The sequence below is a fragment of the Manihot esculenta genome, chromosome 15 (genome assembly GCF_001659605.2).
Source record: "Manihot esculenta cultivar AM560-2 chromosome 15, M.esculenta_v8, whole genome shotgun sequence".
In the NCBI taxonomy this organism is placed as follows: domain Eukaryota; kingdom Viridiplantae; phylum Streptophyta; class Magnoliopsida; order Malpighiales; family Euphorbiaceae; genus Manihot; species Manihot esculenta.
Genome location: NC_035175.2, coordinates 14,126,127 through 14,196,655, shown reverse-complemented (window position 1 = coordinate 14,196,655; position 70,529 = coordinate 14,126,127). Strand labels below are relative to the sequence as shown.

Below are 70,529 nucleotides of genomic sequence, written 5' to 3'. Positions count from 1 at the left end.
CATTTTCCTCTCAGATGAAATTGACATGTTTCGCTGAATATGTAATGTAATTATTATTACATTTCAAATTTGATTATTTTGTTTGGTAACACAAAAAACAAATTATGTGATGAATGGCAATTACATAATATGGTGAACTAAATCAAAGATGTAATCATTATTACATGGATTACTTTGTTTGGTAATACAAAAAAAAATTATGCAATGAATGAATGAATGATAATACAATATAATAAATTACATTTTAAGTTATGTAATAATCATCACATGCAAAATGAATGTAGTCATAACTGCTTATTTATATTTCATTTATTGTCAATTACCACCATCCCCACCACCACCATCACCACCACCACCACCATCCCTTCCTCACCTCACCTCACCTTGCCACCACCCACCGCCCACTGCCGTGACAACCATTCAGGGACTGGCGCCATCACTACCACCAACACTGATGCAGAACTCAGCCACCATCATTGTTCCCACTACCAATATTACCAAACAACCAATACAATCGCTAGACTGCCACCACTGTTACAACTTGGCCACCACCTTGCTGCCACCTCCACCACCACCACTACTGGACACTGCTGCTACCACTAACAATTGTCGAGATAATGATTACTATAAATAAACTAAATATTAAAATAAAACTATCATACATTACATTACAATAGGTCATTCATTTTGTTGCTCGTTTAATTATATTCTATGGCATTACATCATATCAAATATAACTTTAGTGTATGTAAAAGATTAAAAATTTAAACCTTGTATTAGATCTAATGCCTACTGGAATAACTGCTTGCTAATAGGGAGCCAGGCAATTGTATATGAGCCATTTACGGCCATTCCTATTGAGGCACCAAGCTAGACTTGATCAAATTGTGGAGTATCTGCATCGTGAAATGGTAAGAGCTTGAATGCATTTTATGATTTGGGGAAATGGATTATTAAAATTGATATTCCTCGGTTGGAGTGCTAAATTGTGGTATTCAGGGTGATGGGGTAACATTATAACAGACATGCTGAACACTTTATTGTCAAGACAAGGATACTTTAAGAGCACTTTAAGTCCTCAAATGTTTGAAAATATTCTGCACGATAGAAAGTTCTGTTAGCAAGATGCATGGGTTTGCTCATCATTGATGATACTCATGCTGCTTACTATGCTACATAAGATTTTGAATGTAAATTGAACTATGAATTGCAAATTCAACGGGTGTTATGGTTTGATGGTTTGCAGTACAAATTTGTCAGTACACATCAAGCAGAATTCAAATTTGCTAAGGCACTTTTTCTGAAAGTTATGGCATCAGGTATGTATTTGGACTAATAAAGGTCACCCTGTAGATTGTATTGCCTTCCATTATTACAGTAAATGAAATTTCAGATCCATGCTATGTGCAAAGTGATTTTCAAACGCCATGTCAATTGAATGACTTGCTGTAAAAATCCATACATGGAGAGAAAAACATTATATCTTAGTTCGTCTAAACTTACAATATTTTTAATTTCTCTTCTGGTCAGTGCACCATATGGTTCAGGATCTTGTTCACCCAGGACAAAGAGAAGCAAGTGGTGCCTTCAGAGGCCCAGCGAGGCGTATCCAGGATTCACAATCTGATGATGAAGGTCAAGGCATTCTTCCTAACTAGTTTGATTTGTTGATATTTTCCTTTTTAGAAATTCTTGGAAACTTGTGGTTTATAGGCGCTCTTGACCTTTGTTTTTCCTCCCTTTAGGCCTAAAGTGATAATGTAAGTAGAGTTATGGATCATTGTCGATGGACATGTAAATGGAAAGCCGGACTTGGAAAACTTTTAGCCGATTTACTTGTATATAGAAAGTGATCCTTGAATTGCCAACTGTTTTGAAACTTAAGCCAAACATGTGCATTCTAGAGAAAAATTGTTTAGTTTAAGTTTTGTGTTTATGAATGAATGTACTAGGTAAACTGAAATGAAGTTGCAGTCGGTGCAGTGGTGTTCATTCTATATAAATTTCAATATAGATATGTGATTTAACAGTTGTAAAACTTGATTTTATATGAGCCTGAGTTTATGTAGTTGCTTCCTTAAATTTATCTCAATACACTTAATGTCCTATGGTTATATATGCCTGTGTATGCTTTATCTTTCAGACATCAACAAAAAGCAATAAAAGAAAAATGAGTTTGTTGAGAGTGTAAGATTAAAGAAAATGTGTTTTGGGTAGAGGTTTGGGTCGGAGATTTAATCACATTATAATATTGTTATGCTGAAAAATTTGTTAATTTTTACATTACTTTTTCTCTCCGTTAATAAAATAGTTTTTTTTTATTAAAAATAGATAAAAAATAAAAAAAAAAATTTAAAATTCAATTCTGCACTCAAATAAACTTTTTAGTTTCTCAATATTACTATTGTTAAGAAGTTGATCTTTACATGTTTAGAAATTTATTAAAATATATTTTTTTTAAATCTATTAAAATATTTTTATTTTTTCTCAGAAACGAAATAATAATCCTTTTCCTCCTTTTTCTAAAATAAAAATTTTCTTTAAAAAGAAAAGGAAAAATAAAAGGATGAATGAAAGAATTAAACAAAAAGAAGCTAAAAAGAATGGGGGATTTGATTTTTTGTTATATTTTTAACAATAAAAATAGATAAAATTATTATTTTATTAATGAAAAAAATAATAATGATATTTTAAAAAATCTATTTAAATTGAGAGACTAATTTATTAATAATAGTAATATTTAGAAATTAAATAATAATTTTTTTAATAATAATAAAAAATAAAAAAATAAAAATATTTACATTTTTCAAATCTGAAGTACTAATTTATTAGGCTCTATTGTTTTAAAAAAAATAAAAATATTTTCATATTTTCTAATATTTAAAGTATTTAAAAATATGTCAGAAAAATTAAGTGATTTTAAATAAAATAATTTTTTTAAAAAAAATAATGTTATTTTTAATATTTTATAAAATTTTTAAAGATATTTATATATAAATTTATTATATATTTTATTTTTTAAATTAAAAGTAAACAATAAAAAATAAATTTTCTATCATTAAGAGAGTTGGATAGTTTATTTTAAATCAGGTTTTCTTTAAAATTGTTCAATTATATTTGAAATTGTAATTTTTTAATATGCTTTAAATCAACTTTTTCTTCAAAACATTATGTTTGTTTCTATTTACGAAAGCATTACATTTCGGAAAGTTGAGAATATTTTCGTTATTTATTATTTAATCAAAATTGTTTTAATTAGTAAATTTTTTTATATCATTTATTATAAAATATTTTTTTATTTATAGGAAAAAAGATTATTTTTTTATTAGATGAGTTGATAATTTATCGTAAATAATCAACTTTTGCACAATATTTTATATTTTTCTATACAATGTTTCAATTTTAGTTAAAATTATATATTTTTTTATATGCCACGTTACGTAGCTATATCCTACTCGTTAATTTTATTTAATTAACTTTTTTTTATCATTTATTAAAAACATTTACGTATGTTTTTATTTTAAAAAAATTATTTCTTTGTAAAATTAGTAGTATTTTTTAATTTATTGTTTCCCAATATTTTTTGTTATTTATTATTGGGTAAACTGTAATTTAGTCCCTCTGGTTTAGTGAAATGTAACCTTTCGTCCCTCTGTTTTAAAAAACCTCTAATTTGGTCACTGTGATTTTTAAAAACTATGCCATCAGTCCCTCCGTTAGATTTTCAGTTAAATCACCCGTTAATTTTAACTAAAAAGACTAAAATACCCATTCTCTCTCCTTCCTCTTCCTCTTCTTCTTCTTCTCCTTCCCGATCTCCTTCTTCTTCTTCTTCTTCTTCTTCTTCTTCTCTTTTCCGATCTCCTTCTTCTTCTTCCTCTTCTTCTTCTTCTTTTTCTTTCTCCTTCCCGATCTCCTTCTTCTGCTTCTTAAAATTTTCTCTGAGTGCACTAGTTCCCTTTTATTTTACTGTTCTTTTTCTTTGTGCTTTATTGTGAAAAAAATTTTCTTAAAATTTTCTCTGAGTGCACCAGTTCCCTTCACTAGTTCCCGATCTCCTTTTTCTTTGTTTTCAATACCGTGAAGAGAACAAGAAAAATTCCTAGTATCTGAAGATACAATTTATGATGGTCATTGCCATGTTATAACATAAATGACATACTGTGCAATTGTAAGGCTCTGCAATACACCACTTTGACTTGATATGTGGCTGAAGCAGAATGACTGATATGTAAATATATTGTTGACATGAGGAATAAATCAGATCCTGGTTAGTTCCAACAATGGGCCCCAATGCCACCTCAAGATTGCAGCAAGGACAAAGCCACAATGATCATTGATCTAGAATGACCAAATTCAGAAGCATACATTGGGGCTTGGGACAACTTTTAGAGATAAAAGCTTTCTACAATCTTTTTCAAGTCATTGGTTCCTCATTTTGTGGGGGGGCTTGAACTTGTGGAATTTCATTGTTGGAGGCGGCAACCATAGTAGCAGCCGTCTGAGCCGTATTGGATGGCGGTGGAATAACATGTTCGGAAACACCATTGCTATGAGATCCCTGTTGATTTTCCAATTCAACCCAAGCATTCAGAGTACCATTGCTTAATTGATCTTTTTGATTCCCCAATTCAGTCTTTGCTAATGATGAACATTTGGTTTCTGTTAGAACAGAAAATGACATTACCTCCTGATTCTTTAAGCAAAAGAAAGATGTTGCAACAAGAACATAGTATATCATAAATAAAAATTTGTTATTAACAATAAATTTTAAGAATTTTTTTTTCACAATGAAGCACAAAGAAAAAGAACAGTAAAATAAAAGGAACTAGTGCACTCAGAGAAAATTTTAAGAAGCAGAAGAAGGAGATCGGGAAGGAGAAAGAAGAAGAAGAAGAAGAAGAGGAAGAAGAAGAAGAAGGAGATCGGAAAAGAGAAGAAGAAGAAGAAGAAGAAGAAGAAGAAGAAGAAGAAGAAGAAGAAGAAGAAGGAGATCGGGAAGGAGAAGAAGAAGAAGAGGAAGAGGAAGGAGAGAGAATGGGTATTTTAGTCTTTTTAGTTAAAATTAACGGGTGATTTAACTGAAAATCTAACAGAGGGACTGATGGCATAGTTTTTAAAAATCACAGTGACCAAATTAAAGGTTTTTTAAAACAGAGGGACGAAATGTTGCATTTCACTAAATCAGAGGGACTAAATTATAGTTTACCCTTTATTATTTTGTGAAAAATTTATCATTTTACAAAATTCTTATTTGAAAAGTTGATGATTTCTATTAAATCATTCAGTTTTTCGCAGTATTATAGATTTTGCTATAAAATTGTTTAAAATTTTTAAAAATATTTTTTTAACAAAATTCTTCACATTTTTATTTAGAATTGTATTTTCTAATTTGGAATGTTATTTTTTAATTGATATTTTTTATTATTTGTACTAAAATATTATATATAGTTTTATTTATACAAAAAGAATTTTTTTATGTTAAATTTTTATTTTTTCAAAGTTTACTATTTTAAGGGAAATAATACTATTTTATAAAATATTAATTTATTATATTTTCTGCAACATTTTAATTCTTTATTTTTTAATTCAAATTAAAATTACTTTTCAATGGCTACTATATCTTTTGCGAAATTTAATTTTATATAATAACTATTGAAAACTAAAGTTTTATGAATAAATTCAATAGCCAGCAGAAGCAATAGAAAATTTTTTAAATTTTATTATTTATTTATTTATTGTGATTAATCTTAACTAAATTTATATGTATAAGATTTGCAACTAACACAACATTAAAGTATGATCATGGCTAGTTCTATCGTAGCAGGAGTCTCTAGTTCTGTTCCTTTTGTTTTGTTGTCATCTGTTATAGATCGTGAGAATTAAGAAAATTTTTTATGCTCTCTTGATGATGAGGAGAATGATGGTATTATTTTTAATATCGTTTCAGCATTACTGGAGCAAGGAAATGAGTTCTGTTTATTGGGGATATTTCTCACTTATAGCCCTATTAATTTTGTATCTATGAAATCGTTTTAGCATATTTATGGCACTCCTTGGTGTTATTACAATTACAGATATCGGTACAAAGCGTTTTTTGTTCCGATTCTATAACCAGGTGGATGTTGATTAGCCTTTGGATGGTGCTCCATGGCTTTTTAACAAGCATCTATTGGTGTGGAGTAAGATTGGACCTAGCGAAGATCCTTTGGGAATTCCTTTAATTAATGTTAATGTCTGAGTCATTGTGAAATACCTGAAATCTAGGTTTATGAGGGAAGAGGTTGCTAAGTCATTGGAAAATTTTATGGGTAAGTTCATCAGTCACGATACTAAATATATGATCGAATCTGCTGAATTGGAGAACTATTCCATGCGTATAAGGGTGACTCTGGATGTTAAATAACCACTGCGAAGGAAGAAGAAATTGATTGATGGCAAAGGGGATGCATTCTATGCGTTATTCTCTTATGAATGTATTTTTGTTTTCTGCTACCTATGTGAATTATTAGCTCATACAAATTCTTATTGCAAAGTGCGGCTGAGAAAGAAACCAGAAGAGTTGACGTTTGGTTGGGATGAATGACTCCGGGCTCTTCCTCACAGAAATCAGAGAGCTCCCAGTTAGTGGTTGTGTGATTATGGAAGCTCTCAATTTAGGGCAAAATTCACGGCGGGATTGAAGGACAGTGTTAATTCGAATGGACATTCTGCGCGTATTTTATCACAAGTCTTCCACAATTTCTTATCTGGTTATAGTTCAAAATCTATTATGGAGGGAGATGAGATGGGCTTAATGAAACATAATCTATGGGTAGAATGAGCATTGGTGGGTTTGAGGATGAAACTGGGCCTATAATTCCTATGGACCCTAAAAAAGCCTAGAAATGAAAAAATAAAAATATCACATTCTATTTCTAATACTAAGGATTTAGGTGGTGGTTCACAAAATGGAGTTAATTCTTCAAGTTCGAAGATATCGACTAATCCCGTGCCTCAAGATAGCCGGAAGCCATGGTTACTTATTATTATTATTTGTTTGCATGTTACATAATAATGATTATCATCCCTGGTTACTTATTATTATGTTGATAATAATAAAATATAACTAGTATGATTATTGATTGATAATCATGAGATGATTATGTATATGTTGATATAATTCAATAATCATAGATACTTGTTAGAGAACAAAGTATTGGATGGACCCGCATTGAGATCACTACATAGGTTATTGTCATAAGTGAATCTCAAAGTAGTTATGTCTTAATCATTTGACTTGAGATTGTCATAGTTTCCAACATAAGGACTATTATGTTTTGACATAACCAAACATTGTCTTTAATCGGATAATCATAAAGGTTATGGTTGAGCAAAATAGAAATTATGTAGAGGATATTGAACAATCAAGATATGATTTGTCCCTCTCTCTGAGAGAGATATCTTCTGGGCCCCTCGATAAGTGAGACTGAGAAATGCATGGCCGTGCTCAAATGAATTGATAGTGTGATCAATATCATTTGAATTTATCAGTCTACTTAGAGATCGAGAAATCATAAGTTTGAACATTATAAATTTGACATTGACCATGACTTATGTTCAAACTAGATATCGTGTGACAAAGGGATTAATACATGTTCTATTTATTAGGTTTTATCGGACTATTGATTCTCATATTAGTTGGGTAGTCATAATGTCTTGTTAGAGGCCACTTATGACTTATGGGTCTTGTACGACTGAGCCTATTGCCAATTAATGTGAGCCTATTGGGTCACACACAAAAAAACGTTATTGATGTACTATGATATATTAATAGGCTAAAAGCCCAAAGCCCATTAATATAATTAATAATAATAAAGTGTTATTATTATTAATTATTTATTATTATGAGATAATAATATTTAAAAGATTTGCAGTCTATCTATAACTGTTACAGATAAAGGACTCTATCACATAAGATATTTGAGTATCTGTGAGATTGTGATAGTGGGTTATGAACACAACTCTTTTTAAGAGTTGTGGGAAAAACAAAAGACTGAAACATATAAATACTCCTTCTATGAATTGTGGAAGAATGATGTTAATTTTTTGAGAAAAATTCAGTCCAACTATTGCAGATTGTGGAGCACATAATCTATCCATCTTTGAGAGAGCTAGCACTCTAGAAGGATAGAAGACGTTCGTGTGGATACCATAGAGAGTGTTCGTTTGAAAAAGCAGCACCATCAGTTCGGCATTGTATCTTCTTGACGAGATTAACAGGTTAGTCTCATATCCTTCTTATGAAATAAACGAAGCACTCGGATTCTGGGAAAAGGAAATCAGAGAAATTTTATTTTTTCGCTGCGCCTTTGGGTTGTAATAATCTCTAGATTTCCCAACATTCTTAATTGGAACTATCGAGGTATTGGCAACCCTAGGGCAGTAAGAGCGTTGAATAATTTGATGACGAATTGTAAGCCAAATGTTATTTTTCTAATGGAGACTCGTATGCATGCTAGTAGATTGGAAGAAGTTAAAGTTATTATATCTTTTGATAATTGTTTTTGTGTTGATAGGGTGGGTCTAAGAGGGGTCTCTGCTTGTATTGGAAATCCTGTGTGGACTTGTCCATTTTGTCTTATACTAATAATTTTATTGACTTTAAAATTAATAAAGATGTTACTTTTTATAGGTATACATGTTTTTATGGTTCTTCGAAATCTAATAGAAGAAGGGCCTCTTGGGATTTATTATGCACTTTATCTTCACGATCTTCTCTCCCTTGGCTTTGCTCGATATCGTGAGGAATGATGAAAAGTTTGGTGGGCCTCTAAAACCAAACTTTTTATTGAATGGGTTTAAAGAAGCTTTGCTGGATTCTAGTTTACTTGGCTTGGATTCTTCTAAGCCTTTCTTTACTTGGGAAGGGACTAATCCAAGTGCAGAAAGAGTCCAAGAAAGACTCGATAGGGCTGTTACAAATTTAGATTGGGCAGGCCTTTTTCCTAATGCTAATGCTTCCGTTCTTGTTACACCAGTATCGGACCATTATTCTGTTTTGACTGATCTTACCCCTTCGAATTGTGGTGAGTCTAGAAGCAAATTCTTTTGTATTGATAATTCTTGGTTACTTGAAGATGGTTTAGAAGCGGTTGTTAAAGATAGTTGGGTTGGGTTAGGAGTCGTTGATTTTATGGAGAAGCGGGACAGGTTGATTTCGAAAGTAAAACGATGGGGAAGAAATCATAATAAGCAATTCTGGGCTCGAAGGAAAATTACTGTTTGCCAGCTTGAAATCGATAGGATGGTTGCTGATGGTTCTGAAATTACGAGGTTGAAGGAGGAGTGGAATCAGATTTTTTTGACTGAAGAAATAAGAAGGAAACAGTAGGCCAAGCTGTTTTGGTATACCCATGGGGACAAAAATTCAAAATTCTTTCACAGAAGCATTAGAAGATGTAGAGCTGTTAATCGAATAAAGTCTCTAAAGTAGGAAGAGGGGCATGTTTTTACTGATTTGGAGGGTATGGTTTCTTTGGTTCAAGATTACTTTGGGAAATTGTTTGAAGGAAGTTCGAATGCTGATTTTAGCTGGCATTATTCGAAAGGTGGTTTCAGATGAAGATTTTGTGAGCTTGACTGGACCATTCCAGAAAGAGGAGTTTCATGAAGCCTTATTTAGTATGCATCTGGACAAAACTCCTGGATCAGATGGATTGAATTCAGCTTTCCTGCAAAAGTATTGGCATATTCTTAGTGATGAGATTTTTAAGGCTAGTACTACATGGCTTCAGAGAGGTAACTTTCCACCTTCACTTACATTGACCAATATTGTTCTTATTCCTAAGATAACATCTCTTGATCAAAAATTTTAGACCGATTGCCCTCTGCAATGTCATTTACAAAATTGTGTCTAAATTCTAAGCTAATAGACTTAAAAGAGTCTTGCCGCATTTGATTGCCATGAATCAATATGTTTTTGTGCCTAATCGGCTTATTAATAATAATGTTTGTGTGGCATTTAAGACTATAGATAATTTGAAGAATAGAAAATCGGGTGATTTGGCTTACTGTGCATTAAAAATCGATATCAACAAGGCATATGATAGGGTGAATTGGAATTATTTAAATATTATATTGCTTGCATTAGTTTCCCTAAGTTCAGTGGATGTCTATATACTATTCGAATGTTAGTTATATAATAAATTTGAATGGTTCTTTAGTGGGATCTGTGATTCCTAGTAGGGGTTTGAGATAAGGAGACCCTATATTGCCCTATCTGTTTTTTAATATGCTCAGAAGGGCTTTCTACTCTTTTCAAGAGAGGCTAAGGATAGAAGATTGATTCATGGCTATAGTGTGGGATGGGGTTGTCAGCAAGTGTCTCATTTTTTATTTGCGGATGATTTTCTTTTCTTTTTTTGAAGCTAATGGTTGAAGCTACTGTGGTGAAGAATATTTTGCAAGAATATGAAGATGCTTCAGGCCAATCGGTGAATTTTCAAAAATTTAAAATTATGTTCAGTCCTTGTGTGCAGATGAAGACTAAGGCAGCTATCTCGAATGTTTTACAGGTTTCTAGTCCTCTTAATAGTGGTGCGTATTTGGGTCTTCCCTCGCTTATTGGACGCAATAAGAAACAAGTTTTCAGCACTATTAAAGATAAGCTTTGAAAGAAAATCAATAATTAGAATAATCGATTTCTTTCAAGAGCTGGTCAAGAGGTCTTGATTAAATTTGTTGCCTAAGCTATTCTATCATATTGTATGTCTGTTTTTCTCTTGTCTAAATAACTTTATGAGGAATTGCAAATTATTATGAATAGATACTAGTGGAATGGCAAGAAAGAAGTCGATAAAGGCATTAACTGGTTTTTTAGGGAATGTATGACTAGTTCGAAGAGGGAAGGTGGAATGGAGTTTCAAGATCTATACCATTTTAACATTGCTATGTTGGCCAAGCAAGGGTGACGTTTATTGACACAGAAAGATACTTTGTTTTATCGTATTTTTAAAACTAAATACTTTCTGTTGGGAAATTTTTTGAAAACTTCTAGGGGTACTAACCCAAGCTTTGTTTGGATAAGTATCTTTATTACCATCGATTTATTAAAGAAGGGGGTTTGGTGGAGAGTGGGTGACAGAAGAAGCATTTTGCCGGTAGTGATCCTTGGATTATGAAGCAGGATTCCTTTGTTGCTGAAGATGGGAGTATTTTTGTGAATGCAACTCTGCGTGTTTCGGATTTAATTATTGATGGGACTAGGAGGTGGAATATAGACAAGCTGGAAAATTTCTCTGTTTGAGATGTAGGAGCAATTCTTTTTATACCTCTTATTTTGTTTAATGTTCATGATTTATTGATGTGGCATTATGAAAAAAGTGGTAATTATTCAGTTAAATCTGGATATCATCTTAATTGACAAATTGGGCATTCTAATGCAACTGTGGTGAATAGAGAATTATGGAAGCATATTTGGAACTTAAAAATTCCACCTAAAATTTGTGATTTTATGTAGCGAGTGATGAGGAATGTATTGCCCGCTAAATAGAATTTGCAAAGAAGAGGGGTTAGTGTGAATGCTAGTTGTTCTTGGTGTTTTATGGTTGAGACGGTGGATCACATTCTTTTATATTGTCCAAAAGCTCTAAGCTGCTGGCAGATAATCAATATGTTTAATTTGGACACAAGTGATACATTCTTTAACAAATTTGTATAGGTCTGGAATTCCATAGGAAGTGAAGAGACTGAGTTATATGCTTTTATTGACTTTCAGAAATGAATTTGTTTGGTCGACTAAAGTTTCTAATCCTAATCAAACTGTGTACAATACTGTCTCCCATCTTACGAAATGGAGATTGTCGAATAGACGCGTACTAGATAGACCCAGCCTACTCGGTCTTCTGCGGGTATAGTATTGGTGATTTCTACTTTGAGTTCAAACATTGATAATCCAGGTTAGAACTTATTCGTGGATGCAACGACCTTTCAACATGAAGGTGCATGTGGCTTTGGGTTTGTAGCTGAAAATGCACAAGGTGGTTATATGGCTTCAGTTTCAGACTATCAAGAGAGTATTTATGAACCCGCTATTGGAAAGGTTGTGCCCTGTAGAATAGCCATTTTATTTATGATTTAAAAGTTTGAAAATGGTGGCTATATCTACTCGAATAGTCAACTGATAGCTAATGTTTTGCAGTCTTCTATTTCAGATAATTCTATTTTTGGCTTAATTATCTATGATTATAAGATTTTACTTTAATTTTATCCTAATATTAAAGGTGCAATGGATTAGAAGACAAGTGAATAGAGCAGCTCATTCTATTGCTAGTCTCTATTCATTTCTCCCGTTATGTTGTTTGGGAGGTGATTCCGAATGTACTCATCCACGGTATCTATAAAATTGGTCTTTTAGCTTAAAAAAAAAATTGCAACCTGCTTTATATGGACTGTTAATAAAAAAGCTTATATAATTTGAATGGTTCAGATTATATTAATAGAAAATCCGACAAAGTAAATTTGAAAATAAGTCTAGTCAAATTTTTATATTTTTTTAAAAATTAAAAATTTTAATTAAACTTTTTTATTAATTAAATTCATATATTTTATTAAGGATGGAATAAGTCTTATACTCATTATTTTAGTCCATTCTTTTTATTATATTCCTCGACAGATCAATTTTTAAATAAATACAGTAGTTAAGTTTTATTTTAAAAATTAATTACGTCCGATTGAATGTTTTGATCTTTCTCTTCTACTGTATTGTTGTTAAAAAAAAAATCTTACTTAATATATATTATTTTTTAATGATATAATTTTTTTTAAATTTAAAATATATTCTATTTAATACAAAATTAAAAAATACATACAAATGGTAAATAATTTTTAAAATTATAAAAATAAAAATTTTATTATATTTTATTTATTAAAAATATTATTTTATTATTTAAAAAATAATATTTTATTATTATAACAAAATATATGGGTTTAATTAATAAAATTATAATAATTTAGGGACTTATTTCCAAAATTTACATTTTATGAACCCTACCGAGTATAGAAGCACCAGAAAAATAACATAAAATACTAAATTAAAGAGAGATTTTTTTTTTTTTTCCTTTTGGACAAAATAATTTTATTTTTTTAAGCAAATAATTGAAAAAACACGGTTTGTCCTACTGTGTTCTGCACTTTATTATACTTGACGATTTGTATTGATAGACTTTGACTGATTAATATTCGAGAAATTTATTATTTAATTCTATCATGTAGAAATTTATTAATTTATTTTTTTAAATTAAAATATCTTTAAAATCTAAAATTTTATTGATTAATTTTATTATTAATTTTAATTATTAAATGTTTAATGAATTAAAAAATATTATTTAATTTTTTATATTTTAGATTTTTATATAAGATTAATGGTTAAAATTAATGTAGTAATAATAGATTTTCAAAATTTATTGGATATTTAAATATATTTTTAAAATTAAATATTTAATTAATAAATTTTAAAAATTCATGTGACCTTTTGAATTCATGTGACCTTTTGAATAAGAGAAATCTCAAAAGAACAAAAGCGGCTCCAACAAATACAGGCGAAGGATGCGCCACAAACCTCAACCGTCATCAGCCTGTGAAAACTTATTCCACTAAAGAAAACCTTGTTCATCGATAATCACTGCTTCGGTTTCCCTTCTTACTTTTCTTCTATCCTTCTCCTTTCTCTCTTCTCTTTCTCTCTCTTTCTTTACAAACTCGAAGCAATTTGGAGTAGCAGCTTAAATTAAACTCTTTTTTCGATTAGTGAAAAAAAAAAATTGCATTATTATACTTTGAATTACTCCGTTTAAAATAAAAAATTTATAAAATTTTAATATAATTAATCTATTTTCTATTATTTCTTATATACGATGAAAATAATTTTATTTAAGATAAATTAAAATTTACAAAAATTAATTTAAAAAATTATTTTAATGAAACATTTTTAAATTAAATATTAGTATACAACTATAAAATAGACACAGATTGAATATCTGAATAAATTTAGGTGTGAAATTCTACTATTCAGTACTCAATTTTCATTTAAAAAATATATATATATATATAAAACCGTATCGGCCAGGTAATTGAGGACCAGATGCTTGATAATTTAATTAATTAAACTATAATATTTTATTTTTTATATATAGTATTTTCAACCACCCCATCTTCACTGCCGATGGCTCGGTGATGCCAGCTACGCTGCTCAGAACAAGGGAATCCTCTCTCTCTCTCTCCCCGCCACCGCCACCACCACCATCCAGACTGACTTCAGAGTCAACCAAATGTGTGCCAGAAACCCTTAAGACTTAGCAAACACAATAATAGAGACGCATGAATTAGTTTCTGTGCATTTGAAGAAGGAAGAGAAAGATGATTGGGCGCAGAGATGGTCCTTTGATGCGAAGCGGCACCACCGCGCAGTCACTACGCAAATCGAGAATTGCTATCGCTATTGCCATTGGGATTTTCCTTGGATGCGTCTTTGCCTTCTTTTTCCCTCGTGGATTTTTCATTTTCAATCCCCATTTTCACTCTCGCCAACTCTCCAATTCCATTGCTCAGGTTCTTAATCCTCGTTTTTACTCTTGTTTAGGGTGTGATTTAAATGATTCTCAGCTTTGTTTTTCTGAATGATTTGTTCGTTTATTATGGGATCCAAGATTTAAAGATTGAACCTAGAACCCAAATTCCATGGATGATTGTGTTGTGGTGATTTTCTAGTCCCGGCGTTGATTTTTAGATATCAACTCGAAATCGGAAGAATAAATTATTATTATTATATTACTATTACAAGTAATGTCTTTCTTGATCTGTGGAGATTCTTTCATAATGTTACTAATTTTGTAGTCAATTCTATGCATTTAGCTACTCTAGTTTTGTTCAGATGACCTGGGGATAGTTTGTTAGTCCCAAATGATAATTTTCGTGGTTGTTTGTCATTAGGTGGAATCAACGTCATGTGAATCGTCTGACAGGCTGAACATGTTGAAAGCAGAATTTGCGGCAGCTTCAGAGAAAAATACCGAGTTGAAGACACAGGTTAAGGAGCTGACTGAGAAGCTTAAATGGGCTGAACAGGGGAAAGATCACGCGCAGAAGCAAGTTGCTGTATTGGGTGAACAGCATAAAGCTGGTCCCTTTGGCACCGTCAAGAGTTTAAGAACAAATCCAACAGTCATCCCAGATGAATCTGTGAATCCAAGATTAGCAAAGGTACTAGAGAAAGTTGCTGTTCAAAGAGAAGTTATAGTTGCTTTAGCAAATTCCAATGTCAAGGGAATGTTGGAGGTTTGGTTTAATAGTATCAAGAAAGTAGGTATACCCAATTACTTGGTTGTTGCTTTGGATGATGAGATTGTTAATTTTTGTGAATCAAATGATGTTCCTGTGTATAAGAGAGATCCTGATGAAGGGATTGATTCAATAGGAAAGACTGGAGGTAACCATGCTGTTTCAGGGTTGAAATTTCATATCTTGAGAGAGTTCTTGCTGCTGGGATATGGTGTTCTTCTCTCAGATGTTGATATCGTGTATTTGCAAAATCCTTTTCACTTCCTTTATCGGGATTCAGATGTGGAGTCCATGACTGATGGCCATAACAATATAACAGCTTATGGTTATGATGATGTCTTTGATGATCCTGCTATGGGTTGGGCTCGGTATGCTCATACAATGAGGATATGGGTTTACAATTCTGGCTTTTTCTACCTTAGACCTACAATTCCTTCAATCGAGCTGTTGGACCGTGTAGCGAATCGGCTTTCTCATGAGAAGGCCTGGGACCAGGCAGTTTTCAATGAGGAACTCTTTTTCCCTTCACATTCTGGGTACAATGGACTTCATGCTTCCAGGAGAACTATGGATTTCTATCTCTTCATGAACAGCAAAGTCCTTTTCAAGACTGTGAGGAAAAATGCTAACTTGAGCAAGCTCAAGCCTGTGATTGTTCACGTAAATTACCATCCTGATAAGCTTCCGCGAATGAAAGCGGTAGTGGAATTCTATGTTAATGGCAAGCGAGATGCATTGAAACCATTCCCTGATGGATCAGACTGGTGAATTCAATTTTTTTCTTATTTGATGGTAGCCTTCTCATTTTCCTGCTTAATCTTCAAATGCGTTGTAGACTTGTAATGAATGATCCAGACATATGGCAAGGCCAAAATCATTTGACACATTCCTAGACAAATCTGTGTCCTTGTTTATCAGACCTCTATCAAATGCTCACCTTAAAATTTTGCTCTCATGAAGATAGATTAATGTAACTATATGTCTGTGTTCGTCATTGTTTTATAAGTCATTTGCAACTCATTGTTCTTTAACTTCGATCAGTCATTTACAGTTGCGCTTTATTGTAACCTCTTGATCTACCACGCCTAAGGATTCTTTTTTTCTTTTTCTTTTCTTTTTTTCAATGTTGTTTGAGGCATGAAAGGACCTCTTTGCAATAGCATTTAATATGTAATGCAGCTGAACACGAAATGAAAATTTGGTCGATGATATTAAGTTGGGAAAAATTATTCTATCCAACCATTGTAGGTAGATTTCACCATAATCAATGGGTATAATATATTTTTTGTTGAAACGAATGGAAGAGACTGTTGATGTTATTTATTGTTTTTTAGACACATCACTGGAGTAATTCTTTGGACTATTCAACTCCACAACTTCAAATATCTGTTGAATATTTTAGTTTATGGCAGGGAATGCCACTAGATTGCAAGCTGACACCTCCATTTACAAGAGATCACCAAAACTCAATTCTAAGAAAACAGGCATGTCCCTTCTTGAAGCTACCTTCTGACATTGGCATTCTTAGGTCACTTCCCCTGTGAAATTGGGGATAGCAGAGTGTTGGACTTCAGGACTTGCTTAATCAAGAATAAAGGGGGAAAAATTTTCCCAATCTGCTGAAAGTACTATCTCTCATCTTATGAATATTCTGTATACTTGGCATAATTGCATCAGGATTCAGGAGACAGGAGGGGGAGCTCCTCACCTGCCTCGGATATCAGTGAAAGTGAGTTTCTATCTTCAAAATACAAGGAGATGAATCTACTGTTAAATGGTCAGGGGATGAGTTTTGTGATAGTTCAATGCTGTCACTCTCCTGACTCTTCTGAATTATTCTTCTTCTTCCTCAATTCTACCCTGGATTTGGGACTTGACCGAAGCCGATTATCATAACTTTGCCAGGCAAGAGGGAAAAAAAAAAAAAAAGAAGAGAAAATTCTCATATCTGCTGCATCAACCCGTAAAAACTTGTCGTATGCAACAGCTCAACAAGGAAAGAAACCAAGGGCAGGAAAAGACTGAACAGTAACTAACTAGTTACAAATTGGGCGAAGTAAAAGTAAAAGTATGCACAGCGGTAAGTTACAGACGCTGTTAGGAATGTCAACCTGAATATTATATGACGAGTTAATACTTTAACATGAATTAAATTATAAATATTAAAATAAAAATAGAAAAATTTTATAATATTTTTATATTTTTTTAATTAATAATTATATTTAAAAATTGTAGCATAAAATTATAATGTACTATTTTAATATAAATTAAAATATAACTCTTAAAGTAAAAATTAAAAAAAAACTACAAAATTCTTTTTAATATTTTCTCCGAAAAATTGTTATCCATTAATGAAAAAAAGTAATATTTAAAAGAAGAGGTTTTCAAGAAGAACTATGTTGAGATGGAGAAAACTTCAAGATCTTTTCGTACCCAGATTGTTATGCTTATAAGCTGCTCAGTGATCATGCAAAGAAGCCTTCTGGGAGGTATGCTACTGAAAGTTACTTCTTCGAGAATATCCTAGAGGATCGGTTCTTCACAACAGATCCCAATAAAGCTCATCTCTTTTCCATTCCCATTTCTTGTCACAAATTGAGGAGCCAGGTAACCTGTTTGATGAAATTACTTCTCTATATTTCTTCTGTTACTCGTTTGGAACAAAAGATGTGATTTGGGAGGAGCAAATGCAACTTCACTACCAAAACTTGTATATGCAGATGATTTCCATGAAAAATGTCTCTGATCCTCTTGGAATTTTATTCAGGGAATACCCTATTCGTATGTCCCTCACAGTCGATGGTTTTGTCCATAGCTTGATTTGCAAGTACATTTAGTGGAACAGAACTTTAGGTGCTGATCACTTTGTTGTGATTTGCCATGACATTGGCTTGGTTGTTACTGCACAAGCTCTAAAAAACGTAATTCGAATTGTCGGTTCACCAACCTATGCTTGTGAATATGTTCCACACAAGGATGTTTCCCCTCCACTGATATTGATGCCAATGGCTTACGAGAAACATTGAGACCATGTACAGGACAGGTAATTCCCTGTCATGTATACTCTGCATTTCTATAGCTGCCATTGCAATTCATAAAAATTGTTCATTTACCGTAAAGAACTTGTTGTGTAAATACCATACTGCTTTCATTTTGTGAACAGAGACATTTACTGAAACCAGCAAAAGACTTCCCAATTTGTTAGATCGCCATTCTACTCTTGATTTGAGTTTTGCTGCATACTAACTCTACTCTTTGTTACCTTAGTTATGAGTTTAGCTTGTCATGTCATTTTTGAGTTTGCTTTCTCTTCCAGCTTGACATACAATGAGATATCCTTATTCCTTAACAGATGATTAATTTCGTTTCTTTTCTCTTTCTTGATAGCATAAGAGTGATGGCTAGAATTCTTTTGTCCATGGTTACATGAAATTCATGTTGCAAACCATTTACTGAACCTTGTTTATGAACTTTCCATTTCTTCTTATTCATTATTCCTGCAAATCAGGTCCAGAAGCACTTCCAATGGAATACATCTGCACTTAGACTTGACGCATTTCATATGATAATGTATGAACTGTGGCTGCGTCGCCATGTTATCATATACTGAGTTATCAACTTCTTTACATTTCAACTTCAACATCCCTCCAACGATACAAGACACTGAAGGTAACATCTGATTTCCTTGACTCATTTTGGCCTTCCATTCTTTAAATTTGTACATGATTGCCCTGAGCTTAAGAAATATGCTGCATTAGCATTCATAGACTGTAAAGTGATATAGAATTAGTAGTTACCAGGAGAAGTTCTGTAGCTAACTTTCATCAAAGGTGGAGGCCACTCCTGCAATGAGAGACGTTGATTTTGCACCATGGTCTATTTTTGAAAACCCACTAACCATCAATCTCATGTTCAAATACATGGAATGCTTGTCTAGAGCTCCACAACTTGCTTAGCACTGCTTTGATGGTATTTGCAGTAAAAGATTTCATGGAAGATGATTTGCTGCTAGGATTCTATAATTTTGACCAAGTATTAAGAGTTAGAACTTTTATGTCCAATAAGTCTTAATAATAAGGAATTTAGGGAATTTAACATTTAAAGAATTTAGGGATTACAAGATCAGAGAAATAGAAATTAAGATTTAAAAATTTAAAATTTTATAGATTTATTTTTGGAAAGGGGAATAAAGGATTTTTGTTTTTACCTTTTCATGTGAAACCTACTTAATAAGGAGGAAAAAAAAAACTATTTTAGTCATATCAGTTTTCCGTAACAAATTAATACTTATATTTAAATTAGTTAATAGCTTTAATTTTAGAAATATTTATAATAATTTATCTAAAATATTTTTTAAATATTTATATTTAAAAAAATAAAAATTAATGTTATTTAAAGTGATAAATAATTTTTAAAAAAATTCTTTTAGAAAGCTGTATGAAATGGATTAGTATTATTTTTAAGAGAAAATTAGGGAAAGTTTAAGATCATGTAATGATAAGCTAAATAATTTTTAGATTAAATTTTATATTTAAATTTATGTATTTATTGTATATAATTTAATTAGTTTTATACGCATTTCAAAATATTTAACTCTAATTTTTGGGTTTCGATTTAAATTAAAAATTTATATTTAAAAAAATTGATATTATAGAATTTAAACCGTATCAAATTCAATTTATTTAACTTTAATTTTTTATCAAGAATATTTAACTATTTGATTTTAATTTTTTATCAAGAATTGTATCAAAATTAAATGAAATCGAAATCTATCGAATGGAAATCATATCCAAAAATTAATTTTATATATGTACTTTTAAAATAATTTTAGTGATATTATAGTTTTATTATATAATTTTAATAATATATTTTGTATTTTAATATAATTTTATAATTTATATTATTAAAATTATAAGATTAATTTTAATTTTAATTTTATAAATTATTAAATAATATATAATAAAAAATTATAAATAAGTAAATATATAAATAAAATAGTTATTCGATAGTTATTTCAAACTTAATAAAAATTTAATTTTTTTTGTGTATATATATATTTTCTTTAAGTATTTTTATATTTAATATTATCTAATTATTTTTATAAATTAAATTATTTATTTAATTTAAATATGACTCTCTCTTAATTATATTAAAAATATTATAAAATAATTATATAATCTAATTAGTTATTTAAATTTTCTAATAATATAATTTAAATAATTTAATTAGTTAATCATAATTTATTCTATTTAAATAGGTTGTATATAAATATACTTTTTTGTTATGTCAACAATAAATACATCAATTACTTTATAATTTTTAATTATATTATATGAGTGATATATTAATAATATAATATATTTTTATATATTAATTATATATGTACTTTTCAATGAAAATATATAATTAATAATTATATATAAAATAATATAATATTTATATAGAATATATATTAATATTGATATTATTATTGTTTAAAAATTAGTATTATTATTTTGATATTTGTTATTTATTATTTTAAAATAAATATAAGAATATTACAATCTTATTTTTAAAAATTAAAATTTAATTAAAATTAAAAAGAACCAAAATAAGAACTCAAATCATATTAAAATTGTTTAGATCCATATCAAAATAGTATAAAATTTAATTTTAATTCTATTTTTTAATAAAATTATATCAAAATTGAAATCAAACAACATATTAAAAACTACTTACTATCAAAATGGGAGTATTAAAAAATATAAATTTATATCTACATTATATTTCAGAGATAAAAATATTTTAATTTTTTAAGAAAAATGTACTATTTAGTTTCTGAATATTGTTATTATTAACAAGTCAATATTTACATTTTAAAAATTTATTAAAACATTTTTATTTTTTATTTCTGTCACTGAAATAGTATTTCTGTCATCTTTTTTATTAAAAATAGATAAAAAAAATGGAAGAAAAAACTTTTAAAATTTAATTTTGACTTTAAATAAAACATTTATTTAATTTTTAGATATTGTTATTATTAATAAGTCGATTCCTATATTTTTAAAAATATATTAAAAGTTTTTATTTTTTATATCTATTAAAACGTCTTTATTATTTTTTTATCAATAAAATAATTATTCATTTGTTTATAACGAATAATTTATTAATAATAATAATATTTAAGAATTAAATTATAAATAAACCTTTATTTAATTTGAATTCCGTTAAACTATTATTAAAATAAGATCTGTATCATTCAAGCGCCTATCAAATTTAACATTTGAACAAATAAAAATCACAAAAATATTCTTCCGTTCAAAATAACGATGGATAAACTTGATAAAAATGTAGATTTATTTTATTTTACAAAAAATTTATGGACAGAAAAATCAGTGGAGATGGAAGAAGAGAGCAATAATTGGCAAGAATATTAATAGGATTGGTTTTGTGATTCTCAGAAGTCAGCATTCATCGCTTGTCATTTTCTCTCAATCCAAACATGTGTCCCATGTGGCAATTTCATTAGTCCAAATCTTCTCTTCTTCAATTCCATCAACAAATATTCTTGCTCATAATTTTTTGTTTTAATGTGAATGAATCCCTTCACATCTTATCCACGCATATCCATGAAATTTTTGTGATAGATTTTGTTTTCCCATTTTGGATTTATTAGTTCTTGATCCCACTTTCATCGTCGGATTCTGGATTCTGTGTGGAAATTCTCTTTTTTTGATCCAGAAGCTTGAGTATTTGACCTTCCCCACCAAAGGGGAGCTTTGCCAAAGCTTGCCCTGTTTTTATTTTCTTGTTTTCAGATGGCTCCTGCCTTTGTTTCCTTGAAATCATTGCGTTTGTAGCCTGAATAATTTGCTTCCACTTCTTCACTAAACAAGCATTCTTTTTCATCGTTTCCTCTGTAAGTACCCATTTTCTCATTCATCTTTGGCCCTAATCCATTGGGTTAATTGGGTTGAATCTTTTGTTCCAAATTACCCAATTTGTTTTTGATTCTTCTATCTGGAATTTGGGTCTTTTTTTCTCTAATTATTTAGCATTTTTTTCCAAAATAAGAATCTATATTGTATCGTTGATTAGGAATCAAGAAAACGCTAGAGGTAACATTGTCATTTCTTTGTCAGGATGCAGCAGCTACTTGTTACTCCTGATTCTACCCCCTTGAGTTACTGGTTAAGCTGGAGAGTATTGCTATGTGCAATCTGTGTATTCACCCCTATGGTTGTAGCTGTATTTATTACATGGAAACATGAAGGTTTTGATCATTTGAGATCTTGCGGAGGGAAAACTCAGCAAAAGATTAACCATTCATTGTTTGAAGATAGAGCTTGGAGACCATGTCTTAAACAAATCCATCCCATTTGGTTGTTGGCTTATCGAGTTATCGCTTTCTCTGTGCTTTTGGCATCGCTTATTGCTAAAGTTTCTGAGAATGGATTCGTCATGTTTTACTACTATACTCAGTAAGCCATCTCTCACTGCTATTTAATAGAATATGATGTGAAATTTCCATGACCCGTTTCATTTGAACCTTTAAATCCAACTGTATTCACGCTATCTAAGGCAGGAATTGAAAATTTTTTTTCTTCATAATGTGTAGAAGTGGGCATCTATTTCTATATCAATTATGAAATAGCTTTGAGCTTTTTTTTTTTAAAAAAAAAAAAATTATTGGCAGTAGTTGTTTCTTGCTATTTCAAGTAATTTGAATGTCATGTTATTGAACTGAAGTCTGCAATCCATCAATCCAGAGTTTTCCTCCTGGTGAAATGTGATGACATAGGTGGGACGTGGCTTCTGTGACTTCATTGAATACTTGATGACATTAACTGAACTTCTTTATCCAGAACCATTATCCCCAAATTAAGGCATATATGCTAATGCCATTTAAATTGTAGATTGCCCCTCTGATTTTGAAATGTTTTTCTTAAATTCCAACTCAGCTTATGTGATGATTTTTGGGTGCTGAACAGGTGGACTTTTACTTCTGTTACCATTTATTTTGGGGTATGTGCTTTCTTTCTCTGCGTCCCTTATGCTGAACAACCTCAAATTTTGATTGAATATGTGATCTATATACATAGCTATTGTTGCTGTTATAATCATGAATACTATCTGCTTCCACACATTTTTTTGCATTTATTGGAAGTATATTTCTGGAATAATTGTGCTTTTGTGTCATTTTTAATTACCATGTTCTTTATATTTTCAACATGCTTTGCAGTTTGGGGTACTGCTCTCCATCTGTGGGTGTTTCCAATATCATAAAATGGGCACCGCTGCATCTAATATCCATCACATTACGGATGATGCTGAACAAGGGTACCACGTGCCTCTAATATGCGAGGAAAGATTAAATGTACATAATGCAAGAAAAATCTCAAATACCGAAGAGGAAATTTACACTTTTCAAATAGCAACTGTGTGGAGTTATCTCTTCCAAGTTCTGTACCAGGTAGATTATTTTCCAAGCTGACGTAGCTTCACTTGTATATAGGCACTTGTTTCCTTATCTCACAATTTTTCTCTATTTATTCTGTCATAAGCAGATGAATGCTGGAGCAGTGATGCTCACTGACTTTGTTTATTGGGCCATTATTTTTCCATTTCTTACCATCAAAGATTACACTATGAATTTTGTAAGTAACACATTCTTAATCAACCTTGTTTTACGTCTGCTTTAATGATTGCTGCCTCCAGATCTATCTGCAAGCACACTTGATACATCGACATCTAACTGTGTGCCCTTCTTGCTTCATTACTTCATCAGTCACCGAAACAGTTATTGTTTCATGTTGCATATGTTTAGGATTCTTCTATCTGACATTCATGTAGATATAATTCCCAGCATCCATTTTGCCCAAGCCAATCAGTTATCACCTATGGCATGGCTTTGGAAGGCAGCATTGTGCTTAGGTAGAAAATGATATGCACTTGAGTAATTTGATACATGTCTTACTCCGTGTCCTGGGTTCTTGAGCACTTGGGAGTTGAGATCTTAAATATCTGATTTCCAATAAGAGAAAAACTATAGCTGTGACATTGTGTACTAATCTTTTGGTTTTTCATGTTCTTATTGCTTAGGAGTGATATCAGTATTCGGTGCTTGATTAAGTGTTGGTATTTTAATGTCTCATGAACAAGAATAACAGAAACACGTCATGACACATTTAAATTGTTTTTTGTTTCTATCATTCTTAACCTCCAAACTAAATATTATTGCTAAAATTATCCATACTTAGTTTGTTCATGTTACATATGCAGAATATGTAAAGCTTTTATCTTCATTTGACCATGTCTCACCTTGGGAGCAATCTAGATGGCTTGACTATATTGCACGTGTCTTATATATTATCTTTTGGGGTTCAAAGGTTCAGCAAGTTAGACATAGTGGCAATAATGTGTAATAGATTCCTTGTAGTGTTGCTTCAATTTTTTCTCATCTTTGTTATCCATGTTTATTATTTTTGCTTTCCTTCACAACTTTTGTTCTCAACATTTTGTTGTCTACTGCATCTGAATGTCATGTTTTCAATCATTTCAGTTGACAGTTAATATGCATACAATCAATGCTATCTTACTCCTTGGTGACACGGCTTTGAATTGTCTGGTAAATTAATCTCTCTCTCTCTCTGTTTTCCTTGTGTTATGTCTAATTATTCTTGAATTGACTTGCTACTTTTCAGCCATTTCCTTGGTTCCGGTTTTCTTACTTCATTCTATGGACGGGTGCTTTTGTCATTTTCCAGTGGATTATCCATGCTTGTATATCAATTTGGTAAGTTTTCATTTCCATTTTCTCTTTCCTCATCTTCATTTTTGTTTGTCTCACTAATAGCATTCTTGCTACTTCAGGTGGCCATATCCATTCCTTGACTTGTCATCACCATATGCTCCATTATGGTTTGTATCTCAAACATCTCATTACTCTAATTTATGCTTTTCAAAACTTCTGGTTGAATTTGTATTAACAATATTTCTAGTGGGTAGTAATCTATTAGAATACTGGATTTTTTGTTGGAAAATAAGACCAATTATTCCCATTTCATCCTGTTTATATTGCTTTGATGCTCGTATACAGTTATACCGAGTCAAGGCTGTTCGAACTTTTACAGTTTTTAGCAAATTGTATATAATTATCTTGGTATTAGCTTCAAAATCTTATTTTCCCTTTTTTCTTTTTTGGTTATGCCTCTAAGTGTAGGCTTTATATCATATATTCATATTCTGATGACTTGCTTTGATACGAACTTGCAGGTACTTGCTAGTAGGATTGCTGCATTTACCATGCTATAGTTTCTTTGTGCTAATTACCAAAATGAAACACAATCTGTTATCAAAATGGTTTCCTCAATCTTATGAATGTCTATGATGATGAATATAAAACATTTGAATGCTGCTTCACTGCATATGAGGCTCCATTAATACATCCTCAAGTTAACCCAGTTGTATGATATAGCAGATGGTAGTCCTGTGATACTCAATAGTTCTGTTTTGCTTCAATGGAATCAAGACTGAATCCATACAGGATGTTTACATGATGTTCTACACTCGAGCAGCATTTTACTTCATTCTCTTCATTCTCTGTAGGATTAGAACTCCCTAGTAGATGTCAGATTCAGGGCTCTTAGTTCTTTCCATTGGGCCATGGATTGTATTTGCCCAGTTCTAACATTGTCTCTTTGATCCATGATCATGAGTTAACTGAGATTGTGTACTTTTTTTACCTTAAAGAGGAGGCTGGGATGTAAAACTGAGGTTGGAATAATGCTGTAGTTGCAAATGAATAATAATCCATTTCTTGCTCGATTGCATTTTCAAACATCTTATGTAAAGCATTAAAGAAAGAAATGTAAAAGAAAAACAAATAATAGCTGGACTTGTCAACTTTCTATACTATTACTCCCTTTTACTTCTTGTTAATATTACAGATTAAGTAAATTTTGACTTGCATGATTATCTGAGTATATTTAACTTCAACACTGCCAAATCCAAAGCGATGCTTCCTTTTCCTATTGATGGTTCATGCACATTCTGGGCTAACCAACCATTAAAAACTGCTGAAATATTGAAAATCACACTGCACGCCATCCAAAAACATTCAACTATGTATTCATTATAATCTAAGTGTTCATTTACCAACATAAACCAAACACAATAACAGTGGTTATTTATTACTACTTCTTGATCAGTTGATCAACTAGAAGGTTACTCCTTTTTAAGCAGAAGCCTTGGCCACAGCTCCGGCTTCAGTGAGCAGAGGAATTAGCTTCCCTTCCTTATGGATGCCTGTTGTTGCTGTAAAGGACAGAAACATAAACCCATTAATAAGCAAACAATAAATAACAGGGTAATCTGACAAAGATGATATTTTGAGACAACAGAGCAAATTAAAGCCATACTGTCACAGCCACCAATGTGCTTGCCACCGATGAAAACATTAGGCACAGTTTTTTGCCCAGTCCACTCTCCTAGTGCTGCTTGTATCTCACTTCCATCATCTTCACAACATGAAAAATCAAAAAATATGTAATTGATGGGTTAAATTCAATTCCTTATAATGCTGAACCAATAAAAAAAATGGCACTCCCTTTCTCACACAATTCTTTGATATGATATTTAATGGGTAAATACAGAAAGGAGAATTAAAAACCCAGTCTAGTTTGCTTTTTCATATATTACTGGTGCAATCAATTGCTCCATCACTGATTCTGCTTTTTGTTTTCCTTAATTAACTGTCCGCAAAAACACAAAACTTCACTTATTCTGAAAAATCGTTGAATTCACAAGGAAACGGCAGATATAATGGCTGCAAAATTGGTAAAAATCGACACTATGAAGCGGAATTCAGCCATAGAATCCCATTACAAATCAATCACATACAACATAGACTAGCCTGACCCAGAAATTCTCACAAAGCATACAAAAACATAACTGAAAATTTGTATTCAATTCCAATTCAGTAACATTACCAAACAAGTAGACAAAGCATAAAAGTTATTATCTTTTCTCATGAACCAAACAGATACAAGACAAGAACACAGCAAAATTATAGAAATTACTCTCAGTATCCAGCTCCACGGTCTTATATTTTGCTCCCACTTCATCAAAAAGCTTCTTCACGGTCGTGCAAAAGGGGCAGTACGTCTTGCTGAAAAAAACCCAAAAAAGCCATTTCCAGTAAAAAGAAGACAATTAGAAACAACAAATTCGAGAACAATAAACGCAAAAACGGATAAAGAACAACCTGAAAACGACAACAGAGTTGGAAGAAACGAGATCCTGGGCCTTGGTCATCGCCATATCTGCCTCTCTTATCTCTTTCACTGTGCTCTCGATGATCTTAAGCTTTTTCCTGGTCGCTCATGCCACAGATCTTCGTGGGCCTATATATACACGCAAGAGGAGGATGAGGAGGAGAAAATATCATAGTGTAGCTGCTTTAAAATTCCACAATGAGACGAAAAATGGAGAAATAATCTGGACCGCTCGTTTAGATTTCAAGTTTGTATGTAGACTACAAAGTTGTTTGTATTCATCCAATTTTGTGGGCCATAATGAGATGCTAAACCCAAATTTTCAGTCAACAGATTGATTGATAACGTCAATTTACTTGTGAAAATTTATTAAATTTATTTTTTTTTAAAAAAAAAAAAGAGGAAAAATATATAATTTATATATGGTTCAAATTTTAAATAGTTTATTTTATAAAATTTAATAATTAATAGTTACTTATACGTTTATAAAAATTAAGTGTTAAAATTAGTAACGAAAATAATATAATGTGAACTGATTTTTCGAGTAAAAATTAAAAATTAAATTATATATTCAACTCTAATGAGAGTTTAGAAACAAGAGATGCAGCTAATAATTTGCTATATATATTTTATTTTCCACAGGAGGAGAGGATAAAGGAATAGATAAGGATTGGGGTATGGGCTTATAGCTTTTTGGGATGGTAGAAGGCAACTTGGTATTGTCTATTTCTGACCAAAGCAAATGGGTATTGCATTCTTAAATGGAATTCTCAATCCAATATTCATTCTCAGATCAATAATTTTATAAAAATTTAATTTAATTTCTTTTTCACTAACTCTCTTTACTTGGGATGATTTTTTTTTAATTTAAAATTTTTTATTTAAAATTTTTTATTTAAAAAAAATAAAAATTATACAATTTTATAAAAATTTATTTAAATTATTATTTTATGAGAAATAAAGTATTTTAAATGCAGTATTAAAAGAATAATGCAATTGAAGTCTTCCCTTATAGTTTTTTTTTTCTTTTAGGTAAAAGTTGGAGCATATATTACTCCAAATAGTCCAAAATACAAATAGGTGATGATCTAGCCATTCCACCGAATATATCAGGGTATGAGAAGTTCGAGCTAATTTATGAGCTGCCTTATAATAAACAAACACAATCAACACATCATTCATCTCGTTTAAAAAAAACTTACAATCAGAGATAATTGAATCAAATAAAAAATAATCCGAATAATTGGGATCAGTAATAGGCTGAACACACGGTTGAACATCTAACTCCACAATTATCCCATAACACTCTTTTTGTTTAATGCAACTAAGAGTTTCGCGAATTGCTAACGCTTCAGCAACCTTGACACTAATATTATCAATAACTGATACCTGCTTTGCATAAATAAATGACCCAGCACTATTTCTACAAACCAACCTCAACCCAATATTTGTAGAATTAAACTTTGTTGCATCCACATTAAACTTGAACATCCCTATAAGTGGTTTCATCCAAATAGTTGACCGCTATTGTGTTGGTTGGAATGAAGAGCTAGCCTTTTCCTGGAATCATTCATTAAGAGATCGACGAGCAAAGGCGACTGTCTATATAGGTGTTCTCCAACGATTATATCATACCAATTGATTGTGTTGGTTCCAGATAGCCCACAACATCATGACAATAAGGCCTGCAATATCTTCAGACATAAAATTGATTAAATTAGCTAACCAAAGCTTAAGGGACTGCACATTAGGATAAAACCAAACAATCTCCATCAAGTTCCAACAAGCACGAGCAAATGGGCAATTAACAAATACATGCATTAGAGAATCATTACTGTTGTGACAAAAAACACAACTATTAATAAGAGGAACACGTCATTGTTGGATATGATTCATGCAAGGGATAGCCTCATTGTAAGCTCTCCAAACAAAATGAGTTACCTTCACTAGAATCTTCTCCATAACTTTTTCCAAAACATAGGTTGGTGTTGTTGTTGCTATCCTAGCATAGATGGAAATTGCTACAAATCTGCATCCTCTTGAGATAAAACATGATAAGCACTCTTGATAGTGAATTTGCCTTTGCCATCCCAACTCCATATCCAACTATCCCAATGAACTCCATAACTCAAAGGAATGGATAATACTGCAACAGCCTCTGCTTCCGTAAATAGAGAACACACTAATCCAAAATCCCAATAGTGACATCCAATTAAATCTGTCACTCGAGAGACTTGCATGGGTAATACTGTATCAGACCTTATGCGAAAATTAGACAAGTCAGGAATCTAAGGATCAGTCAAAATGGAGACTGTAGTGCCACTACCTACCCATTTAATTGCCCCTGCAAGAATTAAATCTCTACATTCTCATAAGCTTCTCCAAGTGTAGCTCAAATTATTTCCTAACCAAGCATCAAGAAATGAACAAGAGGGGAAATACTTAGCCTTTAAGATTTGAGCAACCAAACTATTAGGAGAAGTAAATATGTTCCAGGCGTGCCTTCCAAGCATTGCCAAGTTGAATTCAGGTAACTTTTTGAAATCGAGACCCCTAAAAACTTTTAGTCAACTGCTGCCAACTCATCCAATGGATACTATTAGCATGATCAATGCCTTTTGCCCACAAAAAATGATTCATAATCTGTTGCAATTCTAAACAAAGAGTTTTTTGAAGCAAAAAAAGGTTCATCACATAGTTAGGCAAGGTTTGCAAGTCCATCTTCAACATAATCTCATTTCCAGCTTTAGATAAGCAACGCCGCTTCCAAGAGTTCAACTTCTTCCATATTCTATCTTTGATGAATTAGAAAACCTGTTTTTTGTTCAAACCAATTCGAGTAGGCCGACCCAAATAATGTTCCAAGTCAGGTTGCTCACCAACAAATAAAGTATCACATACTATATATCTGGCTTCATCACTAGTATTTCAGAAAAAGCACACTGAAGATTTAGCAAAGTTAATCTCCTGTCTTGAAGCATAAGCATAGGCTGAAATGATATCTTTAACCATCATTGCCTCTCCTCAATTAGCCTTGAACAATAGGAGGCTGTCATCTACAAAAAACAAGTGGGAGATACAAAGAGCATGCAGAACAATTGGACAGCCATGTGTTATAGGTTATAGAAAGTAAATATGTTAATACAGCAAGTAAATATTGATAAATGAGTCAGTTGCTTAATTTGAGGGATTGTATAATTATAGACTTGATTTTTCTTTCTGTTTAGATATCGTCTTATATATAAATAGGTTGTAATCTCTATCGTGAAATACAACAACAAATATTTTATTTCTACATGGTATTAGAGCTTCACCAATAGAAATTTAAAGTTTTTTTTTGGAGATTTAGGGCTCTATTCATTTGGGTTATCCATAAAGGTAACATTTAGAGACTTAGGGCTCTGTTCATTTAAGTTACCCATAAAGAGTAACTTTTGGAGACTTAGGGCTCTATTTATTTGAGTTACCCATAAAAGGGTAACATTTGGAGACTTAGGGCTCTGTTCATTTGGATTACTCATAAAGGGTAACATTTGGAGACTTAGGAGTCTGTTCATTTGGATTACTCATAAAGGGTAACATTTGGAGACTTAGGAGTCTGTTCATTTGGATTACCAATAAAAGTAACATTTGGAGACTTAGGACTATGTTCATTTAGGTTACCCATAAAGGGTAACATTTAGAGACTCATGACTCTGTTCATTTGGATTACCCATAAAGGGTAACATTTGGAGACTTAGGGCTCTGTTCATCGGTTACTGTTCACGGGTACTGTTCTTCTGATCCTTTGTTTATTTTGATTGTTTTGGGTTGGTTGTCTTTATGACTAAAGTTAAAACCAATGTGATTCTTATGATGACTAAAATCACGGACCACAAATTAAATAGATCTAATTTTTTGGATTGGAGTATGACTATCCGTATTTATTTACGAAGTATTGAAATGGATGATCATCTTACCAAGAATCCTTCTACTAATGAAACTCGTAGAGATCGAATGAAGGATGATGCTCATTTGTTTCTGCAGATTCGAAATTTTATTTATAGTGAGGTGATTAGTCTTATTAATCATTCTGAATTTGTTAAAGAATTAATGGAATATTTTTAGTATTTATGATGTGTGTAAGGCGTTTACCAAGCTGAGAAAATGTGGTCTCCCGTTCTTGTGCTTAACCTGAATGTCAAGTCATGGCAAAAACTATTTGTGAAATTTTGTGGGTACGTCAACTATTGGAAAAAGCTGAGTTCACAAATTCGGTGTCTGGTGTCTGCTAAGTTGTATGGGAAGAGTTGATTATATATGTAACAAGTTGGGCATGATTAATATTTATGCTCCAACTTGAGGGGGAGTGTTATAGGTTATAGAAAGTAAATATGTTAATATAGGAAATAATATTGATAGATGAGTCAGTTGTTTAATTTCAGGGATTGTATAATTATAGACTTGATTTTCCTTCTTGTTTAGATATCGTCTCATATATAAATAGGTTGTAATCTCTATCTTGAAATACAACAACAAATATTTTATTTCTACACCATGTAACAATGTCACATCCACCCTATTTAAAATCAGACGCGAAAGGCTTTCGACACACAAAATGAAAATAAATGGGGAAATAGGATCGCCTTGGCGCAATCCTCTAGATGGAATAATTGGCCCTAAATAATTACCATCAAACAAAATCGAGTACTAAATAGTAGCAATACAACTCATAACTAGATTAATCCATCGAGAATAAAACCCAAATTTCAAAAGAACCTCCGAGATATACCTCCATTCCAAGCGGTCATACGCTTTACTTATGTCCATTTTAAGGACAGCATAAGCATCAGCTTCTCTAGGATGATTAAAAAAATAGTGCATTAATTCATAGACAATAATAGAATTGTCATGAATACTACTCCCAAGAATAAAAACATTCTGAAAAGGAGACACAATTACAGACAAAATCTTATGCAAGCGGTTAGAAATCATCTTACTCATGATATTTTTAATACGTTATTTAAAATTTTTATGATAATTAATATAATAATTAAATCATTTAAATTATAATAAAATACTCATTTATTTAACTAAATTAATTTTTTTTCTTAGACAAAGAAAAGGAAAGTATAAAATAGATTATAGAAAAATTTATTAACAATACTATAGATAAAATCAAATTGAAGAAAAATAAGAAAAAAATTCAAAATTTTATTAATTTATGGACATTATGTATCCTTTGTATATAAAATTAAGATGTATAAATTTTATTAATAATATGCATAATGCTATATTTTCCTGCTGATTTCTTATAACAGCTAAATAAGAAAATTATAGTTTTTCTTCTTAAAATTTATCAGCCGCTTCTAGCAATAAGGCTGCGGTTGATTATATAATTTATCCATATTTATATTCGCCACTATATTTTTTTTATTGAGAATTAAATAAGTTAATTTTAACTTTTTTTAAATAAATAAACTCACAACTTTATATTAATAACCAATTAATTTTTAGTATATTAATATATTTTTTAAATAAAATATAATTTTTATAATTTTCAATATTATTTTTAATTAAAATAATATTAAAAATGATAATAATAAAAAAATAATTCAAGCTAAAAAATATCATTTTTAATATTATTTTAATAAAAAGTATTTTAAAATTATAAAAATTACTTCATTATTAAAAAATTAATATTTAAATTTACATTGTCGCAAGAAAAATTTTTTTCTATTACATCAACAAAAGATAATCACTTTCAATAAAAGAAAATTATAAAAAAATATTATGTGATTTTAATTTTTTGATTTAAAATTTATTATCAACAAAAGATAATCACTTTTCATAAAAAAAATTATAAAAAATATTATGTGATTTTAATTTAAAATTTATTGTTTAATTTATATTAAAATAATATATGCAGTATTATATTTTTAATGAATAATAATAATTATACGATAAGAAATATTAATATAATAAATAAATATAATTATTAATTAAAAAATAAAAATTACCTATAATTTCACTATTTTTATTTTATAATTTATAATTTAATTTATATTAAAATAATATATTATAATATAATTTTAATATTAAATTTATAATAAAATTTAAAAATTATTATGATTTATTAATAATATGACAGCTTAGAAAGTGAAATGAAACCAGTTGGTTCTATTTTGTACTTGAAAAAAAAAAACACTCTGGCAGCCTAAAATCCGCCCCCTCGACCCTGCCACCTTCGACAAAAGAAAAAGGAGACCCTGGCCCCTTAAACCCTAAACCTCTCCACTCTCTTCTCTTCTCTACTACTGTTTCTTCTCTAGCGTGGTCAATGTCCTCGTTAGCAAGCAGAGCCAATCCTCTCCTCAGTTCTCTTCCTCATTTCCTCACATGGCGCGCGCTCGGCTTCCGTACCATCTGCAGTGGCCGCCTCGGCTTCGCATCCTCCGACCCGGACCCACCAGTAGCTGGAACCAAAGTCCTCGAGACTTTCAAAGAAGAGTTCGAGATAGGATCACGCCTTATTACACTTGAAACTGGAAAAATCGCTCGATTTGCTAACGGCTCTGTCGTTTTAGGCATGGAAGAAACTAAAGTTCTATCCACAGTCACTTCTGCTAAAGGCGACTCTGTTCGAGACTTTTTACCTCTCACTGTATGCTCAATTTTCAACTTTTTTTTCTTTGTAAATTTTCTTTGCAACAATTCCTCATCAATTTTCACACTTCCAAATCAACAGAATCTCAATAAATGTAATATCATCTAGGATCATGTAATGGAATACTGTATAGTTCTGGAGAAAGTGTGGCTAGTTTATGTCTTTGATAGTTTTTTCTCCCCAAAGATTAAATTATTTAATAGTACGATGATGTAGGTGTGATGTATATTAACTGTTTGCTTGGTCTGAATTTAGTCTAGTTTCCGTTTCATAAGTTTTATTTTATTTTTTATCACAGTGAATATTTTTGTGTTTGATTTTAATTATGCTCTGTGGGTTGTATGAATACGTGTATTTAGAACTTTTTTTATGTTGAGTAGTCTGTTAGATGGATATTTTTCTTTTAATAAGGCGTTTCTATGGCATTGGGATGCTAGCGTATTATTTAGATGGCACTTACGAAAGTATTCTTTTTTGGTATGTTATTCCTAACATCAAAGTAAAATTAGGTCCATTTTCTACGAGTCAATGTGGAGGGGTAAGAGCGAGGAGGTGGTTTTACTGTGATAACACTGAACATGGATGGGTTGGAAAATGAATTCCATTTTCAAGAATGAAGTCCATTTTCTAGTTCATTCATGTCCAAAAGTATATGGATATACTGTCTTCAAACTTATCTCCTGCTTGATGATGCGGGTAGAATAATTTCCTCAGAGGATGATTCTTAGTTATCTTGGGTGTTTTTGTACCGAAAACAAGTGGATCTTCAATCTTGACAATTTTTTGCTTCTGAAAAGGTTGATTACCAAGAGAAACAATTTGCCCAAGGTGTAATTCCTAATACATTCATGCGAAGGGAAGGTGCTCCAAAAGAACGTGAGCTTTTATGTGGTCGTATCATTGACCGACCTATTCGACCACTCTTCCCAGCTGGATTTTACCATGAAGTGCAGGTATAATATTACCATCTGCAAGTTTTTGTTTTATATTTTTGCATCAGTTCTCCTTGGTTCCCTTCTTGCACACGAAATCTCTTAACAGATATTATTAATTCTTAGGTAATGGCAAGTGTTCTTTGTTCAGAAGGGAAACAAGATCCAGATGTAATGGCAGCTAATGCAACGTCTGCTGCTCTTATGTTGTCAGATATTCCCTGGGGTGGACCCATTGGAGTGGTACGCATGGGAAGGATTTGTGGACAGTTTATTGTTAATCCCACCATGGATGAGGTAATTTTAATGAATTGCTTGCTAATGTTTTACCAACTATGATAGTATGATGACTAAACTTTAGTCCCAAATTAGATGGGGTCTGCTATATGGCTCTATGAATTGCTTTCTTATGTTTGATTCAGAAAAAATTAAAAAAAAAAATTCTTGTCAATATCTAGGTTGTTTGCCTTTATGCCACAAAATCTGTTTTTAGTGTACATGACTTGTGCCGTTTTTTTCATCTTGTTATTTGCTATCTTTATGCCCTTGATTGTTTGTCTTGATGCCATTACTTGTTATTTTTAGTATGCATGAATTACTTGGTCTGTTAACAGAGCAAAATGGCAAAAAAAATGATTCATATTGAGTCTCAGTGTAGTCATAGATATTTAGAGCATAGTTGCCAAATTGAGAATAAAATTCCTCATTTTATGAGTTGAGAATGGAGGAAGTGGTTGCATATCATTAGATTCTCAAAGTCAATTAAAACTACATATATCCATGTCACAGTACACACAAATGTGACATGTTTTGACCAATATGGGGTTTCATATTGGCAACTTGAAATTCAATTGCTTTGTGAAGCAATAGATGTTCATCTGAGTCCCATCTTGATCTATTTTTCTAACATATAAACATGGATATTAAGGGTGCAAGGTGCATTAAGGGCAAAGTCCTGGGGCCTAGGAATAACGCATAGAAGCGCATGTGACTGAGGTGACATGAAAACCAAAAGAATTAAAATCAAATAATTATCATGGATATAGTCAGTGTTGTTAAAGGCGAGGCAAGGCGCGGCGCCTTTTAAGACCACTCGCCTTGCCTCGCAAGGCGCCAGGCGCCAGGTCGGCAAGCCGTTGTCTGGCGCCGAATCCTTTTTTTTTTTTTTTAATTTTAAAGGGTTAAAACCCTTAAATCGCGACCTTCTGCTGCCTTCTTCAACAGTAGCCAGCTGACACACAACCTCCAAACAGCAACCATCGTCCGACACTAGTGACCAGTACACAGGTATGTGTCTCTCCTCTCTTTCTTCTTCTTCCTTCTCCTTCTTCTTCTTCTCCAATTTCTTCATCTCCTCTCCTCTTTCTTCTTCTCCTGATCTCCTTCTTCTGCCACTTCAAGATTTCCTTTGCTCCGCTTCTCAGTCCCATATCGCAATCATAGGCTCCAGAATTGTAGAATTCATTCATGCTTCAACATTGCAGAAATTAATTATAATGGGTGTTGTTGATTTATGATTTGTTATTCATTTATTGGTGAGAATTTTTTTTATTTATTAAGAACACTGAACGAGTCATGGGTGTTATTGATTTTAAATTGTTGTTTATTCATAATTTATTTTGGTGGTGTGAGTGTAACTGTCACAGTGATATTAGTCTAATAATATGCCTTATGGCATTGCCTCATTAGTTATTTAATTTGATTAGATGATAAAACTATAATTGGTTTTGTTACTTTGTTGATTTTATTTTGTTTAGTTAGATTAAATGCGTGATAAGGAAATCAGTACAAGTGGTTCTACTGTAAGGATATGAATATTGAGTTTTGAGTAATAGACTAGGCTAGTAGTTATATTCAATAGTCTTATTTTATATCTTATTAATAATTCTTTATTATATATTTGTTATATATATTATTCTAAATATGAATGTTAATCTGTGTACATTATATTTATATGCATATATGTAAAATATGTAAAAAATTTAGCTTCTATCGCCTTTTTCAAAAAGGCGTCGCTCGCCTTTCGCCAAAGGCGTCGCTCGCCTTTCGCCAAAGGCGTCGCTCGCCTTTCGCCAAAGGCGTCGCTCGCCTTTCGCCAAAGGCGTCGCTCGCCTTTCGCCAAAGGCGTCGCTCGCCTTTCGCCAAAGGCGTCGCTCGCCTTTCGCCAAAGGCGTCGCTCGCCTTTCGCCAAAGGCGTCGCTCGCCTTTCGCCAAAGGCGTCGCTCGCCTTTCGCCAAAGGCGTCGCTCGCCTTTCGCCAAAGGCGTCGCTCGCCTTTCGCCAAAGGCGTCGCTCGCCTTTCGCCAAAGGCGTCGCTCTCCTTTCGCCAAAGGCGTCGCTCGCCTTTCGCCAAAGGCGTCGCTCGCCTTTCGCCAAAGGCGTCGCTCGCCTTTCGCCAAAGGCGTCGCTCGCCTTTCGCCAAAGGCGTCGCTCGCCTTTCGCCAAAGGCGTCGCTCGCCTTTCGCCAAAGGCGTCGCTCGCCTTTCGCCAAAGGCGTCGCTCGCCTTTCGCCAAAGGCGTCGCTCGCCTTTCGCCAAAGGCGTCGCTCGCCTTTCGCCTAAGGCGATAGGAGATCTTGTCGCCTTAGTGTCGCCTCTTGTCTTGATAACACTGGATATAGTTATATTTAATCAAACTTATGAAAAGTTTCAACATATGAAGCATTAATAATCACACAAAATAGATTACATGAATAAGACTTCACCATTAATATCATTTTGTTTTTCTCCTGAAGCAAACTCTTTTAGAACTTGTTAAAAATAGAATAAAACGAAGGCTTTTACAAAGACTGGGATTGCATCAGTTCTTGTGGAATTATTACTTGGATGGCTTAGTTCTCCTGGGTTAGTTTTAGCTGGCATTGCTCTAAAAGCTGTTGTTGTCAATGTAAGTTCTGAACTAAAAAGGAAGGGCTTCTAAATTAACTAATAGATATTGTAGAAATTTTTTCTTTAAGATGTTAAACCAAATTAAAAAAAGAAAAAAACCCATCGCACACGCTGCAACAAGATGATATGAAGTATCAGTAATTCAATTAGAAATTAAGAACTGATTCCAAATTGGAAAAAATGCAGGAATCCTTCATTTGGGTCATCTCAGCAACTTCTAAATTAACTAATAGGTAGCACAGCCCTTTATTTTTTTTGGCTTGGATGTTAAAATAAATTAAAAAGAATCAGGTTGCAGCAACAATATGCTAAGCATCAATCATTCAATTTTTAAATTAAAAATAATTTCAAATTTGAAGGAAAAAGGCAGCAACTCTCTAATCTGAGTAATCTCAGCAATTTCTAAATTAACTAATAGTTAGTATAGCTTCCCCACCCCCCACATGTTAAAACAAATTAAAAAGAAAAATTAGCTAGCAGGTAATAGCAACCCAAGCTGGCAGTGGGGAGAGTGAATTTTTTTTTTCACTGAGAAAAACCAAAGTGGATAGAAGGTTACTTTTGCTGAAAATGCTTAGTATTCTCTTGGCTGCTGCCCTGCCACAGTGTTGTTGAATTCTTTAGCATTTTGGAATTTGTTTTATAAGGTCCACTGTATCTTTTATAACATCCTAGAATTCTTAATGTTTATTTTGCTTTTTTAATTACATTTGAGTTTGAAATCTTGCACAAAATCGTCTTAACCAATTCAGAATTACTCCAAAGTAGTTAAATCCTTCAAAAGTTTCATTAATACATAATAAACTTAGTGACCATGTGTATTCTTTCATTAGTCTGATTGGTACATATTGTGTTTAATGCAGCTCAACTTGAGCGATCTGAATTTGGTATATGCCTGTACAAAGGACAAAACATTAATGATAGATGTGCAAGCCAGGGAGATAACAGAGAAAGATCTGGAAGCAGGATTAAGACTGGCACATCCAGAGGTAAGTGAATAGTTTTGCAGTTATGCTTTTGTTTCTGTTAGTAGAGAGGTACTAACATGCTTGGCTCTGATCTTTCAGGCTGTTAAGTTTCTTGAACCTCAAATCAGACTTGCTGCAAGAGCTGGTAAGAATAAGAAGGATTATAAACTGTCTATGGTCTCTGAGAAAACATTAGAAAAAGTTAGAAACTTGGCAGAAACACAAATTGAAGCTGTTTTTACCGATTCCTCATATGGCAAGGTGCACACTAACTTCTTTGTGCAACAAACATCTTTTCGAGAGATTATTTTTCTGAATCCTTGGTGCTTTGCATCTGCATGCTTGCTCAGCGTGTAAGGAAATACCATGGCAAATTTGATTATGTTTGTCTTTGTTCATCTAGTTTGAACGTGGAGAGGCTTTAGATAACATTACACAAGATGTAAGAAGAAAACTTGAAGAAGAATGTGATGAAGAAAGCTTAAATGTCCTTCCAAAGGTGATAGACACAGTGAGGAAACAGGTGAGCCATCTTCTAAACAAACAGATATCCAGTATGTTCATGCTTTATTTCCCAGAATATCATTAAAGAGAGCGATCCATATTCCTCTCATTTATTTTTGAGTGGATTGAAGAATGAACTGTTACCAAGGTGTGCATTTTTTAAAAATTTTTGTTGTTTTATTTTGGAAATCAACTAGGTTGGAATTGAGGCTTAGGTTTACTTGGATTGTTAAAATTTGAAAATTATAGAGCTTGCATATCTTATTGTCTTTTACTTGTGAGACCATTTGATCTGCTTTTTGGCACCTGAATAAGCTGCTTTCGAACAAATGCTCTATGGAAGTTTTTTTGTCAGTTAGGGCTTGTGAACTCTCCCTTTCTCTCTCTCTCTCTCTCTCTCTCTCCCCCCCCCCCCCCCAAAAAAAAAAAAAAAAAAACCTCCTTAAAAAAAGAGTTTAACTCTAGTGTTTATGCTTATTTAAGTTCTCACGAATTTGCAATTTTCTTTAATCTTACAAAAATACCAGGTTGTTCGCAGGAGGATTATTTCAGAAGGATTTAGAGTTGATGGGAGACATCTTGATGAAGTCAGGCCTTTGCATTGTGAGGCCGGTAATTTACCTATATTGCATGGATCATCACTTTTTTCTCGTGGAGATACTCAGGTTAGTGTGCATTTTTCTTTCAATGATGTTTACTGACTTCTAATGCATAAATGTTAATGTTGGGATTTAATTCAATTTCAACATTAAATTTGACATTTAGTTATTATTTTTTATTATTCTAGAATTTTAATTATTTAAATAAGTTATAGAGTTTGTTAGTATATTTTGTTGAGATTTTTTAGGTTTTAAATCTTAGAGTAAAGCCTATTTAAAGGCATTTGAATTTTACTTTTTAAGTTTTCAATTCCTACTACTTCTAATCTTATTTTCTTTCCTAATGTCATGGATCAAATTCTCAATATGCTGTCAGAGTTTTAATGATCTTATGGGGCTAGTCCTCCAAAGATGAACAATGAGAAGTGCATCAATAAGAAAAGTTATTTAGAGAGAAGAGCTCCAACAAAAAAAAAATCAACAACGATGAAAGCTTAGTGTGGTGATGTGGAGAGAAGTGCTCTATGCGAAGTTGGTGAGAAGTGCACTAAAATTGTCCGTTAGAGAGTAGTCCGTTGGAGAGAAGTGCTCATTGAAGAGAAGTACTCCAACACATTTGAATCAAGAGAGAATGTTGGGATTTAATTCAAAATGTCAACATTAGATTTGACATTTATTATTCTAGAATTTTAATTATTCAAATAAGTTATAGGGTTTATTAGGATATTTTGTTGAGATTTTTTAGGTTTGAAATCTTGGAGTAAAGCCTATTTAAAGGCATCTGAATTTTATTTTTTAAGTATTTAGTTCTCTACTACTTCTAATCTTATTTCCTTTCCTAATATCTTGAATCAAATTTCCAACGGTTAAAAACAGGTAGAAATATACTTGCTGAATCAGTCTGTATATGAACAAGTTTAATATGAATTATTAACAATATATACAGGTTCTCTGTACCGTGACACTTGGAGCACCTGGAGATGCTCAACGCTTGGAATCCTTGGTTGGACCACCAACAAAGCGCTTCATGCTGCACTATAGTTTTCCACCATTTTCAATTAATGAAGTTGGCAAACGAGTTGGTTTGAACAGGCGTGAAGTCGGGCATGGTAAAAGTTAATGTGCAATTCTATAGTGTGATGTTGTATCAGGAAAATATTGAATTAGATTCTCATTTTATAGTCGTCTTCTTTTCGAGTTTAATAATGTTGTATTAAGCTTCTGATTTGTTAGTTTGTAATCAATTGAAGCTTAGTCTGCACATGTTATTATTCTGAACTGTAGTGTTGATAATATTTGGTAGGACTTCCATTGTATGATGTTTTATTATCTTTCTTCTGTATATTCATTAGTAAATCATATACTATGCGGGAATTTAGAAATACTAGTTTCAAGAGAGCAATGTGCATATTAGTTGTACCTTAATCTAGCTGTTAACTTTTCTTCTTGGCATAGGATTTGGTGCTCAGGTAACTTGTGTATGCACTGATTAAAGTGCTAGACTTCTTAGAATATTCCGAGGCAATAAATGATATCTGGTGTCTTCACTGTTACCAGGAACCCTTGCGGAGAAGGCTCTGCTTGCTGTTTTGCCTCCTGAAGATGATTTTCCATATACTGTTCGTGTCAATTCTGAAGTCATGGCATCTGATGGTTCAACATCAATGGCAACTGTTTGTGGAGGTATCCTTTTCAACCTAGTCCGGCTATTAATGGTCACAGTCATTTACCTGTCCTACACTTCCAATCTGCATAAAAAAGTGGAATTTATTTGGTCTTTGTTGTAAAAGATTTTGATTTTAGTGCTGAATTACTTGATTACTGTGTTTCATGTAATTATAAGTCTATGCAGGACAATTCCATTTAGCCTTCTGTTAATTATAGAATAACTAGCGTTAACATAGAATGCCTATTTTTTTCAAAATAGGTAGTATTGCTTTGATGGATGCTGGCATTCCATTACAAGAACATGTAGCTGGTGTTTCTGTGGGTCTTGTTAGCGAAGTTGATCCATCAACTGGTGCAATCAAGGACTACCGAATAGTGACTGATATTTTGGTAAGATGCCCTACTTCACTTGAGCTATTGCTAACATGGTAGCTTAATGCTTTTCTTTATATTCTGCTTTTTCCCTAATAGAAATACTAAGGTCTTTGAAAGTGCTTCAACATGAATTTCAAATTGATGACATATTTTCAGATTTGAGAGCTTTTCAATTGTTCTGCAAATGATTTTATGTAAAGTGCTTCAACATGAGTTTTGAAATTCACTTTCAGGTTGGGATTTGGAAAACCCTCTCAAGTTTTCTAAGTTTCTTTTGATAGATTGCTGGATGTTTGATTTCTTCAGGGCCTTGAAGATCATTTGGGGGACATGGATTTCAAAATAGCTGGAACACGTAATGGAATTACTGCGATTCAGTTAGATATAAAACCTGCTGGAATTCCTTTAGATATCATTTGTGAGAGTTTAGAGCATGCACGTAAAGGCCGCCTTCAAATCCTTGATCACATGGAACAAGAGATCAGTGCACCACGTACTGAAGATGACAGGAACCGTCCTCGAATAGGTTGAATATTCTGTGTCTGCTTCATTTGTTCCGTGTCTAATCACTTAACGTTATTGTGCTTTGTTCTGGCTATATTCCTTCTGTGATTTAACACAGAATTATTTATTCATGATGCAGCTACAATGAAGTTCAGCAATGATGTTCTTCGTCAGCTAATTGGTCCTCTTGGTGCTGTTAAGAGAAAAGTTGAAGAGGAAACAGGTCTGAGTCATCATTCACATACATTATGTTGCGTTTTTCCCAAATTATTGCAGTTTCTCTTGCACTAAATTGTAATGTCTATTTCCCATTCAACTAACTATGGATTTGGTTGTTTATTATTATTTTGTGATTTCAAGTTGTTCCATTTCTTTCAATGCGGCAACAGTATTATCATCATCATCATCATCATCATCATTGTTATTAATTTTCAAAAAACCAGTACAGTTCTTAAATGCTGCAGAGCCATCTGTTTGTAGTTAAATTCATGCCCTAATAATTGATTTGCTTTCCAGATGAAATGGCATAGATTTTCTTTTTTAATTATGATTTTTAGTGTATTTGTGATTTTAAGAGAATGAGCGAGAGAGAGAGAGAGAGAAGAACTAGAGGAGGGGGAGAAATTATTTGTTCATATTATTTTGGTCATTTTACATTCTACTAATGGTAATTTCTAATTAATGAGGATGGGGTGGGGGGGTGTTGAGATGGTTTGGTCATGTCCAACATAGAGAATTGAATTCTATAACCACAGTACATGTGTTTGATAAGCTAGAGGTGGAAGGAGTGAGAAGGGGGAGGGGAACCCTAAAATGACATGCAGGGAGGTAGTATGGAAAGATCTACAAATTCTGAGTGTTGATGGAAATGCATCAAATATAGCTGAATAGTACAGAAGAATCCATATAGCTGACTACAACTAGGTTTGGGATTAAGACTTGGTTGTTATTGTTGTTGTAATAACTTACATTAATTTGGAGAGAAGAATGTAATTAACATAATTAAATCTGAGGGACACAATTATTACATTTTGAAAGAGTGGGGACCAAATCTGTTATTTTTGTCAATCTCAAGGGTCATCATGCTATTCACACATCAGATAATTTCACGTTATCTCATAAAATATACTAATATGATGACTATAATTGTTGTATCATTGCCCAATATAGGAGCTCGATTGTCCATTAGTGATGGTACACTTACTATTGTTGCCAAGAATCAGAGTGTAATGGAGAAGGCTCAAGACAAGGTACACATCATGTCCAATTGAGCTCTCTTTCTTCAATCTCTTTGGATAGATTGAAATATTACTCCCTTTACTAGCATTTTGCATCAAATGGTGTTTTGATTTTGAAGCGATGAATTATACTGAAAACTTAATGCTTCTGAAGTTTGGTGATGTTAATTTGGCCATGACTTAATCAGGAAACCAACAACTACAGAAGCTTTAGTGTAGAACAAATGGTCATAGGTTTAGCGGAAACTTATATTATTAATGAAAAATCAATGCTCACACATGTGAAGTGAAAGAATTACTAATAGGTCCTTCTTATGACCTACAAAACCATGCTGATGAGATAGCTGAGTTATTATGTTTGCCTTGAAGATTATTATTCCTGGTCAATATCCAGAAGCACCAGCACCTAAACCATCATCTAGGTATATGTGTAATTGCGAATATGCTGAAGTGCTCATGTCTTTCGAAGAAAGAAATATATTCTAGTTGGGATTGGTCATTGGAGCTTAGGGGAGTTGGAAGCATCTATAATTTGCAATGCAAAATAGAGTAATTGGGTTTCAAACTGCTGCTGGAGCTTAGATAGAAGATATATACTCAAGTTTCATGGGAAAACTGTCAGCGTTGAGCAATATTGTCGTAATGTCACTAGCTGTTGTGTATGTAGTTAGTTGTGTTATTCTTCTTCCTAATCGAGTCTTTCTTTACATAGTATGATACTGAAGAAGTGCTAATGACATTTGTAAGAATTTCAAACCTGCTGTGCTTCTCTCTCTCTCTGATTGGAAAAAAAATTGTGTAAGCCTGTGGCAAATATCTTGAGAACTTTTTTGCTATTCCCTTCCATCCTATCTTAATACATGTACTGGTTAGTAATAACTGAAAGTTGTTGCTCATCTTAAATGCATTTCTATTTTATGGTGGGTAGCTTTACTGTTTCAAAATCATTGCGTAGCAATTAGCAGTGCTTTTTGAACCATATAGCTACTTATGAATGATGAGTGATGAATAACGATATTTTTTATTGTTATAGGTCACACTAAGTGCTTTTGCTTTTCTTTTTCCCCTGCTTCTCAGATTGATTTCATAATTGGCCGTGAAATTGAAATTGGTGGAGTTTATAAGGGTATTGTAACTTCAATAAAAGAATATGGTGCCTTTGTTGAGTTCAATGGTGGCCAGCAAGGTTTGCTACATATTTCTGAGTTGTCACATGAACCGGTATGTAATAACATGATTAAGTATTCTTTTAGATGCCTGTCTTTTGTTTCTCCTTATTTTCCTGTTGATTGCATATTTCTTAATATTTCTCTCTCACACATGCTTACACACACACACACACACATAACTTCTCTTGTTCTTCTCCCAACACACTATTTGTTATGGTCCAGGGATTTTTAGCAATTAGAATGGTTTGACAGTTAGTACAAGTTCTGTTAGTAGTAGCATAGAGCTAATAATTTTGTTGTGGCTCTGTTAGACAAGTAGCATCGACACAAACAAGGATGCTCTAAGACCTAATAGAAAAATTCGCAAAATAGGATCGGCAGCCAATTCACAGTTGGAAGTAGCTTGTTCAAAACTTTACAAAACCTTGCCTATCCGCTGAACCTGTTTCATTCTGATCTACCTTTCAGATAATGAGGGTTTGTTTTCATACATGGGATGATAGTTGGCTTAGGGTGACAAAGTTAGTAGATTTAAGGTCAAGCTTGCAAAGTTCTAGATAATCCAAGCTCAACTTGCATGTTCCTGCTCTTCTTTCTTTTCATGGCGCACAAGCCCTCACATTTTAGAGCTCTCTGTATGTTTCTTAATCATTCTTTGGATGTTTTCTGAATTTTTTAAAATAAAAAAAATCATGAATGATCACAAAAATAGCTTCTTGAAGGCTTCTTTTTAATGCATTATTCGTTCAAACTGTTTGCTGGTGTTTGCTTTCACATTGTAAAGCTGATCATATATTGGGAATCTTGATTAGATTTTGGAGCATTTATGTGGTATAACCAGGAGCTTGGTTTTAAGGCTTCTCCTTCCTAAATTCTCTTGGGATGTTCACGTTGCATGATAACACATTGCTATCATGCATATGGGACATCAGTTATGTTGGCCACATATGGTGTGCCAAATTGCAGATGGGATGACAAGGATGTGAGCTTAGTATGTCAAAAGGTATAATTGTATATCTCCTTTGTTTTGTATAGAGGAGTAGAAATGCCCACAAATAAAGGCTTCTAGAGGCTACAACCAGGCATAAGTTCACCATTGTTTGAGCACCGTGCATGGATATTTTTTCTATGTTTTTATTGTCAATACCTCGTGGGTTCTTTCACAGTATTCTCAAAATCTTATACCTAAGATTCTTGGGTTTATGCTTCAGTGGAAATCAGTTTCTTACAGTTAGTTGTTAAGGTGTGGGAGTGTGGACTGTTCTTAGAGTAGCAAGAGTATTGATAGATGTAGCTGAACTCTTTGCCAGAAACAAAGACGACCAGACACTGAATAAACCTGATTTATTGGAATTTCTTCCTTTCACAATAGCACTTTGTGCCCTTTGGTTTGGCAATTGTTCATACAGGGATTTTGGGTTGGCTGAAATTTTAAGCTAATCCTTCTCCGGCTGACCCAAGTTTAGGTCTTTTGGAAGATGGCTATAAAACTTCTCTATGGATTGTTATGTGCAACTTACTATATTCCCTTTCATGTTTAGGTCACGTGAAATATATGATTCACACAAAAAAGTTGCAGTGCTTGAGATTGATTCTGAGAAATCTGGTCTGGTTTCTCACTGAATTGTTTAGGGATAGTTTTGTTTAATCAATATGTATTACAAGTGTGATTGACCTCGCTTTCATGTTACTTTGTGTTAAATTTTTTTTTATTTATTTATCCTTCCTTTCACCAGGTCTCTAAGGTTTCAGATGTAGTATGTGTGGGTCAGCAGCTCTCTTTGACGTGCATAGGGCAGGATGTTCGTGGTAACATTAAATTGTCCCTTAAAGCAACTTTACCTAACCCGGGGCAATCCGAGGCAAAAAATGTGGTTGAAGGATCTGTTCCTGCCATGAGCAAGACGCCTAAGGTTTGGGCCTCAGTTGAGAGTGTGTCTAATGAACTAGATGAACTCAAACCTGTGGCTGAGTTGCTGGTGAATAGAGGTGTGGTCAATTCTCCGTCATCATCACCAGCATTTCTAATACGTAGCGTTGCAGAGTGTGATGAACAGGAAAAATCTACCGGTCTGAATGAGGCTTCCAAAATAACATCTAAAACCTCCCGCACTTCAAAAAGTAATAGGAAGTCAAAAACAAATCCACCCAAAAATGATGACTCTCATTCATCATTTTCTAGTTCTGATATCTTTTCACATACTGAGGATAGTTCGAATAATGATGAGGATGAAGGTAAGACTCCCGTGACTGCGAGAAATTTGAAACTTGGGACAAAGGTTACTGCCAAAGTCTACCAAATTCGTACACATGGGCTGGTACTTGATTTGGGTGGTGGAGTTCGTGCTATGTATCGGTTTGAGGTATGAATTAATTTGCTACTTGTTTTTCAAAATGTTCTAACATTTTTCACAACAAGAGCTAAATTTCCACCAGTCACTACACAAGACATGTTTATGACTATGAACACATTCATTTATGGACTTCCACTGCAATGTCCAAGAAGCTTCTGAAACATCCTATGATTGCAATTATATGAGGGTTATGTATATATAAATATTTCATTGCGTTGCAGGCAAATGGCAAGAGGGACTTTGAGTTGGGTGATGAGCTACGAGTGAAGTGTACAAGCTTTTCCAGCAAGGGGGTCCCAGTAATGTCCTTGGTGGACGCATACTAATCATCGGATTATGTAGTTTAATGGCCAAATAAACACTGACGGTAGAAGTTAAAGTTGAAGAAATTCGTGTAGCAGCAGCGGATGGATATCGAAAATTGATAGACGCTCTGCATGTTCACATGTAGCTGGACGAGCCTTGTTAACTAACCTGATAATTGATATGGCCTTGGTTTGAACAAGCCTTCGTCATCTGGCTAAAAGTTGCTGATGGTGGTGCTTATTTCAAGATTGTTGTTGTTATATTTGGAGCATTTCTGTTAAAAAAAAACTGCGGCGTTTTGATCTGTTGCTCTGACCTGAAAATTTTGGTAGCTAGAGTTAGCGAGACACATGGCTTTAAATTCATTTTTTAAAGTTCCTATATTGGAAGGGGAGAATTTTACTTGGTTTATGAGCCGCCTTTTATCTTGTACAAATTCGAGTATCGGTCGATGAGCCTGCCTATATAATTTATTTATTTATTACTTAAATTTCTTCTATTCACGCATCATTGAAAAAAGCAATTTGAGATTATTTGTTTTGTTTTTTAAATGTTTTCATTATTAAATTATTTTAAAAATAATTTAAATTATTTTTATTATTTTTTAAATAATATATTTAAGAATCGTTTCTCACAACAACATATCCAGTACTAATGGCAAATATTCTCTACGCAGGACTGCCATCTCTGGCGAGAGAGTCTACACATTAATCAATCTATATTCTAGATCTACTAATCTGCATAGCTCCTGCTAAACAATGCCCTCTGGTTCAGCTCACAAAAAGAAAAGATAAAAAAAATTAAGACATAAATTTGCTATACCATAAAGGCTATAGGTTATTCATAATTCAAGGCTAGCTACATGATAAAGATGGTGAAACTAACATTTCTCTAAATAGAACACCTCCTAGATATAGCCAAACGGGATGAACCAAGAAAAACAAAACAACACATAAATCCATCAAAACCACAATTCTCTCTCTTTTTCTTTCTTTCATGTAATGGCAACTTCTTTTCTTTCTTCCATCATCCTCATGGCATTTTCTATCAATCTCTGCATGGCAGACCCAAGAACTGATTTCATTGCACGTATATGTGGTAATATTGACGTTCAAAATATTTCAAACTACTTTCAATCTTACTCCAAGGTTACAGATGGCATGCAATATGATATGTATCGCAACAAATTTGCTTTCAAGGACGTGGGGAAACCACCTGATCGTATCTACGCCCTTTCTCAATGTATGGATGATTTGTCCCCAGATGAATGTGCTATTTGTTTTACGCAGATCACTACGATCATCACAGGTTGCATTCCCCACACCGGCGGCCGTGTTTATCTTGATGGTTGCTTTTTTAGGGCTGAGAATTATTCTTTCTATCGTGAAGCTTTGAGCCCTCAAGATACTACAGTAATATTCCCTCTTCCTTTTCCTCTCCTCCAATTTTACGATGCATTGATTGGAAACAAATAGCCTATGTGGGGCTTAATATGAATTTTTAATCTAAAATGATAGTGGATTCACATGAAATGCTATATAATTATATTATTTTCCTCAAAATTTAACATATTATAATATTAATTTAAAAAAAAAGTATGTCATAATATATTGGATTATAATATTGGATTGGTTAATTGAACAAAATATTATATTTCGTGTAATTGGTGCATGGAATGGAAGTAGAAATGCAGCGCTGCATTGAACCCCACGCCGGATTTCAGAAAAGCGGTAGTTAAAGTGCTCGACGAAATGCTTATGACGGCACCATTTGCAGGACCAGTTGGGCGAGGATTTGCTGTAAAGCATGAGATTTCACGAGGTGTAACAGCCTATGGAATGGCCAGTTGCTGGAAGATTTTGGACAAAGATTTGTGTTATACATGCCTCTCTAATGCAGCCTCATCCGCCTTATCTTGCCTTCCTTCTACAGAAGCTCGCGTCCTTAATACTGGATGCTTTCTTCGTTATGCAGATTTTTCATTTGCCAATGAATCTACAAGCGAAATTAGAGGTAAAACTAAGTATTTCGATTTATATATTCACCCTTAGCTTTACCTTCCATTCTTCTTAGTGCATGCAATGCACTACGTATAAGGTAGAAAAGGGGTCATAGCATATGCTGGGCTCTCATATTTGAAATTCCTTTACTTTTATTGATAAATTGCATTTGAATGATCTCGGATCAATGAGAAAAGAAATTTAGTGATCTTATCACAGATTTTATACCCACTCATCCTTTGTTTGACATTTTTGCTGCAAAAATCTTGTTTATTTTATAAATTTAGTGTTTAGTTTGAAGATTAAATAAGTTGTTTTGTTCACTTGCAGAAAAAATATTTTCATTCATCACATTTGTAATATGTGTGGTTACAATCTGCTTATCAGCAATTGGCATTGGGGTTTGTGTGGGTAAACACACCTACAAAAGAAAGAATAGCAAAAAGAAGTTAAAAGGTAATATTCATTAAAAAAGGAAACTATTTAATTATTTTTTTATCTCAAAAGTTTAAATGATTAATTAATTATTATCTTTTTTTCATTTTATTGAACAGTTGCCCTGTTCTTACAGAACTTACAAGAACCTTGAAAAGAAACATTGATCAATGATTTTTTTTTAATATATTGGAATTAATAATGAAGCAAAAAGTGACTTAATTATTATCTCATATTTAGTGGTTTAATTTGTATGTTTTACCTTTAAAGGGATGGACGACTTATTGTTAGATGAGGGGCTGCCGTTCTTGCAATTCAAGTATGAAACAATAAAGAAAGCAACAGAAAATTTCGAAGAAGTTCGCAGACTCGGTGAAGGAGGATTTGGTGAAGTATATAAGGTACAAATGCTCTCAAAATTTCCTCTTGAATTAGCTTCATCAATCTAATCTTTTAATTAAACTTTTAAATGTGTATGTGATGAAATAAGTAGGGGGCCTTAGGAGATGGTAGAGAAATTGCAATAAAGCGATTATATGCTAGCAAAGAGAGTCAAATTCGAGAGATTTGCAATGAAGTGGACATTATCAGTAGAGCACAACACAAGAACGTGGTTCGATTACTCGGTTGTTGCTTCACTAGTGCAGATAGCTTTCTTGTCTATGAATACATGGCTAATAGAAGCCTTGATCTCATGTTATTTGGTAAGCTATCAACTCTAGATTCAAACTCTGAATGCTCTAATATGATATCAAAGAGTCATTATTGCTATAGGTAGTTTCATTAGTTATAAATTCATGTTAGTTCTTTCTTAAACAATCTAAATTTTTTTCTTTCATGCAACCCATGGAAGAAAGATCCAGCAAAGAAGAATGAACTCACTTGGAAAAAGAGGCTGCTAATTATCACAGGAACAGCTGAAGGCTTGGAGTACCTGCATACAGATTGTCAAGTGCGAATTATACATCGTGATATTAAAGCCAGCAATATCTTACTAGATTTGAAACATAAACCAAAAATTTCAGATTTTGGGTTAGCAAGATTTTACTCCTGTGACCATTCCTTGTTCAACACAGCTGTTGCTGGAACACTGTAAGTACTTGGCCTTAATCTTTCCAATCTTCTCCTAATTGGCATGACATACAAGTATCTTATAAATACTAAATTCTGTTTGTTGTCTTATTTTCAATTTCTCATTAGTATTTTTTTATTGGTTTTTAAGAGGGTATATGGCCCCTGAATACATCGCGAAAGGACGATTAACAGAGAAATTTGATGTTTATAGTTTTGGAATTCTTGTGATTGAAATAGTTACAGGCATAGAAAACAATAAACATCAGTCTGAGGATGCTTATGAAACCTTGATTGCACATGTAACTCCTGCAACCTTGCCAAATGTTTGAGTTCATACACATAGGAATTTTGATTTGTTTTGCTATTTATGAAACAGAGTTCCTTGTCTTGCTTTTTATAATACAGGTATGGAGGTGCTTTCAATCAAATACCATATCAGAAATCGTAGATAAAAACATGGAAATAGAAGATATGAATGAAATTGAAAGAGTCATTCAAATCGGTTTATTATGCACTCAAGAATCGCCGAATTCGAGACCAACCATGACAAAGGTTGTTCAGATGCTGAGGGAAAAAGATCTTGAATTGCCTCAACCATCCATGCCACCTTTCATAGATGAACATATGGAATTACACTGTTTAGGCTCAGAGGGATACCAACAAAGACGTTCATTTTCTGATTATTTAAGTAATTAGCTTAAGCTTTTCTTCTCATTATGGTTTGTTTTTGGTTTTAATTAGGTATAACAAGGTTAGATATAGAAGCTAACAAATGTTAGTTTGCTAATGTGTACATGATTAGTTTAGAAGCAACCGGGTAGCCGATGTTTTTGAATATTTTTTACCAAATCCTGCATGGAATGATGGAAGTTGAGTTGGATATGCAGTTGTGATTCTCCTCTTTGAATGTGAACATAGTGTTAGACTTTCCATGCTTCCAAACAAAGCCTTTTTAGGTACAAAAGTCCCATCCACTACATGTATATACTTTTAAGTGTATAAAGTTAAAACTCAAGACCACATAAAAAAAATTCCTGCCATTTATTATCTCATAAGTGATTTACCCCTTAATAGTCTCACTCCGTGCGGATTCAGATTAATCAAATTGAAAGTTGAGTTGGATATGTACTAGTGATTTTCCTTTTTGAATGTGAACGTAATGTTAGACTTTCCATATGCTTCCAAACAAAGCCTTTTCAGGTGCAAAAATCCTATACACTATGGGTATACTTTTAGATGTATAAAAGTTAAAACTCTAAATTATTAATTAAAAGAAAAAGAGATTCGTATCATCTCATAAATATTTTATCGGCTTAATGTACTTATCGAGTGAAAATAATAAATTTTAAATACTTAAGTAATGGTCGAGTTGATGAATCCTATAAAGAGAAGAAAATGATTGTTTACTTTACAATGAGAGGCTTAAATGTCAAAGAGTGGTTGGTTTACTCATTAAAATTGTACAGAAAGATGCTGGCTTCTTGTATTGAAAGTGAAAGGTTTAGCTACCATGAAGACTTGTTTCAATGGTTTAATTTATTAAATATATTGTATTTGCAATTGATAGAAAGAGAGTGATAGGATTAATTAAGAAAAGGGGAATCATGGGCTTGAGCTCAACGACAAGTAAACACAGCAAATGCACAAAATAATAAATAAATAAAATAAATAGAATTATTTTATATATTCTTATCATCTATCTACCAATCAACATTTTATTATCATCAATTTCAATTTTCTTTATCCTTATAATTAATATAAAAAAAAATCTAAACCCCGTTCATTTATTTCATTAAAAATATTTTTTGTAAAATATTTTTCATATTATTAACACTTAAAAAGATTAAAGAAAATTAATAAATAGGAACTATTTTATTGATTTTTTCCTAAATAGAAAGTTAGTCTCAAAATTTTGGGAATTCTCTTAATAATAATATTATTATTATTATATGTTAAATTTTTATTTCTAAATAAAAACTAAATAATAGAAAATAAATTGTTATGTTAGATAATATTTTTTATCCAAAATATTTTCTATTATATAAATGATTTTTTGCTAAATCTCAATGTAAAATTTAAATAAAAATATATAGGTAGAATTGTAGTCAAAGATTTTGACTTGAAGAAGGCTATGTGTAAAGCCGGTGGATGATGGATGATTGATTCACCTCTAGGCTCTACTCTACAATCAAATATGCTTAAATTCTCCAAGTCAGCTGCACATGTCCATATAATAATCACCTACGCTGTGCACCAGGACAAGCTACTTGAACAACACGATATTTGCCTTTTCACCTTCTAGAACCAAATCCAGCAAAGCTCGATTATCACCGACGGTGAGAATAATAAGCGGACATCAAAGTCAATAAAAATGGCCCCACCGGACCGGACCACACGGTGCGCAGAAAAAGCTTTACCAACAAATGAATGCGTGCCAGGTCGATGTCTTTAGAAGACTGAAGATGGACTTGTGAGTACCGTAGCGCAAGTATTTCTCCGACCATTTTAAAACTCGAACCGGTCCGATAAATAGTTTCCAATTAAGAGTCCTCCACCTATATTTCTTTATTAAAAAAAAACAAAGAATTCACTGCTAAACATAAAAATAGAAATAAAAATAAATGTCAACGGTAAATCTCAGTAAAATCAGGACAATATCATCTTTCAATTTCCAAAAAAGCAGGAGAATAACATAGAAAGACTGAAACTAAGACAAGCCCAATTCTTTCAAAGCTACACTTCTTCATCTTCGTCGTACGTCTTCTTCTACTTCTTCTTCTTCTGCTGCTGCTTCTTCTTCTTCTTCTTCAGAGCTCCACACGAACAGAGGAAGAATCAAAGATAATTTCCATGCATTCTTTAACATCGAGCTACCCATTACTACACAGAACATGGCTCTTCTCTTCATTTTTCTACTCCTTCATCTCTCTCTCCATCTCCGATCCTCGAATCACACAATCCGGCCTCTTCTGTGGCAACTCATCACGCTTTAAGGACGTAGTCCCAGCTTTTGTTAAAGAAATGGAAACACTTTCGCAGCAAATAACAAATACCCATTTCGCCACTTACCACCTCAACAACTCCACAGTACCCATCTACGCTTTAGCCCAATGCCATCAAGACCTTTCTCAGACTGATTGCCTCCTCTGCTACGCCGCCTCTCGGACCAAGATCCCCCGTTGTCTCCCTTCCCTCTCTGCTCGCATCTATCTTGATGGGTGCTTTCTACGGTATGATAAATACGATTTTTTTCAGGAGGCTGTGTCCCCTTCTCTTGATTCTGTCAAATGTAGCGAGGGGAATGTTTCGGGTATTGGTGATGAGAATGGGAAGTTGAAATTTGCGAGGAGTGTTAGCTATGCGGTTGCTAATGTGAGTAATAAAGCTGTGGAGAATGGTGGATTTGCTGCTGTAGGGATTGAGGGTGTTTATGCTTTGGCTCAGTGTTGGGAGAGTGTTGGAGAAGATGGGTGTAGAGAGTGTTTGGAGAAGGCAGAAATGGAGGTGAAAGGATGCTTGCCTAGAAAAGAAGGCAGAGGGATGAATGTTGGCTGCTATTTGAGATACTCGACTGAAAAGTTCTTTGATCATGGAGTAGAATCAGGGGATACTCATGGTGAGTTCATCTTTTTTTGTGAGGATTTGCTTTGAAATGTTTGTTTGGTTGATTCTTTTTGGCCTAATTCCCCTGAAATTTCAGGGAATTGATGGGAAAATGGATATAAAACTGAATTTTTGCAGATAAGAGATTGAGTAGATTAAGCTGAATTAGCTGCAGATTTATAGCAAACAATCTCGCCATATATTGTAGTTTCTGGGATATTTCATCAACTTAGTTTCTTTCTTTCATTTTCCAGGATTTTCTGGCTTAGGGGTTACAATTGCTATTGCTTTAGCAGCAGCTGCACTCCTCATGTTGTCTCTCTTTGCAGCATATGCTACCTATAGAAGATTAATGAAGGAAAAAGAAGGTAATTGATTATTTATAGCAAGTAAAATTATTACATTAGTATTAATCCTCATGCTGTCTCTCTTTCCTCTTTTTATTTTTTCTTGCATTGCCTCTGTCTAGAACGCATCAATCTGGAAAAAGTTTCAATCAGTTTCCACAAATCAAGTTTGAATTTCAAGTATGAGACCCTGGAAAAGGCCACGGATTATTTCAATCCTTCAAGGAAAATAGGTCAAGGAGGAGCTGGTTCTGTATTTGTGGGGACTCTTCCAAATGGCCAGAATGTTGCAGTTAAAAGATTGATTTTCAATACAAGACAATGGGTGGATGAATTCTTCAATGAGGTAAACTTAATCAGTGGAATTCAACACAAGAACCTTGTTAAGCTTTTGGGATGTAGTATTGAAGGTCCTGAGAGTCTTCTGGTTTATGAGTATGTCCCTAACAAGAGCCTTGATCAGTTCATTTTTGGTAATTATCTTCTTTTCTTCAAATGCTTATTACATTTTCAAGTCTGATATGTCAAGAATTCTGATGAAACTCACATGGGTATTCAAATTTCCTAAGCAGGAAAGAACAAAACCAGAAATCTGAACTGGAAGGAGCGGTTTGATATCATTGTTGGAACTGCAGAGGGGCTTGCATATCTTCATGGAGGTTCTCAAGAGAGAATTATCCACAGAGATATTAAAAGCAGTAATGTTCTTCTTGATGAGAATCTCACTCCCAAGATTGCAGATTTCGGACTTGTTCGTTGTTTTGGTGCTGATAAGACTCATCTTAGCACTGGAATTGCAGGAACAATGTGAGTTCTCCTACTTCTTCATTGGCATGGTGGATAGAGTTAAAAATCAATATCAATAACAACATTTCTGTTTTCCTAACTGCATATCCATTATTAATGCAGAGGTTATATGGCTCCGGAGTATCTGATACGAGGGCAGCTGACTGAGAAAGCTGATGTTTACAGTTATGGAGTACTTGTTCTTGAGATTGTAATGGGTAAAAGATGTAATGCTTTCATTGAAGACTCCAGATCACTTCTGCAAACAGTATGCTCTCAAATCTTATCGAACTAGTCGAAACGAAACCAGTAGTAGAGCATCTGTTCTGTTTAATTATGTGACATGTTTCTAATCTCTTGGCCTCAGGTATGGCAACTTTACAGATCAAATAAATTGGAAGAAGCTGTTGATCCTTGCCTCAGAGATGAGTTTCCATTACAGGAGGCGTCTCGAGTGCTTCAAATCGGCCTTTTATGCACACAGGCCTCAGTTGCATTAAGACCATCCATGGCAGAAGTCGTGGGAATGCTAAATAACATTGATCATTCTGTAATTCCTTCCCCAAATCAACCTCCATTTATGAATGCTACTGTGCTAGAGCCTGAAAGCTCCAGAAGATCTTACAGCACAAACAGTTTTGTTTCAAATGCAGCAACAAAAGTTGAAGCTTATTCTTACACTTCCACTGAATCCTCCAGCATGAACAGCTCAGATAGGCCATCAAAAAGTGAAGAATTAAGACAAACAAATCCCAACTAGAATCCCCATGTTTCAAAGATTATCAAGTACACAAAATTTCCTTACAATAGTTTTTGAGGTAAGCCTTGCTTGAGTTAAAAACAGTGATTTTTAGCAGCTATAGTTTATGGATGTTCTTTCACTTGGAAGATTTGCAAGCAAGGACATGCAACCTTTTGGACAAATCCAAAGAGATAATTCTAGGAAAGGTCTAGCTTATCATTAAAAGCTTTTTGTTGTGAAGATTTACAGCAACAGATAATTCTGTTGTTTGATTTATTAATATCTTTATCTTTATTCATTAATTTTTTATTTAAATTTATTTAATTTTTAATGATAATTAAATTCAAATTTAATCAAAAATAAAATTTGAAATTTTTAATTCTGCTATACAATTCAGGGAAAATTTGATCTTTCTGCCAATTTAATTTTGTGCCTTGTTGTCACTTGAAATGCTTAGCATATTCCTCCAAAGCTGAGGTAGGTTTTGCATGGGACCCATTTGGATAAATTGCGTGTAACATGGTGGCTCGTCTTCTAAAAGGCAGTCTTGAGTGTTTAGGGATATTATAGTATACGAAGCATGCATTGTTTTTAAATTAGATCCACTTGATGGGATAGACACGTGTGCAACCAAATTAGTAGTTGTCCTACTTTGAATTTAATTTCCAAATTTAGTTTGTTCACCTCAATTCTTCACACTCCACATCTAATTTATCCTGATTTAAAAAAAAAAAAAACAGTTAATATTTTAATATTTTTATTATTAATTCTTAACAATTTAACTATTATAAAAATATTTAACTCTTAAAAATTAAATTATATATAACGTGGAGTTTAGTAATATATTATAGACGATATATTATATTTTACGATCGCGAATTTAAGTCTATGCTGAATTAGCCATCTGCTCTCATTCGAAAATAAAGTTTAAAAGTAGAATTAATGAATTTTTTGAGAATCAGATATATAAATATATAATATTTTTTAAATATATTTTATTAAAAAAATTTGAAAAAAAAAACTCTAATCACTATGATGATCTGAGATCCAATAGAATAGGGTTTTACCAGGGTTTTTCTATTACAGAATAAGGCTTAAACTTTCTGAGGAGGGGACTCCTCTTTTATACATTATCTTGCTTGCTGGTGACGTGTAAAGGTCTCTCCAGGATTGGGCCACGCGTCTCTGCCATGCGGATTCGGAGGTACTGGGGTATCAGCCGCCTGCTCCATGCGTAACGGCCTCTGATTCTCCTCGTGCGTATGTTCAAGCGGATCTGCCAGGTTGTCTGGTGAATATTTTTCTGGATCCTGGGCTGGGCCGAGAGTTGGGCCGGATGCTAAGCCTGAGTGGAGAGGGCCTGCCCCGTGCGGGCCGGGCCGGCTTGAGTGAGGAAGATGGGTCGAGCCCGGCCTTGAAGGTTGGATGAGCCAGGCTTGTTATGTATATCAGGTGTGTGGGCCTCTACGTCATGGGCCTTGGGCTGTGGTCAAGCCCCTGGTCCGGGGTGAAGGAATCTAGCGGTCATCAATTGCCCCTTCACCTTCTCGGCAGTTATTGCTCCAACTGCCGAGGGGGTGAATACCAAGAACTATTATGATCGCGTCCATTCGGGTTCAGGTGCCTTAATAACATCCTTTCATCTTTCAGTCGGTGCGCAGTTTCTGAATTCTATCTGCTCTTTCCTCTTTCTGTCTTTTCTCTATTCTTCTTGTCCTCTGCCGCCTTTACTTTCTTGTCATCATTATCTGGACATCTCCTTTCTTTCCTTTTCTGTGAATATCTTTTAGAAATCTGACACCATTAGCTTAGAGTCTAGTGTAGCTCTGCCCCGTGCTAAGTCCTGAGGCTCCGAGTATATATCGGCGCCAGCTTTTCTTCATTCGTGAGCCTTCTGTTGAAGCGAGAGATTCTTGTTTTATCTGTGGCAGGTCTATCCGACGCCTTCTTCAAACAGATTGCCTTGTGCCCCAGAGGTTTGCCTTGATTGTGCTCTTATCATCTTAAGGGAGAACTGTTTCTGATTTGTCCCTGTTTTGAAACTTTTTGCAGTTCCTGAGATAAAAATGGGTCAGTTCAAAATTCTTGAAAATTTGATGTTACCTCTAAGGCGTCTGGATGGTGCATTGAAGATCCTTCGGGTATGGCAGTCGAAGGGTGGGACCATTCGGAAAGCTGCTGAAACTGCTTTACCCAGGTCGTCTGGCCGGCCTCCTCCTCTGCTTGTTGTCCGGGCTCCAGAGAAGTTCTGGGCTGTTGAGGGGTTCGCTCTAACTTCGCCTTTTTCCGTAGAGAAACAGGGAATTTCCTCGATGCCCATGTTGTCCTCTTTTGATATAAATGGGAGTGGCGCCGGCGCTCAGCTTGTTGTTCTTTTTGATGTGAAGTACCAGTATTATTATTCCCTTTGGTGTGAAGTATCAGTATTACGTGAGACTGGGATCTGCTGCACTCAGTCAGGTCTCCAGCGATTTCTTCGAATGTGTACTTCGCGATCTCTTCGGGGCCGTAGCCTCAAAGACTTATGTTTTTCATGTGTGGTGCACGGTCGGCATACAATATCTGAGATTGTTCGAATGTACCGTGCATCACACTCGGGTAACCGAACGTTTGCCCAGGGGGACAGTGAGAAATGCTTATGGGAATCAACTTGTTCAGTTCCCCTATAATAGCGGGACAGATCTTGGCCTTTTCTGCCAAACTCACATTCCGAGCTGTGAGAATTCCTCCGGGCTGAAGACCAGAGTAGTAGGATAGGTGATAACGATGTAATCGTAGATGATGATGTATGTGGTTATGTAAATCCTTTAAGGATAGTCTTTCATCCCGTAGTGTAGGCCTTTGTAACGTGCTGTAATGTACTTTTCTTTTAATGAAGTTCTTGTTCTGCTCTCATGCTTAAGCTGTTCTTCTTTTATCATGTGTGAAATACTTTAGATTGCTCGCCTTATAATTTTAACCAATTGAGCTCTATCCTGCTTTTTCCCGAGCTGATCTAACCTATCTGCGAGCTCTGATGAGTTGAACTCCGGATCCACTTAGCCAACTGGGCTTTCAAGTTTCCGAACTGGACTGTCTGACCGACCTGTGAGATCGGTCTTTACTCCGATGAATTGAGCTTTAAGTCTCCTTCGTCCGACCGGGCTCTCAAGTCATGTTGTCCGAGCTGGACTGACCGACCCGAGAGTTCTGTCTTTGCTTAGTGAAATGAGCTCTGAGTTTCCTTTAGCTGGCCGAGCTCCCAAGTCATGCTGTCCGAGCTGGACTAATCCGACCTCTGAGCTCGGCTTCTGATGAGTTAAACTCTAAACTCTAAGCTCTCAGCTCAGTATGGATCCGAGGTATCCTTGTCGTCTCTTTCCGATCTCGTAACCCTTGTTTTAACAACAAGTCAAATCTTATATGTATTCTACGTGATGAGTAGGTCTAACCTTTATCATGCTTTCATCTGCTTGCATCTTTGAGTTTTTCCTTCTATTTCCTTGATACTTACCACGGATGTGGTGAAGTGGTGAATCTTGTGGGTTAAGTTGTCTTGGCTGGAAATCAGGTCCGAACAAGTTGGACTTGCCTGGGCTTTTAAGTGATGGGCTATCATTGTGGACCTGGCCCTTGATAGATGTAGACAAGCCCAGCGATCATCCTTTTGCCCCTTTACCTTCTCTCCGGTTATTACTTAACCGTTGAGAGGGTAAACTTTGAGAGCAATTAATGGTCGCGTCGCTCCAAAACAAAACTGTTCAGATCAACGTTCCGTCTCATCATTGCCTTTCATTTCGAATTCTTTCTGTCTTCCGAAGAAATTAGCTCTCTTCTGCTCTCTGTCTCCCCGCAACTCCTTCTGCTTTTCTCACCTTATTGCATTTTCAGGTACGCTTCCTTGTTCTTCCATGGCAAGTTTAAAGCTTCCTGATGTTTTTGACCTTGAGTCGCATATTACACCTTCCAACATAACTAATCACATTTCCCGGAGGCTTTTAGATACTCCGTTGTATCTTATTCGAGCACCTCTTCCAAATGAGAGGATAGTTCTTGTAACAGCCCGAAAACCGAACTGCCACCGGCACTAGGATCCAGATCGACTTAAGGTCGCCGGGACCCGTAGTAAGCCTGCTATTCTGTCTGTATACCTGTGAAATCCCATACATGATCATACATTTGCTATAAAAACATAAAACTTTTCTTCATTCCAAGGCTTAACCTGTGCATGCACTCTCTCTGTTCTCTACTAATCCCTACTAGAGCTCCTCATGGCTCTAGGCGGATCAAACTCATAATGTTAAGCCTGGTTTTGCTCATACAACAATATATGTAAACATAAACTGATCATGTGAAAAGAACAAGGGATTACAACTCTTATAGTCAAGCACCATTCTATACACTATACATAAACCTTATCTCTTTACATTTACATGTCCACACTAGCTATTACACAACTCTGTACTCTTCCTATACCCTGCTGAGTTCTCTCTGACCTCTGAACCTGCACAACTGGAGTTAGGGGAGAGGGATGAGCTACTATAGCCCAGTGAGTAGAATAGTAATAAAATAACAGGTGATAAAACATGCTCTCATGGAATGCAACACATAAACACATCACCTCGGCCGGACGGATCAAAACTCCCTCTATATCATCTGGGGTACCAGAGTACCATGTGCCTGGTCCCCGTAGGGCTGTTCCAGGTCTTTGTGTGCCTGGTCCCCGTAGGGCTGTTTCAGGTCTTTCCTCTGAGGGCTAATGAATCCTCACGAAGTCCGTGCCGTCTCACATAAACAATGTACAAGGAGCAATGCCAAGTACAAGGATAAATGCAATGCATCATCTTTGTGTACACTAATGCACTCACCCTAGAGCATATTCATGATGCATGAAGCATGATAAAATAGTCAGTTCTCAGATTAAAACATTAAGTTAAGTTCCACTCACCTGGTTATCTCTGCACTGACTCTGCAGGTTCTGACACTGGACTCACTGCTGACCTCCCTGATTCCTCTGGTCCGTACCTACACAGGTGGACTCAAATGAGGGACTAAACTCACTCAAGAACATCTCTACGAAACTCCCCAAAACCCCTCTAAACAATCCTAAAACCCTCACATAAACCATGCAAAAGAAAGCTGGACAGGGCACTTTCGGCGGCAGATTCGGCGGCCGAAACCCCACTCCAGAGACGAAACTCATGCATGTTCGGCGGCACCTTCGGCGGCCGAAGGTCTCGTCCAGAGACGAAACTCACACACTTTCGGCGGCCGAACTCCCTCTTTCGGCGGCCGAAAGTCGCTTTCTAAACCGAAAGCCTAGCTTTCGGGGGCAACCTTTGGCAGCCGAACTGCCTCCACAAGGGGTTCGGCGGCCGAACCTTCCTTCGGCGGCCGAACCTGGTTTTGCCCGAAGGACAGAACCCTGCTCTGTTTCATGCAAACTTTGCCCAAAAACTTACAAACATGCCTATCAACTACTCCCAACTAGCATATACACATATATATGTACAAAGGGGTCTAAAACTACCCTAAAACCCCAAACAAACAGAGCACATAACACTTAAACATGTTTGACCACCACAAATCACCAAAAACCTCACCTAAACCTAAACATGCATACTACCCATACAAACTGCATAAAACCTTTCAAAATCATCAAAGAAGCTCAGGATCTTCACTTACCTCTTACACAACTTGAGGATGAAGGATCCTAACGTGGAGATATGAAGAAAAGCTCTTCCAAAGCTCCAAGCTTCAAACCTTGGTTCTTTTGCTCAAAACCTTCATACGTCACCAAAACTCTTAAAACTCTTGAAAGATTTGATGAAAATCATGGAAAACATGAAAGTCAACGTGGGAGAGGCTGAAACTCACCTCTGGCTGCAAGTGGAGGAGAAATACCCTCCTTCCACCGACCCTTGGCCCTTTTATAGGTGGTTGGCCAGACCACCTTCGGCAGCCGAACGTGAAGCCGCAACCGTGCAATGTTCGGCGGCCGAAAGTGACCTTCGGCGGCCGAACCTTTGCATTTCTCCCTTGTTGCTTTTCTTTCAAAACTCAATGCTTATCACACTTCAAAACATGAAAACAAGGGAAACTACCTTGGAAAACATATGTATTACCCTTCTCGAGGGTTTCGACACCCGAGATTCCACCGGACGACAGGAATGCCGATGCCGGACTCGAGCCGGGTATTACATTCTCCCCCCCTTAAGAACATTCGTCCCCGAATGTCCCTAACACAACATAAACACATAGAAAAGGGGAAAAACTAACCTTAAAACAGATATGGGTATTGCTGGAGCATGGACTCCCGAGTCTCCCAAGTGCACTCTTCTAGGTTGTGGTGGTTCCACAGAACTTTCACCATTGGTATCTCCTTGTTTCTCAGCTTTCTGATCTGGGTGTCAAGGATCCGCATTGGCTGCTCTACATAGGTGAGATCACTTACGATTTCCACCTCAGGTTCACTAAGAACCTTCTCTGGATCTGACACAAACTTTCTCAACATAGAAACATGGAATACCGGGTGAATTCGTTCCATAGAAGCCGGTAAATCTAGCTTATACGATACAGACCCGATCTTCTGCAAGATCTCAAAGGGACCAATGTACCGTGGGTCCAGTTTACCCTTCTTTCCAAACCGAACCACTCCTTTCATTGGAGACACCTTAAGCAATACCATATCCCCCTCCTGGAACTCTATCTGCTTCCTACGGATGTCTGCATAGCTTTTCTGTCTGCTTACAGCTGTTCTGATCCTCTCTCTGATGATAGGCACTAACTTGCTGGTTATCTCAACTAACTCTGGCCCTGCAAGAGTTTTCTCTCCTACCTCTTCCCAGCAAACAGGTGTTCGGCACTTCCTCCCATACAAAGCTTCATAAGGAGCCATCCCTATGCTAGCATGATGGCTGTTGTTGTAGGCAAACTCCACCAGAGGTAGATGTTGCCTCCAAGAACCGCCAAAGTCTAACACACACATTCTCAGCATATCTTCAATGGTCTGGATGGTTCTCTCTGACTGACCGTCTGTCTGTGGATGGAAAGCAGTGCTGAAATCCAACCTTGTGCCCATTTCCGTTTGCAGACTCCGCCAAAACCTGGAGGTGAACTGAGGTCCTCGATCTGATACGATCGACACTGGAACTCCATTCAACCTTACTATCTCGGCTACATACACCTGCGCCAACTTGTCCACAGAGTAGTTACTCCTGACGGGAATGAAGTGAGCAGATTTAGTGAGTCTATCCACAATCACCCAGATGGAGTCTAGTCTGTTAGACGTCACCGGTAATCCCACTACAAAATCCATAGCTATGTTCTCCCATTTCCATTCTGGAATCGGCAGTGGGTTAAGCATTCCAGCCGGCTTCTGGTGCTCTAGCTTCACCCTTTGACATATCTCGCAGGCTGACACGAACTGTGCCACTTCTCTCTTCATTGCTGGCCACCAATACACCCTTCTCAGATCTTGATACATCTTGGTAGCTCCCGGGTGAATGCTATACCGCGTATTATGAGCTTCCCTCATAATGTCTGCCTTCAAACTGCTATCATCTGGTACACATAACCTCGTACCGTGCCGAAGAATCCCCTCACCGTCAAATCTGAACTCTACACTGTTGCCCGACTGAACAGTCCTGGCAATCTTCACTAACTCGGGGTCTTCGTGCTGTTTCAGAGCAACTTGCTCTAGAAACACTGGTGTCACTCTCATCTGTGCGAGCAAAGCACCTGTACCAGATAACTGCAACTGTAACCCTTCTTCCATGAGCTTGTAGAAATCCTTCACCACCGGTCTTCTCTCTACTGCAATGTGGGATAAACTGCCAAGTGATTTTCGGCTTAAGGCATCAGCTACAACATTAGCCTTGCCCGGATGATACTGGATCTTACAATCGTAATCACTAAGCAATTCGACCCACCGTCTCTGCCTCAAGTTTAACTCTCTCTGACTTAAGATGTGCTGCAGGCTCTTATGATCCGTATAGATCTCACATTTTACCCCATAGAGGTAATGCCTCCACATCTTAAGTGCAAAGATAACAGCTGCCATCTCAAGATCGTGTGTCGGGTAATTCAGCTCGTGCTTCTTCAGCTGTCTAGAAGCATAAGCGATCACTCGGTCATTTTGCATCAACACACAACCTAATCCCACTCGGGATGCATCACAGAACACTGTGAAATCTTCATCACTGATCGGCAGAGCTAACACCGGTGCTGAAGTTAACCGTCTCTTCAACTCTGCAAAACTCTCATCACATTCCTCTGACCACACAAACTTCTGATTCTTTCTGGTCAGTCTGGTCATAGGAGCAGCTATCTTCGAGAAGTCCTGAACAAACCTCCGATAGTAGCCTGCCAAACCCAGAAAACTCTTGATCTCTGTCACTGTAGTGGGTGTAGGCCAGTTGGCTACTGCCTCTACCTTTTTGGGATCTACTGCTATACCTTCCTCTGATACAACATGTCCCAAAAAGGAAATGCTCCTTAGCCAGAACTCGCACTTGGAGAACTTGGCATATAAGCCATGCTCTCTCAAGGTTTGCAGCACTATCCGCAGATGCTGGGCATGGTCCTCTGCATTCCTGGAGTACACCAAGATATCATCAATAAAGACGATCACAAAACGATCCAAGTACTCCCTGAAAACCCTGTTCATGAGATCCATGAATGCTGCAGGGGCGTTAGTCAACCCGAACGGCATCACAAGGAACTCATAATGCCCATATCTGGTTCGGAAAGCAGTCTTGGATACATCTCCTTCCCTGATCTTCAACTGGTGGTATCCGGATCTCAGATCTATTTTAGAAAAACAACCTGCTCCTGCCAGCTGGTTGAAGAGATCATCGATCCTGGGTAACGGATACTTGTTTTTGATAGTGACTTTGTTCAACTGTCTATAGTCGACACAAAGTCTAAGAGGTCCATCCTTCTTTCTGACAAATAATACTGGAGCACCCCAAGGTGAGGTACTCGGGCGGATGAAACCCTTAGCTACCAAATCCTGTAACTGCTCTTTTAACTCTCGCAACTCTGCTGGTGCCATCCTGTAGGGAGGAATAGAGATCGGTCTAGCATTGGGCATCAACTCAATCTCGAACTCTATTTCCCTATCCGGTGGTAGTCCTGGAAGCTCTTCAGGAAACAAATCTGGGAAGTCTCTAACAACTGGTACTGAGGATGGTTCCCTAACCTGACTGTCTAGCTCTCTCACATAAGCTAGGAACCCCTGACACCCTTTCCTTAACATTCTACGAGCCTGGAGGGCTGATATCAAACCCCTAGGTGTCCCTCTCCTGTCTCCTCTGAAGACACACTCTGACCCATCCTGGTCTCTGACACTGACTACCTTGTCTCTACAGTTCAGGGTAGCATCATACGTAGATAACCAGTCCATCCCTAGAATGACATCAAAATCTGTCATCTCTAGAACCACCAGGTCAGCTGGAAGGTATCTATCCTCTATGCACACTGGACTGAACCGACAGACTGACTCTGCCAAAGATGGATCACATTTGGGTCCACTGACCTATAGAGGACACTCTAACTCAGACATTATCAGACCCAACCTCTCTGCAGCTCTAGAAGAAATGAAAGAGTGAGAAGCACCGGGGTCCATTAAAGCATACACCTCTGAACACCCAATGATGAGATTACCTGACACCACCGTGTTCGACGTGTCTGCCTCCTGCTGAGTCAGGGTGAAAATCCGTGCTGGGGCTGACGGACCTGCACCTCGGGAACCCATCCCTGATGAAGAGGCTGCCCCTCTTCCTCTTCCTCTGCCACTGCTTGGTGGTATGGCTGAAGCTACTGGCTGTACTACACTGCCCGCACTCATCTGCTGGGATGATGCAACCAAAGTCGCCTGAGGACATTCTCGTGCATAATGTCCCTCCTGCCCACATCTATAGCAGGCTGTGGATCCCAACTGACAAGCTCCTCTATGCTGTTTGCCACACCTCTTGCACACTGGAAAATCTGCGCCAGAACTGGAGCCACTACTCATTCCCAGACCCGACTTAAGCCTGTTCCAAAACTTGCCTCTCTTTCCTCTGAATTTCTCCCATCTCTTCTTACTTGCACTTGCTGTACCCTGTGAGGAGGAACCTGGTTTAACACCAGAAGACTGTGCCTTGACTACACCTTGACTTATAGCACTGGCCTCCATCTTTCTAGCAGCATCCACAATAGAGTGGAAACTTTCCTTCTCCGCATGAAGAATCAAAGAGAAATACCTGGGATGAAGCCTTGTGGCATATCTCTTTGCCTTCTTCTGATCTGTATCATATGCCTGACCGACATATGGCAACAATTCCAGGAACTTATCTGTATATTCATCAACGCTCATCTCCTCCGTCTGTCGCAACTGCTCAAACTCCACAACCTTTAGTTCCCTGGAACTGTCAGGAAAAGCCCATCCAGCAAATTCGTTGGCGAACTCTTCCCATGTCATACTCTCAAGTCTCGGGTCCACATAGTTCTTGAACCATTCTCTAGCTTTCTTACACTTTAACGTGAACCCTGCCATCTCAATGGCTCTACCATCATCTGCTCCCAACTCACTTGTTATCATTCTAACTGCACTGAGATACTCAAAGGGATCATCTCCTGTATTGAATTTCGGAGCATCCAACTTTAAGTACTCGGTCATCTTCACCTTACTTCCCCCTGAAGAACTGGGTTGCTGTGCTTCCACAACAGGGGCTACTGGTTCAGGAGGTGGTGGTGGAGGAACTGGTTCCCTCACTTCAGGCTGTACTGGACTTGGATGAACAGGTGGGGGTGGATACATGTGATATGGTGGATAAAAGGAAGGATAGGGCATATAGGGCATGTAGGGTGGATATGGGGCAAAACTGGAGTACTCCGACGTGCCTCCCATCGGATACTCTGGGCCCTGTGGAAAGGGTGGATAGCCAAACCCCGAAGCCTGAACGCCTCCCTGGGACTCCCCCATACCTTCTTCTGACCTTCCTACACCCATGCTTACATCTCTACTCTGATCTTCTTCCATCACACCTCTTTCTTCTACTGACCTTCCCCCTCTGCTTACTCCTCTCCTGCTCTCGTCAGAAGACCTTCTAGGGTCTCGTGACGTTCTTTCCCTGCTTGACCTATAAGATCTTGCCCTTGGCAAGGCAGGTGGACGAGCAGCTGTACCCTCACTTACAGGTGAGACTCCAGTCAATCTCGCGGATCGACGAGTTCCTCGCATCTTCACTCTCTGGAAAACAACATATCACATAACACATCAACAACACATCAAAAACATGCACATGCATAACTCAGGGCATTGCACATCGGCATATAGCGACAGGACTGACATCCTATCCTAGTGGACATGTTTTTCCTATGGTGCTTGACCTGCTAAACCTCTCTATGAGCCCAACTCTCTCTATAGGTCCGACCATGTGAACCAAGTGGCTTTGATACCAATCTGTAACAGCCCGAAAACCGAACTGCCACCGGCACTAGGATCCAGATCGACTTAAGGTCGCCGGGACCCGTAGTAAGCCTGCTATTCTGTCTGTATACCTGTGAAATCCCATACATGATCATACATTTGCTGTAAAAACATAAAACTTTTCTTCATTCCAAGGCTTAACCTGTGCATGCACTCTCTCTGTTCTCTACTAATCCCTACTAGAGCTCCTCATGGCTCTAGGCGGATCAAACTCATAATGTTAAGCCTGGTTTTGCTCATACAACAATATATGTAAACATAAACTGATCATGTGAAAAGAACAAGGGATTACAACTCTTATAGTCAAGCACCATTCTATACACTATACATAAACCTTATCTCTTTACATTTACATGTCCACACTAGCTATTACACCACTTTGTACTCTTCCTGTACCCTGCTGAGTTCTCTCTGACCTCTGAACCTGCACAACTGGAGTTAGGGGAGAGGGATGAGCTACTATAGCCCAGTGAGTAGAATAGTAATAAAATAACAGGTGATAAAACATGCTCTCATGGAATGCAACACATAAACACATCACCTCGGCCGGACGGATCAAAACTCCCTCTATATCATCTGGGGTACCAGAGTACCATGTGCCTGGTCCCCGTAGGGCTGTTCCAGGTCTTTGTGTGCCTGGTCCCCGTAGGGCTGTTCCAGGTCTTTCCTCTGAGGGCTAATGAATCCTCACGAAGTCCGTGCCGTCTCACATAAGCAATGTACAAGGAGCAATGCCAAGTACAAGGATAAATGCAATGCATCATCTTTGTGTACACTAATGCACTCACCCTAGAGCATATTCATGATGCATGAAGCATGATAAAATAGTCAGTTCTCAGATTAAAACATTAAGTTAAGTTCCACTCACCTGGTTATCTCTGCACTGACTCTGCAGGTTCTGACACTGGACTCACTGCTGACCTCCCTGATTCCTCTGGTCCGTACCTACACAGGTGGACTCAAATGAGGGACTAAACTCACTCAAGAACATCTCTACGAAACTCCCCAAAACCCCTCTAAACAATCCTAAAACCCTCACATAAACCATGCAAAAGAAAGCTGGACAGGGCACTTTCGGCGGCAGATTCGGCGGCCGAAACCCCACTCCAGAGACGAAACTCATGCATGTTCGGCGGCACCTTCGGCGGCCGAAGGTCTCGTCCAGAGACGAAACTCACACACTTTCGGCGGCCGAACTCCCTCTTTCGGCGGCCGAAAGTCGCTTTCTAAACCGAAAGCCTAGCTTTCGGGGGCAACCTTTGGCAGCCGAACTGCCTCCACAAGGGGTTCGGCGGCCGAACCTTCCTTCGGCGGCCGAACCTGGTTTTGCCCGAAGGACAGAACCCTGCTCTGTTTCATGCAAACTTTGCCCAAAAACTTACAAACATGCCTATCAACTACTCCCAACTAGCATATACACATATATATGTACAAAGGGGTCTAAAACTACCCTAAAACCCCAAACAAACAGAGCACATAACACTTAAACATGTTTGACCACCACAAATCACCAAAAACCTCACCTAAACCTAAACATGCATACTACCCATACAAACTGCATAAAACCTTTCAAAATCATCAAAGAAGCTCAGGATCTTCACTTACCTCTTACACAACTTGAGGATGAAGGATCCTAACGTGGAGATATGAAGAAAAGCTCTTCCAAAGCTCCAAGCTTCAAACCTTGGTTCTTTTGCTCAAAACCTTCATACATCACCAAAACTCTTAAAACTCTTGAAAGATTTGATGAAAATCATGGAAAACATGAAAGTCAACGTGGGAGAGGCTGAAACTCACCTCTGGCTGCAAGTGGAGGAGAAATACCCTCCTTCCACCGACCCTTGGCCCTTTTATAGGTGGTTGGCCAGACCACCTTCGGCAGCCGAACGTGAAGCCGCAACCGTGCAATGTTCGGCGGCCGAAAGTGACCTTCGGCGGCCGAACCTTTGCATTTCTCCCTTGTTGCTTTTCTTTCAAAACTCAATGCTTATCACACTTCAAAACATGAAAACAAGGGAAACTACCTTGGAAAACATATGTATTACCCTTCTCGAGGGTTCCGACACCCGAGATTCCACCGGACGACAGGAATGCCGATGCCGGACTCGAGCCGGGTATTACAGTTCTTCCTTACCCTCGCCCTCCTGGTTTGGTGGATCCCCAAGAGGTTCGTAGCATAGTGTTTTTCCTGAAGCAGAGAGAATTTGGTCTACCGTTACCTTTTACCCCTTTCTTTGTTGAGGTCTTTGAATACTTTGGGGTAACTCCTCGAATGTTATCCCCAAATTCCATTTTGTTCATGTCCTGTTTCGAGTCTATCTGTCTAGGTTGGGGTTTCGCACCTACGGCCTGTCTGTTTGTCACT

General features: G+C 35.4%; 7 protein-coding genes across 11 annotated transcripts in view; 6 read left to right on the top strand and 1 right to left on the bottom strand.

Moving 5' to 3' along the window:
* The window catches only part of LOC110602656 (HVA22-like protein k), a 4,388-nt gene extending 2,393 nt beyond the window's left edge, over positions 1–1,995 (top strand). Inside the window, exons 6-9 of one of the 2 annotated variants that reach the window (XM_021740228.2) lie at positions 816–911; positions 1,247–1,319; positions 1,531–1,635; positions 1,746–1,995. In XM_021740228.2, coding sequence (XP_021595920.1) covers positions 816–911; positions 1,247–1,319; positions 1,531–1,635; positions 1,746–1,756 — 285 coding nt within the window. In that variant the 3' untranslated portion in view covers positions 1,757–1,995. Of the gene's footprint in view, positions 1–815; positions 912–1,246; positions 1,320–1,530 lie in introns of both variants that reach the window. The other variant, XM_021740227.2, reaches the window with a different exon arrangement.
* A 12,185-nt stretch (positions 1,996–14,180) lies between these two features.
* On the top strand, positions 14,181–16,425 carry LOC110602326 (arabinosyltransferase RRA3). The gene is made up of 2 exons (XM_021739817.2): positions 14,181–14,589; positions 14,971–16,425. Exons 1-2 carry the CDS (start codon positions 14,398–14,400, stop codon positions 16,084–16,086), a joined length of 1,308 nt encoding a protein of 435 aa, XP_021595509.1. The 5' UTR covers positions 14,181–14,397; the 3' UTR covers positions 16,087–16,425.
* A 5,300-nt stretch (positions 16,426–21,725) lies between these two features.
* LOC110601679 lies at positions 21,726–26,129 on the top strand. 2 transcript variants are annotated; one of them, XM_021738907.2, is made up of 9 exons: positions 21,744–22,216; positions 22,440–22,778; positions 23,289–23,322; positions 23,540–23,770; positions 23,865–23,954; positions 24,860–24,925; positions 25,002–25,093; positions 25,171–25,218; positions 25,573–26,129. In XM_021738907.2, exons 2-9 carry the CDS (start codon positions 22,441–22,443, stop codon positions 25,685–25,687), a joined length of 1,014 nt encoding a protein of 337 aa, XP_021594599.1. In that variant the 5' UTR covers positions 21,744–22,216; position 22,440; the 3' UTR covers positions 25,688–26,129. The 2 variants fall into 2 exon arrangements, with proteins under 2 accessions (XP_043807189.1, XP_021594599.1); XM_043951254.1 differs by lacking the exon at positions 25,573–26,129 and having other exon boundaries at positions 21,726–22,216; positions 25,171–25,566.
* A 276-nt stretch (positions 26,130–26,405) lies between these two features.
* LOC110601680 (glutaredoxin) lies at positions 26,406–27,724 on the bottom strand. The gene is made up of 4 exons (XM_021738909.2): positions 27,563–27,724; positions 27,378–27,466; positions 26,718–26,816; positions 26,406–26,613 (listed from the first exon to the last, which is right to left on the bottom strand). Exons 1-4 carry the CDS (start codon positions 27,616–27,618, stop codon positions 26,534–26,536), a joined length of 324 nt encoding a protein of 107 aa, XP_021594601.1. The 5' UTR covers positions 27,619–27,724; the 3' UTR covers positions 26,406–26,533.
* Positions 27,725–33,736: 6,012 nt separating this feature from the next.
* LOC110601795 (polyribonucleotide nucleotidyltransferase 2, mitochondrial) lies at positions 33,737–48,212 on the top strand. Its single transcript, XM_021739110.2, has 16 exons — positions 33,737–34,215; positions 35,016–35,171; positions 35,277–35,447; positions 38,901–39,026; positions 39,105–39,266; positions 39,409–39,528; positions 40,037–40,174; positions 41,055–41,217; positions 41,666–41,791; positions 42,036–42,166; positions 42,458–42,677; positions 42,795–42,878; positions 43,826–43,905; positions 44,971–45,114; positions 46,799–47,425; positions 47,638–48,212. Exons 1-16 carry the CDS (start codon positions 33,892–33,894, stop codon positions 47,740–47,742), a joined length of 2,877 nt encoding a protein of 958 aa, XP_021594802.1. The 5' UTR covers positions 33,737–33,891; the 3' UTR covers positions 47,743–48,212.
* A 100-nt stretch (positions 48,213–48,312) lies between these two features.
* Positions 48,313–52,281, top strand: LOC110601403 (putative cysteine-rich receptor-like protein kinase 43). 2 transcript variants are annotated; one of them, XM_021738519.2, is made up of 8 exons: positions 48,313–49,134; positions 49,408–49,735; positions 50,053–50,178; positions 50,428–50,558; positions 50,651–50,861; positions 51,015–51,249; positions 51,380–51,530; positions 51,637–52,281. In XM_021738519.2, the coding sequence occupies exons 1-8, from the start codon at positions 48,724–48,726 to the stop codon at positions 51,925–51,927; spliced, it is 1,884 nt and encodes a 627-aa protein (XP_021594211.1). In that variant the 5' UTR covers positions 48,313–48,723; the 3' UTR covers positions 51,928–52,281. The 2 variants fall into 2 exon arrangements, with proteins under 2 accessions (XP_021594211.1, XP_021594212.1); XM_021738520.2 differs by lacking the exon at positions 50,053–50,178.
* Positions 52,282–53,886: 1,605 nt separating this feature from the next.
* On the top strand, positions 53,887–57,007 carry LOC110600908 (cysteine-rich receptor-like protein kinase 42). 2 transcript variants are annotated; one of them, XM_021737827.2, is made up of 6 exons: positions 53,887–54,847; positions 55,089–55,202; positions 55,304–55,654; positions 55,751–55,988; positions 56,091–56,235; positions 56,335–57,007. In XM_021737827.2, exons 1-6 carry the CDS (start codon positions 54,082–54,084, stop codon positions 56,725–56,727), a joined length of 2,007 nt encoding a protein of 668 aa, XP_021593519.1. In that variant the 5' UTR covers positions 53,887–54,081; the 3' UTR covers positions 56,728–57,007. The 2 variants fall into 2 exon arrangements, with proteins under 2 accessions (XP_021593519.1, XP_021593520.1); XM_021737828.2 differs by having other exon boundaries at positions 53,891–54,847; positions 55,754–55,988.
* Positions 57,008–70,529: the final 13,522 nt, after the last annotated feature.

Bases quoted from the DNA above. Each gene is read 5' to 3' on its own strand.
- LOC110602326 (XM_021739817.2), top strand. From the start codon at position 14,398: ATGATTGGGCGCAGAGATGGTCCTTTGATGCGAAGCGGCACCACCGCG. The intron at 14,590-14,970 runs GTTCTTAATCCT...GTTTGTCATTAG, and splicing joins TCTCCAATTCCATTGCTCAG to GTGGAATCAACGTCATGTGA.
- LOC110601679 (XM_043951254.1), top strand. From the start codon at position 22,441: ATGCAGCAGCTACTTGTTACTCCTGATTCTACCCCCTTGAGTTACTGG. The intron at 22,779-23,288 runs GTAAGCCATCTC...GGTGCTGAACAG, and splicing joins ATGTTTTACTACTATACTCA to GTGGACTTTTACTTCTGTTA. The intron at 23,771-23,864 runs GTAGATTATTTT...TGTCATAAGCAG, and splicing joins TCTTCCAAGTTCTGTACCAG to ATGAATGCTGGAGCAGTGAT.
- LOC110601680 (XM_021738909.2), bottom strand. From the start codon at position 27,618: ATGGCGATGACCAAGGCCCAGGATCTCGTTTCTTCCAACTCTGTTGTC. The intron at 26,817-27,377 runs GTAATTTCTATA...CATGTTGTGAAG, and splicing joins CGTGGAGCTGGATACTGAGA to ATGATGGAAGTGAGATACAA. The intron at 26,614-26,717 runs GTATGGCTTTAA...TGTCCTTTACAG, and splicing joins GCACATTGGTGGCTGTGACA to CAACAACAGGCATCCATAAG.
- LOC110601795 (XM_021739110.2), top strand. From the start codon at position 33,892: ATGTCCTCGTTAGCAAGCAGAGCCAATCCTCTCCTCAGTTCTCTTCCT. The intron at 39,529-40,036 runs GTGAGCCATCTT...CAAAAATACCAG, and splicing joins TAGACACAGTGAGGAAACAG to GTTGTTCGCAGGAGGATTAT. The intron at 42,678-42,794 runs GTTGAATATTCT...TTCATGATGCAG, and splicing joins CAGGAACCGTCCTCGAATAG to CTACAATGAAGTTCAGCAAT.
- LOC110601403 (XM_021738519.2), top strand. From the start codon at position 48,724: ATGGCAACTTCTTTTCTTTCTTCCATCATCCTCATGGCATTTTCTATC. The intron at 49,135-49,407 runs GTAATATTCCCT...GAATGGAAGTAG, and splicing joins TGAGCCCTCAAGATACTACA to AAATGCAGCGCTGCATTGAA. The intron at 50,559-50,650 runs GTACAAATGCTC...TGAAATAAGTAG, and splicing joins GATTTGGTGAAGTATATAAG to GGGGCCTTAGGAGATGGTAG.
- LOC110600908 (XM_021737827.2), top strand. From the start codon at position 54,082: ATGCATTCTTTAACATCGAGCTACCCATTACTACACAGAACATGGCTC. The intron at 54,848-55,088 runs GTGAGTTCATCT...TTCATTTTCCAG, and splicing joins AGAATCAGGGGATACTCATG to GATTTTCTGGCTTAGGGGTT. The intron at 55,655-55,750 runs GTAATTATCTTC...AAATTTCCTAAG, and splicing joins CCTTGATCAGTTCATTTTTG to CAGGAAAGAACAAAACCAGA.